The sequence below is a fragment of the Elaeis guineensis genome, chromosome 13 (genome assembly GCF_000442705.2).
Source record: "Elaeis guineensis isolate ETL-2024a chromosome 13, EG11, whole genome shotgun sequence".
Classification (NCBI taxonomy): domain Eukaryota; kingdom Viridiplantae; phylum Streptophyta; class Magnoliopsida; order Arecales; family Arecaceae; genus Elaeis; species Elaeis guineensis.
In genome coordinates this window covers 71352088-71424176 of record NC_026005.2, presented here as the reverse complement: position 1 = coordinate 71424176, position 72089 = coordinate 71352088, and the positions used below count along the sequence as shown (strand labels likewise).

At 35.3% G+C, this 72089-nt stretch overlaps 5 protein-coding genes and 1 non-coding gene across 17 annotated transcripts in view; 4 read left to right on the top strand and 2 right to left on the bottom strand.

The window, feature by feature from the left end:
- The first annotated feature begins 9543 nt into the window (after window positions 1–9543).
- On the top strand, window positions 9544–14400 carry LOC105055972 (ribosome biogenesis protein WDR12 homolog). 2 transcript variants are annotated; one of them, XR_003802349.2, is made up of 14 exons: window positions 9544–9847; window positions 9949–10049; window positions 10144–10250; window positions 11438–11473; window positions 11582–11667; window positions 11924–11991; window positions 12075–12185; window positions 12285–12419; window positions 12967–13110; window positions 13304–13412; window positions 13508–13644; window positions 13740–13775; window positions 13852–14007; window positions 14124–14337. XR_003802349.2 is itself a non-coding variant. In XM_010938012.3 (14 exons), the coding sequence occupies exons 1-13, from the start codon at window positions 9685–9687 to the stop codon at window positions 13939–13941; spliced, it is 1323 nt and encodes a 440-aa protein (XP_010936314.1). In that variant the 5' UTR covers window positions 9544–9684; the 3' UTR covers window positions 13942–13952; window positions 14124–14400. The 2 variants fall into 2 exon arrangements, 1 of the variants encoding a protein (XP_010936314.1); XM_010938012.3 differs by having other exon boundaries at window positions 13852–13952; window positions 14124–14400.
- A 3512-nt stretch (window positions 14401–17912) lies between these two features.
- Window positions 17913–33555, top strand: LOC105056024 (putative pentatricopeptide repeat-containing protein At3g25970). Of its 7 annotated transcripts, none has more exons than XM_073247449.1 (6): window positions 17913–20925; window positions 21122–21211; window positions 23626–23824; window positions 31567–31615; window positions 31711–31867; window positions 32996–33555. In XM_073247449.1, exon 1 carries the CDS (start codon window positions 18231–18233, stop codon window positions 20568–20570), a length of 2340 nt encoding a protein of 779 aa, XP_073103550.1. In that variant the 5' UTR covers window positions 17913–18230; the 3' UTR covers window positions 20571–20925; window positions 21122–21211; window positions 23626–23824; window positions 31567–31615; window positions 31711–31867; window positions 32996–33555. The 7 variants fall into 7 exon arrangements, with proteins under 7 accessions (XP_073103550.1, XP_073103551.1, XP_073103548.1 ...); XM_073247450.1 differs by having other exon boundaries at window positions 23623–23824; XM_073247447.1 differs by having other exon boundaries at window positions 21122–23824.
- Window positions 33556–34768: 1213 nt separating this feature from the next.
- Window positions 34769–50768, bottom strand: LOC105055973 (uncharacterized). 5 transcript variants are annotated; one of them, XM_019854503.2, is made up of 10 exons: window positions 50570–50767; window positions 48244–48576; window positions 45142–47898; window positions 44891–45039; window positions 44245–44511; window positions 42352–44148; window positions 42151–42199; window positions 41822–42069; window positions 41509–41616; window positions 34769–35378 (listed from the first exon to the last, which is right to left on the bottom strand). In XM_019854503.2, exons 3-10 carry the CDS (start codon window positions 47515–47517, stop codon window positions 35150–35152), a joined length of 5223 nt encoding a protein of 1740 aa, XP_019710062.2. In that variant the 5' UTR covers window positions 47518–47898; window positions 48244–48576; window positions 50570–50767; the 3' UTR covers window positions 34769–35149. The 5 variants fall into 5 exon arrangements, with proteins under 5 accessions (XP_019710062.2, XP_010936316.2, XP_019710061.2 ...); XM_010938014.3 differs by having other exon boundaries at window positions 42352–44511; window positions 50570–50768; XM_019854502.2 differs by having other exon boundaries at window positions 42352–44511; window positions 48278–48576; window positions 50570–50768.
- Window positions 50769–61862: 11094 nt separating this feature from the next.
- On the top strand, window positions 61863–61935 carry TRNAA-UGC (transfer RNA alanine (anticodon UGC)). The gene has a single exon. It is a non-coding gene; the product is annotated as a tRNA-Ala (tRNA).
- Window positions 61936–62060: 125 nt separating this feature from the next.
- On the top strand, window positions 62061–63669 carry LOC105037257 (putative pentatricopeptide repeat-containing protein At1g26500). The gene has a single exon (XM_010912945.4). The coding sequence runs from the start codon at window positions 62153–62155 to the stop codon at window positions 63641–63643; it is 1491 nt and encodes a 496-aa protein (XP_010911247.1). The 5' UTR covers window positions 62061–62152; the 3' UTR covers window positions 63644–63669.
- A 1663-nt stretch (window positions 63670–65332) lies between these two features.
- The window catches only part of LOC105055974 (pentatricopeptide repeat-containing protein At1g26460, mitochondrial), a 7659-nt gene continuing 902 nt past the window's right edge, over window positions 65333–72089 (bottom strand). The window contains exons 2-7 of the mRNA XM_010938017.4: window positions 69028–69244; window positions 68353–68832; window positions 66866–67072; window positions 66597–66734; window positions 66312–66498; window positions 65333–65832 (exon numbers count right to left, since the gene is read on the bottom strand). Of these exons, the coding sequence (XP_010936319.1) occupies window positions 66316–66498; window positions 66597–66734; window positions 66866–67072; window positions 68353–68832; window positions 69028–69244 (1225 nt within the window). The 3' untranslated portion in view covers window positions 65333–65832; window positions 66312–66315. The remainder of the gene's footprint in view (window positions 65833–66311; window positions 66499–66596; window positions 66735–66865; window positions 67073–68352; window positions 68833–69027; window positions 69245–72089) is intronic.

Below are 72089 nucleotides of genomic sequence, written 5' to 3'. Positions count from 1 at the left end.
ATTTTCCATCCTACATCCAATTAATATAATAATATGCCCTCCAAGTATCTTTGAATTTAGAGTAGGACCTAAAAAAAATCATAAATAGAATAAAAATAAAAAATAAAAATAATTATGATTTATGAATTATTTTAAAAATAATATTACCTTTATTACTAATTTTTTATTTATTATAACTTCTTTATATATATCTATTGTATTTTTAAACAGATATTTATTGAGTGCATCAAGTATTGCTCTTTTTTTTTGATAAATAATTATTTAAAAATTATCGATTTGAACCTTCAATACATAAGAATTAAAAATAAATAAGTGTGAATCAAATAAAATATTATTTATACTAAAAATTAATATTTATTTAAATTAAATTAAAAATAACTATATCAAAATTATATTATTTTTGAAAATACAATGTACTCTTTCTGTCATATAAGGATAATTTTTCTCCAAACAAACTTCATGATCCTTTATGTATGTCAATTCTCACTTGATATTAGAAGATAGCATCTTTGCTTATCATAGTATCATTTTTTTGATAGATCATTATATTTTACAAGAAGATAATTTAATAGCTTCTGAGGAGAAAATTATATTGATATTTTATTTTAAATTTCAAGAGTGACTTAGTTAATTTAGTTGCCACCATTATCTGACAACAATCTTTATAAAATTAAAAAAATATTATATAAAAATGTTAGTCCTATATAAATTAATAAAATATGAGAGTTGCTTCTGTATATACTTACAGTAATTTTGCTAGTTTCTGACTATACTCATAACTTCTTTTTTATATTAATCAAAATATTTATGAATATTATCCTACTATTTTAAAATTAAATATATATGATTTTAGAAACTAAAATAATATATAAAATTATGACAAATGATATGAAATAAATGCATTGAATAAAAAAAATGATAAAGTATATGGTTTTTATTCCATCATTCTTTATTTTTATATTGATACTTTTAATTTTTTTAAATATATTTTCATATAATTTTATTTTTTAATCAAAACTAATTTTCATACTATGTAGTATTCTCAAAGAAGCATCAATATGCTCTAAATAATAATAGAAATTAATACTAGACATAATATAATAGTGAAAACATTACAGCACTTAAAAAAAATATAAAACCATCAAAAGATTATTTTTATCTAAAAAATTATAATATATAAAAAATAAAATATTTTATTTATCAATAAAAATTGACTATCTCACTGTGGTCGAATAATCAATATGTCAATTGGATATATTATTCTTCTCACTAAATCATGTTTTGCTTTGCTATATCCTTTCTCTCTCCAATTTTTTTTTTATAAATTTTTTATTTTATAATAGACTATGTCATTCTCCATCCTATATCTAAATAATATTATAGCATATTCACCAAGTATCTTTGAATTTTGAGTAGGACCTAAATAAATATTCTGAATAAAACAAGCATAATAAATTAAAATAATTATAACAAGTGAATCATTGTAATAATGATATTATCTTTGTGCTTTCTAATCTCCTTACATATATCCATTGAGCTCTCTAATGATTATACACTAATCATAAAATATTATATTTTTATTTTAATAATTAATTATTTTAAAATTATCGAATTTAATCTTCAATATATAAAAATTAAAAATATATAAAACTAAATCAAATAAGATGTTATTTATGCTAAAAATTAATATTTAATTAAATTAAAATTAAAAATAACTATATCAAAATTATATTATTCTTGAAAATACAACATCTTTTTTCTATCATATATAGTTAATCTTCCTCCAAATAAATTTAATTGATCCTTTATATTTATCGATCCTCACTTGATATTAGAAGATAATAATCGTGTTTATCATAGTATCGTTTCTTTGGCAAATCATCATACTTTAAACAAAATCAATCTAGTAGATCCCAAAGAGATAATTATATAGATATTTTACTTTAAATTTTTAAGAGTTACTTAGTTAATCCAGTTGCCAATATTACCCAATAACAGTATTAATAAAATAAAAAATATTATATAAAAATATTAGTCTTATAAAAAATAAAATATAAGATTTATTTTAATATATACTTACGGTAGTTTCATTACTTTCTGAGTCATAGAATTATAATATATAAAAAATTAAATATTTTTTTTATCAATTAAATTGACTATCTCACTATGGTTTGATAATCGATATATCAATTGGATATATATTATTCTTCTTATCAAATCATATCTCACTTTAGCATATCCTCTCTCTTTAATTTTTTTTCATAAATTTTTTATTTTATAATAGTCTATACCATTCTCTATCTTGTATTCAACCAAAATAATAGCATCCACTCCAAGTATCTTTGAATTTTAAGCAACACTTAAATAAATATCCTAAATAAAATAAGCATAAAAAATTAAAATAATTATAATTTATAAATTATTTTAAAAATAATATTATTTTTATTACTAACCTCTTTGTGCATTCTAAGCTTTTTATATATATCCATTATGCTGCCTAATGAATGTCTATTGAGTGCATTAAGTACTACTCTTTCATCTTGATGACTAATTATTTAAAAATTATTTATTTTAATCTTCAATACATAAGAATTAAAAAATATAAGCATGAATCAAATAAGATATTATTTATACTAAAAACTAATATTTATTTAAACTAAAATTAAAAATAATTATATCAAAATTATATTATTTTTAGAAATACAACACATTCTTCGTCATATATAAATATTTTTTTTTCAAATAAATTTTATGATTCTTTATGTATGTTAATCTCACTTAATATTAGAAGGCAGTATCCTTGCTTATCACAGTATCATTAATTTTTTTGATAGATCGTTGTATTTTATAAAAAAAATAATCTAGTATCTCTTGAGGAGATAATTGTATAAATATTTTATTTTAAATTCTTAAGGGTAACTCAGTTAATCTGATTGCCACATTACCCCACAACAGTCTTTATAAAATAAAAATATTATATAAAAAATTAGTCTTATAAAAAATTAATAAGACATAAGATTTACTTTCATATGTATTTATAGTAATTTCACTAATTTCTGACTGCACCTATGACTCCTTTTTCGTATCAATCAAAATATTCAGAAATATTATCCTACCATTACAAAATTAAAAACATATTATTTCATAAACTAAACATAATATATAAGAAATATGACAAATGATCTAAAATAAATATATTGAATAAGAAAAAAATGATAAAGTAAGATGATTTTTGTTTCATCATTCTATATTTCTATATTTATATTTTTAATTTTTTGAATATATTTCTATACAATTTTATATTTTACTCAAAATTAATTTTTATACTATTTAGTATTCTCAAAGAAGCATCAACATACACAAAAAATTAAACTAAATATCCAACCAATATTACAGCATGCCCACTAAGTATCTTTGAATTTTAAGTGGGACCTAAATAAACATCCTAAATAGAACAAACATAAAAATTAAAATGATTATATTAAGTTAATAATTTTAAAAATAATATTATCTTTGTTATTGATCTCTTTGTACTTTTTAATCTCTTTATATATATCCATTGTACCTCCTAATAGTTATATATTGATATCATCAAGCATTATATTTTTATTTTGTTAACTAATTATTTCAAAATTATCGATTTTAATCTTTAATGCATAAAAATTAAAAATATATAAAATCAAATTAAATAAGATGTTATTTATATTAAAAATTAATATTTATTTAAAATAAAATTAAAAATAATTATATTAAAATTATATTATTCTTGAAAATATAATGTCCTCTCTCTATCAAATATGGTTAATCTTCCTCCAAACATACTAAATTATCCTTTATATATGTTAATTCTCACTTGATATTAGAAGATAGTATCTTTGTTTATCATAGTATGTTTCTTTGGCAAATCATCATATTTTATAAGAAAATAATTTAGTAGCTCCAAAAAAATAATTATATAGATATTTTATTTTAAATTCTCTAGAGTGACTTAGTTAATCCGATTGCTATCATTACCTAATAACAATATTAATAAAATAAAAAATATTATATAAGAAAGTTAGTCTTATAAAAAATAAAACCTAATATTTGCTTTCATATATACTTATAGCAATTTCACTACTTTCTGAGTAATAAAATTATAATATATACAAAATTAAATATTTCACTTACCAATGAAATCGAGTATATCATTATGGCCAGATAATCAATATGTTAATTAGATATATTATTCTTCTCATCAAACCATATCTTACTTTAGTTTACTCTCTTTTTCTCTAATTTTTTCTCCATAAATTTTTTATTTTATAATAGTCTATATCATTCTCCATCCCGCATCTAGTCAATATAATAACATCCACTCCAAGTATGTTTGAATTTGGATTAGGACCTAAATAAATACCATAAACAAAGCAAATATAAAAAATTAAAATAAGTATGATTTATGAATCATTTTAAAAATGATATCATCTTTGTTACTAACCTCTTTTTGCATTCTAAATTTTTTAAATATATCCATTGCACCCCCTAATGGATGTCTATTGAGTGTATCAAATATTGCTCTTTTATTTTGATAACTAATTATTTAAAAATTATTGATTTAAACTTTTAATATATAAAAATTAAAAATAAATAAATATAAATTAAATAAAATATTATTTATATTAAAAATTAATATTTATTTAAATTAAAATTAAAAATAATTATATCAAAATTATATTATTCTTGAAAATATAACACACTCTCTCTGCCATATATAGATAATCTTCTTTCAAATAAACTCCATGATCTTTTATCTATGTCATCCCTACTTTATATTAGAATATAGCATTCTTGATTATCATAGTATTATTTTTTGATATATGATCATATTTTATAAGAAGATAATCTAGCAGCTCTTGAAAAGATAATTGCATAGATATTTTATTTTAAATTTTTAAGAATGACTCGATTAATTCGATTGCCACTATTACCCAACAATAATCTTTATAAAATAAAAAAATTATATAAAAAAGTTAGTCTTATAAAAAATTAATAAAATATAAAGTTTACTTTCATATATACTTACAGTAATTTCACTAGTTTCTGACCGCACCCATGACTCTTTTTTCATATCAATTAAAATATTTAAAAATATTATCCTACCATTCTAAAATTAAGTACATATTGTTTCAAAAATTAAACATAATATATAAAAAATATGAAAAATGATATGAAATAAATGTATTGCAAAAAGAAAATGATAAAATAGATGGCTATTGTTTCATCATTTTATATTTCTATATTTATATTTTTAATTATTTTAAATTTATTTTTAATATATTTTTATCTTTTATTCAAAACTAATTTTTATACTACATAGTATTATGAAGAAAGTATTGACACACTCTAAATAACAGTAAAAATTAATGCTCTTAAAATTATAGTAAAAATTTTACAGTGGCTAAAGAAAAAAGATACAAAACCATCAAAAGTTTATTTTTATCTAAAAAGTTATAACATATAAAAAATTAAATATTTTACTTAGTAATAAAAATCGACTATATCACTGTAGTCAGATAATCAATATATCAATTGGATATATTATTATTCTCACCAAATCATGTCTCACTTTGGTACATCCTTCCTCTCTCTAATTTTTTTTCATAAATTTTTTATCTTATAATAGTCTGCGCTATTCTCTGTTCCGTATCCAATTAATATTATAGTATGCCTATTAAGTATCTTTAAATTTAGAATAAAATATAAATAAATATTCTAAATAGAATAAATATAAAAAGTTAAAATAATTATAACAAGTGAATCATTTTAAAAATGATATTATTTTTGTAGCTAACCTCTTTATACTTTTCAAGCTCTTTACATGTATCTATTGCACTCCTTAATGGTTATATATTGATATCTCCAAGCATTACACTTTCATTTTGATAACTAATTATTTTAAAATTATTGATTTTAATTTTTAATATATAAAAATTAAAAATATATAAAATTAAATAAAATAAAATATTATTTATACTAAAAATTAATATTTATTTATAAATAAAATTTAAAATAACTATATCAAAATTATATTATTCTTAAAAATATAACACCATCTCTCTATCGTATATGATTAATCCTTCTCTAAATAAATTCAATGATGCTTTATATATATCAATCCTCACTTGATATTAGAAGGTACTATTTTTATTTATCATAGTATTATTCCTTTGATAGATCATTATATTTTATAAGAAGATAATCTAGTAGCTCTTAAGGAGTTAATTATATTAATATTTTATTTTAAATTCTCAAGAGTTACTCAGTTTATTCGATTGCCATCATTGCCTAATAATAGTATTAATAAAATAAAAAAATTATATAAAAAAAATTAGTCTGATAAAAAATAAAGCATATAAAATTTATTTTCATATATACTTACAGTAATTTTACTACTTTCTAAGTCATAAAATTATAATATATAAAAAATTAAATATTTTACTTACCAATGAAATTAATTATTTCACTGTGGTCAGATAATCAAAACATTAATTGAATATATTATTTTTTCATTAAATCACATCTCACTTTGACATAACCTTCTTCTCTCTATTTTTTTTCATGAATTCTTTATTTTATAATAGTCTACACCATTCTCAATCCTATATCCAATCAATTTTGCAGCATGCCCATCAAGTATTTTTAAATTTGGATTGGGATCTATATAAATATCCTAAATAGAACAAGCATAAAAAATTAAAATAATTATAATAAATAAGTAATTTAAAAATAATATTTCCTTTATTACTAATCTTTTTGTACTTTTTAAGCTCTTTACATGTATCCATTGGCTCTCTAATGGTTATATACTTGATATTACACTTTCATTTTGATAACTAATTATTTCAAGATTATCGATTTTAACCTTCAATATCTAAAAAATAAAAATATATAAATTTGAATTAAATAAAATATTATTTACATTAAAAATTAATATATATTTAAAATAAAATTAAAAATAACTATACCAAAATTATATTATTTTTGAAAATACAACGTCCTCTCTCTATCATATATGGTTAATCTTCTTCCAAACAAACTAAATAATTTTTTATGTATGTCAATCTTCACTTGATATTAAAAGATAGTATTCTTATTTATCATCATATGATTTCTTTGATAGATCATCATATTGTATAAGAAGATAATCTAGTAGCTCTTAAGAAGATAATTACATAATATTTTATTTTGAACTCTTAAGAGTGATCACTCAGTTAATTCGGTTGCTATCATTATCCAATAATAGCATTAATAAAAAAAATATTATTTAAAAAAATTAGTCTTAAAAAATAAAAAAGTTATAAGAATACTTCCTCAATTTTAACTCAATTTTACTTACACTTTTGTACTTTAAAAATGTCAAACCAACTTTCTAGTTATCGATATATTTCAATATGGTCTAGTCATTTATTTTTATTAATAAAATGATGTCGCATAACTATCACATAATATTATTATTTTATAAAATAATAAAAATATCTTTAGCTATATCTTCTCTCTCCTTTTCGATTGATCCTCTTCTCCATCGCTAGCAACCCTTTTTCTCCCTCTGCCTTCTTCCTCCTTCCTCCTCATCTATTAATTTCTCCTCTTCGATGGTAGCTCCTCCCATCTCTACCCATTCCTTTACCACCTCCCCTCCTTTTTCTCCTTTCTCCTCTTCGATTGATTTCCTTCTTCATTACCGGTATCCCTCTTTTTCCCTCCTTCCTCCTTCTCTACCTCCTTACCTATTTTTTCTCCTTCATGGTGGTTCTCTCCACCTCCACCCATTTCTCCATCGCCTCGTCTTCCTCCTCTTCCTCTCTCCTTCCTCTTTCTTCTTCTCTGATTGATCCACTCCATCATGGCATCTCTCTTTCTTCCTTCTCCTTTCTTCTTCTCTCTCTCCTCACCCATTTCTACTCCATTGGAGCTCCATCTAATTTCGTCCATTCCTCCAGCAACTCCTCTTCCTCCTTCTCATCCTCCTCCCTCTTTCATCCTCTCTGATTAATCTCCTTCTCCTCCTCCAAATCGTCCATAAGCCATCTTCTATACGGCCCCCTCCTCCTCCTCCTCTAAGCCATCCATAAGCCATCCGTCTTCATGGCAATTCTCTTTTCCTCCTCTTTCTCATTCTCTTCCTTCTCCAGACCCACCCATAAATGAAGGGTATTTCTATTCATTGAGAGAAAAGATAACACTGTTTACTAGTAAGTGAATAATTGGATCATATTGGAATATATCAATAATTAGAAATATTAGTTTGACGCTTTTTAAAGTATAAAGAATAAGTAAAATTGAGCTAAAGTTGAAGGAGTATTCTAATAATTTTTTTTAAAAATTAAATATCTACTTTATCGGCTGATGGAAAAATGATTTAACCAACCCCTAGATAGATAAGAATTTTTTTCATTTCATAGATAAATGCTATCCTTGGGAAAGTAACTTATCCATTTTGAAAAGTGTGAGAATATGGATAAGTTAGTCAATAAAAAAATTGATCAATTTTTTTATGATATTTATCCATAAAAGAATGAGCCTTTAATTTCAGCATGTCTCACTTCGTAAAGGGGTGCTTGGATGGTGTATGTGACACCTTGAGTGAAAAAATGGGTTGTGAGATTCAATATGGAGCTACATTCCGTGATATCAGTTACACAGCGTACAGGCTATCATGCCTTAAAGAGAAGTGTCTCACTTCCTCATAGCTTTTCAAAAAAAGCAAAAAAAAGAAAATCTCATATTGTCTAGTGTACTTATAGGGCATAGAGAAAAGGAATTGTAACACAAAAATCTCATTAAAAAAGTCAATAGGATGACCTGACCCTTTTATTTACATTTGTAGCATGAAAATGTTAAAAAGTACATGTAAGGCTCATGTTTTGCTAACTTGGCCAGATATCATTCAATTGTCCCACAAATTTCACAAACCTAAATTTTCTTGCATCAAATGGTAAGCAAGATTAGTGCCCCAGCATTATTCACTATAGCAAGAGGGTTACCCACGATCAACCAGACTACCTTAGCCACAATCAGTTCAGATGAAGAATTTTTTGAGTCAACCAAAGTTTCTATATTAAATTATTAATCCAACTTTAAGAAATTATATTTTACACTATATGCATCACATGGCCATAGACACCACCAATCACAGTCACTCATTTTGTAGACCCCATTCATCAAGCACTTATCTTAGTGCACCATTATTAGAAAGAGCAGCTGTGATTATCGGCTTCCACACCCACATGGTGCATGCCATGTTGGATATAATTTCTCTCCAACTTAAGTCAACCTAATCTGATCAAACCCCAGCTAGCCTTGGTCTGAAAGTTTTTTTATTGGGTCAGGTCCCAGTCCAGACGAACTTATCTCCGCTCGTAGATTGGGTTGGGTTGCGTTAAGTTATTGGGCTTGAAACTAAGGAGGCAATGCTTGAGTTGAGCCCTGTGGCCCCAGCAATGCCCAACCCAAGTTTGCACCCTGAATCGTTCTCGTATGTTGACCAGTCCCGTCCACTCGCGCCCAAAACCCTAACCCTAGCTCAAATCGCTCCTTCTATTACTATCCCCCTTTTTCCCTTCCGACCTCCGCCGTCTCACCGCCGACGAGGTTCTCCGATCACCACAGCATCAGAGAGAGAGGGAGGGAGCTTGATTCGAGATGGATACCAATGGCGGCAGCGCGGAGGCCTCGAGGCAGATCCGCGTCCGCTTCACCACCAAGCTCCCGCCGCGGCTGCGAGTCCCGACCACCTCCCTCGCCGTCCCCTCCAATCTCACACGAATGGGCCTCTCGGAAATCGTCAACCATCTCCTGAAGAACAGTACCATACCCCTCCCCTTCTCTTCTCTCAAAACTTAAGTTTTTTTAAGCATAGAAATCTTTGCAATCTCCCGTTTTACCATCTGATGATACGTTGTACAGTGGATTCCGAGTTCCAGTTTCAACCATTTGACTTTCTTGTCGACGGCGAGCTCATACGAATGCCGTTGGAGCAGTTCCTTTTGGCCAAGGGCATCTCAGCGGTATGTTTTATGGCGCTTTTAATGTGAAAGGTCTCATCTTTTTTTCTTTTTCTGTTAAAAATTTTGATTCCTGTGAGTATGTTGTGAATTGCAGGAGAAAGTACTTGAAGTCGAATACGTAAGGGCTGTAGCTCCGAGAAAGCAGGAGGATCCTTGTTTGCATGATGATTGGGTCAGTGCTGTCGATGGTTCGAACCCAAGGTACATGTTGTTTCTTGTTGTAGTTAAGGTTACCAGTTTAGTTCTTGATTCGCTTTCTTCTTGTGTTGTTGTATTTTTATACTTTAGGATGAGCATGGAAATTTCAGTGGCATGTCTGATATGATAATTTCCTTTACGTGGAATCGTTGGTTGCTAGTTGCATCTATTTAGTTTATACACATCATCGTGTGTTCTTCAAACCTGTCATGAAATATAGCTAATTGGATGCGTGAAGGTAATTTCACGAAGTAGTGCACCACACTCTAAATAATATTAGGAAGGGTTCTCGCTAATTTTGTTTGTTGCATATGAAATGAGACAGTTTATGATAGATGACATTAGTCTTTTATAGATAAGATGAATCATCGTGTACGCCAATAAGGTAGTAGACTTATTGGTGGTGGGAAAATACTGTGTCTAAGCTTATGACCACCTTTTGCTTTATACATTTCACAAGGAGATATTTATATACTGAGCTTGCTGATTCCAGGTCTTACTCCAAAGTGTCTTATGCAAACAAAAGGCACTGTTCTCTTAGAATTTCTTGAATTGTTTAGTGGTACTTCTGATAATGACATACAAATAATCTGTGATAAAGTGTTTATATAGTTATTAGACCTATTCATTATGTTCTAATTGTTTCTGTGAGGAATAGTTGTTATTGTGTAATTGGACATGCTAGTTTAGTGGTGCTTCTAATAACTTCTTGCTTAAAGCAATACTCCTAGAGGTGGCCATGGTGATAAGTTCCCTTGGTTGACACGGTGATTTCCCTAAATAAATGGTAAATGAGGATCAAATAGCCTTATAGTCAACCCCCGAATACTTTGTGAAATACTTGATGAGTAAGGTTGTAGTTATTCCAGTCTTTGCTTTGCATGGGCCATCTGACCTTCGTTGTCACTTCATGTTATTGTTGTTGTTGGTTTCTCTTTATCTTTGTTTGATATTCCCCTTGTATAAGATTAGTATTATTGACTATAAAAGGATTGGAACACTTTGTCCTCTGTTATTAATCTCTGACAAGATTTTCCATATATGTATGTATATCAGCATGCATGCATGTGTATGTGTATGTATGTATGTATGTAAGTATGCATGCTTGATTCTTGTTTCTTGGTCATATTGACCAGCTATTATTGTATTATCACATATAATCTACAATGCTAACTTATCTCATATGGCAGTTTCATACTAACAGGGTGCTATGATGGTCTTGCAAGGTAAGCTTCTTGAAAACTTTTGGCAGTACTCATTTATATTCATTTATCGTGAGCAATCAGGACTTAATATATACCTGATTTATGATTTAATGACTTTTCTTTGTGTAGGATATGGAAAGGCGGAGCAGTGTGTACACACATTTTTGAGGGGCATAGTGGTGCAATTACTTCTGCAAGTGTCATCAATCGCAAAGGTTGTTCTAGTTAATATATTACCCCCAATGTTACATTGTATTATGCTGGTTACTGTTCTTCAGGGGAATTTCACTTTTTAGCATGGAGCATGGTAGATTCTAAAAGAGGTTCGAATCTGATGTTTGAAAAATCTTTTCCTTGTGCCTGCACTCATTTGGTTACATGTTTATCGATATAAATTTATAGTTGAAGATATTTGATTATGTGCTTGATACATTCACTATTCAGTTGCTTAGTTGCCCTGTCCTTTTGCAGGAGTTGAGAGTGGAAACAGCTTCTATTTGGCAACAGGTTCAAAAGATCGGTCATTGAGACTGTGGAAGGTATGCTATATTTGTGGAAATTTTATTTAGAAGAAGGTATGCTTGTCTGCTTACATGACTTAGTATCTTGTGTATCCTGAAAGTTTGATGCAGCCGAACATGTGGAGCATCCACTGAGGATCAGAGCATATAAAATTCTTAAAGGACACACAGCATCTGTCCAGAGCATCTCTTCATCCCCTTCTCGAGAAATGGTCAGATTTTTTTTTTCCTTGTCTCCATCTGCTGGCTTCTAAAAATCATATCTTCTTCTCTTTCACTGAATTCTGATGCAGAAGTTTTCCTACTCTTAGGTATGTTCAGGTTCGTGGGACTGCTCTATCAAGTTGTGGAATGTGAAGGAGTCTGAAGCAGAGGGTGATACCGTGTCAATAAAGAAGAGAAAGCTTCATTCTGATGCAGCAGAACATGAAGAATCTCAGTTGGAGGTATCTATTATCTTCTTTATGTTAATATTATGATTTAACAAAGCTTTTCTGATATCTCATTTGGTTAAAAATGAGAACTGCAACTTTGGGGGAGCCAAGTAAATTCATTTTTTCATAATAAGAAAAAGATTTGAAGACCCAGTTTTGTTGATGAAGCTCAGGTTCTTTTGAGGCTTTTTAAGAAATCCAACTCATGTAGGTCACGTAGTCTGGGTCAAGAGTTGCATCAAGAGTTGGCAGGCAAAGAAAATGAAAGAAATCTTAGGGCACATGTTTAATAGGAAAACTAAAGACCAGAGCTAACATCCTAACTAAATTGAAATTTTTGTTTAATAAAGGAAATGCCAAAACAGTGCTGAGTAAATAAGAGAGAATATTGAGAAACATGTGGATATAATTATGCTATTTCTGAATGTATAATCAAGTAAAGTTCAAGTGCTGAACTGTGATAGTGTGTTGGACATCTTCTATGTTAGTTATGTCTTCTGTTTTGGTGTTGTTGTGCTTCTTAGCTCTTTGTGTCGATAATAGAGTTCATGGAATTCAGGGCACGTCTACTTCAACACTTGTTGGACATACTCAGTGTGTTTCTTCAGTTGTTTGGCCAGAAGCTCAGACTATATATTCTGCATCATGGGATCATTCTGTCAGACAGTGGGATGTTCAAACAGGCAACGAGACCTGGAACATGGTATGATATAATCCTGTTGTCAAATTTTATGGGTGTGATCTGATGTTGCCAATGGATTTAAGGTATATTATAAGGGATCATGAAGGCAAGCTAATTAGTCATTCTTTAGGTTTGCAGACTTCATGTTGGAAAGCCATACATCTGACTCTGCTGATATCTTGTAGCTTGATATGTGTAATGTTCTCGTGTGTAGGCCTGTGGAAAAGCATTAAATTGCCTCGATGTTGGTGGGGAGAGCTCTGCACTTGTAGTTGCAGGTGGCTCTGACCCAGTTTTGAGGATATGGGATCCTCGAAATCCAGGTGAACAAATAGAAGAATCCATACACTAAATTATCTTTTTGTTTTCTGGTTATGCCCTTAATCTGAATTAAGACTTGGACAACCTATCTCTGTAGGAACTCTCGCTCCTATCTTTCAGTTTTCATCCCATTCATCTTGGGTCACTGCTTGCAAGTGGCACGTGAGGTCATGGCTTCATTTGTTATCGGCTTCTTATGATGGGAAGGTGATGTTGTGGGATTTGAGAACAGCGGTAATATTCTATCAGTGCCCTGCATTATTTCACATTGTTCTGGTTGTATAAATCCATGCCATGCACTAATATCTTGACTATCATTCTTGTTCCAGTGGCCATTGGCAACCATAGACTCGCACAAAGACAAGGTAAACTTTTTGACTTGATGATTGTGTCTGGGGAGAACCATTGGGTTTGCTGACTTTATTTTTTTGGTGAATGCAGGTACTCACTGCAGACTGGTGGAAAGATGATAGCATAATAAGTGGAGGAGCTGATTCAAAGCTCTGCATTTGTTCTGGAATAGCAATCTAGTGTAGCACAGGGTAATTTCCTTTTGATGATTTCCTTTCCCAAGAGGTGGCTTTTCACTTCCTAAAGGTGTATCTTTCATTTTATTTCTGCCTTTGTGGGTTTAGAGGGCTGTTTGGTATTTATGGTCTTCCAAAAAGTAATGTTGCATGACATCATAATCAATTCCTCTTGAGTGTTTTCAGAGCAGCAAATGTTCATCACACTGCAATCATATTCCCGAACGTTAGCTGATGGGAGTGCAGAACATGATGGGTGCAAGCAACATCACTTGGAAGTATTTTTGGGTCATCACCATCCCGACCAGTAACTGTGCAAAGAAGCCTTTCAGTGGGTGTGGTTTAGAATTTACTGAATTGTACTGTTTCATTTTACAAAATATATCATTATTTGATGTTATGAATGCTATTGTACCATGATATAGTACTTAAATTCCAAGGACATAGGAATGGTCAATCAAAATGAGTGTTATTATTATTTTGGATTTACAGCATCCAAGGGAGAAGGGGAGAGAGGATGAAGTTTAAATGATCAACCAGTCTCTGATTAAGGATTCGTTTGGTTGACAGGAAGTGGAGGGGGGAGAGGTACTTTTTGGGAAGTGAAGACTGAAGAAAGTGCCTCTTGTTTGGTTGGAGTTTTAAGAGGAGAGAAAGTGAAAAAAGTACTTTTCATGGGAAGTCATTTCTTACATTTCATTAAAAAGTGAAAATCCATGGAGAAAATAGGTTTTGGCACTTCCGGTGACATGGGAAGTGGTAGTATTTTTTTCTTTCCTAAAATATCTTTTTAAGATTCATAATTAAAATTTAATAAAATATTAATAGATGGTTAGGATGAAATACTGAATAGTAATATAATTTTATATTAATATTATCTTAATATTTAAATAAATATAATATTAATATTTATTATATTTTAATATTTATATTAATATAATATTTATATTAATATAATATCACATTTATATTTATATTAATAAATTTATTATATTAAAATATTCATATTATGTTAACATAATTTTAATATATTAGTATTATATTAATATAATAAATTATTATGGTCTAATGTTATATTATAATATATTAATATTATATTTATATTAATATAATATAATATTTATATTTATATAAAGTTTATGAGCAAAATTGTATGTTTTTATATCTACTAAGGGTATAATAGATATTTTATATAGTTTTTTAAGAAAAATAGGTATTCATTCAAATATAAGTTATTTTATAATAAGTCATCTTTTAACATATCAAAATTTTATTTTTAGAAAGTAATTTTTCAGAAAGTTGTTTCTCAAAAAATTATTTTTTGAGAAAAAAAATTCTTTTCACGAGCCAAATGAGTCCTAAGAGTCATTCATGAAAATTACAATCTTTAATTACTTCTATAATATACATATTTGCAAATGTATTATTCATGGAGTACATCTTATCTAATCCGTCTAATCCATTGGGAAGCATCAGAACTTACTCCATTATGAAAAGGGAAAAAAATCGGTGCCAAGGGAATCTAATTTTTACCTTTTCTTCTTTATTTGTATTTCACCCTAAGAAAAATGATGGATTTATTCTTTTAAAGATAAAAAATTTATTTAAAAATTTATATTTTTTTATATAAAATTTTTTTAAATAATATTTAGATGAAAAAATTATTTATCTATATTTTTTAGGTGTTGGAAAATGTTTTGGGGATCTGTTATTCATGTTGTTTTGCATTATTAGTTTTCTGCATAAATTATTAAGGTCTGTCCATATTTTTTATAATATTTTTTATTATATAAATATTATTATATATAATAGTATAATATAATATAATATATTATTATATAACAATATATTATAATATATTATAATATAATATTATTTTATAATATATTATTTTATTTTATTATTATATATTATTATATTATTATATGTTATTATATTATATTAATATCTTATATTAATATAATATAATATATATTGTATAATATTAGTATATATAATAATATAGTATAAAATATTATATTAGTATATATGATTATATATAAAATATATTATATTATTATTATATAAATATTATCATAATAATATATTATATTATGTTAATATCTTGTTTTAATATAATATAATATATTATTATATATAATAATAATATATGATGTTATTATAGTATTATCTTATTATAATATATTATAATAATATAGCATATTATATTATATGATAATAATTTATTACAATATTATAATATAATATTCTATATTGTATTATAATATATAACATTAGAATATAATATAGTATATTATATTATAATAATATATTATATAAATATTATTTTATATAATATAATATTATTATAAGATTAAGGGTATATTAGGAATAAATTAAAAAGATTACTTTTTCGATTGATGAAAAATTGATTTATTCACTCCTTAGGTCAGTAAAATTTTCTTTCACTTTATAGGTAAATGCTATTTATAGGAAAGTAATTTATTCATCTTGAAAAATATAAGAATATGGATAAATTGATCAATGAAAAAATTGATTAATTTTTTTATAATATTTATTCATAAAAGAACAGATCTTTAAGGTTGACTTCAAGATCTCTTGCCCAAGTGAGAAAGGGGTGATATTATGAAAGCAATATCTCTATTCCACCTTATAAGTTCGTCCAAAATGGAACTAACTTGGATATATGAGTTTGGGTAAATCACATAAAAATTATTGTAAATTTTGCCTATCTGACCAATAGATCTCACCCTATTTTTTTCTTGTAGATTATTTATTACACCCTATAAAAATCTGGTATCTGGCTATAAATAAAATAAATTATGAAGCAACGACGCATGTTAATATTTTAGTTTTAAGAAGATTTACAGAAGCAAAAGAAGATAATTTTTTTTCTAAAAAAGTCATAAGATGGTGGGATCTTTCTTTTTTCTAATGTTTAGAAGAATTGATGGGAAAATATAAAAGAAGAAAGAAGAAAAAAATATGAAAATCATTGTAAATTTTGCCTATCTGTCCAATGAATCTCACCCTATTTCTTTTTCGAAGATCATTTATTACATTACACCCTATTAAAAAAATTGGTATCTTACTATAAATAAAATAAATTCTAAAGTAATGGTGCATGTTAATATTTTAGTTTTAAGAAGATTTACGGGAGTAAAAAAAGACATTTTTTCTAAAAAAGCCATAAAATGGTGGGATCTTTCTTTTTTCCGATTTTAAGAAGAATTGAAGGGAACATATAAAATAAGAAAGAAGAAAAAAAAAAGGATAAATGTTATCTGTAAGAAAATAATTTTTTCATCTTGAAAAGATAAAAATATTGATAAATTGATCAATGAAAAAATTAATCAATTTTTTGATAATATTTATCCATAAAAGAACAGACTCTTAAGGCTGACTTCAAGATCTCTTACCCACATGGGAAAGGGGCGATATTATGGAAGAAATATTTCTATTCCACCTTATAAGTTCGTCCAAAATGTAACTAACTTGGATACATGAGTTTGGGTAAATCACATAAAAATTATGATAAATATTACCTATTTGACTAATGAATCTCACCCTATTTCTTTCTCGTAGACCATTTATTACACCCTATAAAAAAATTGGTATCTGGCTATAAATAAAATAAATTCTGAAGTAAGGATGCATGTTAATATTTTAGTTTTAAGAAGATTTACATAAGCAAAAAAAGATATATATTATTTTTAAAAAAGTCATAAGATAGTGGGATCTTTCTTTTTTCCAATGTTAATAAAAAATTGAGGAGAAAATATAAACTAAGAAAGAAGAAAAAAATATGAAGATTATTGTAAACCAATGAATCTCACCCTATTATTTTTCTAAGAAAAAGCCATAAGATGGTGGGATTTTTCTTTTTTCTGATTTTAAGAAGAATTGAGGGGAAAATATAAAATAAGAAAGAAGAAAAAGAAAAAAAAAAAAAAAACCGCCCACGATAGGGTTCGATCCGACGCCTAAAAGGTTAAGAGCTTGTGCCCTACAAGCTGCGCTAGACGGGTTTGGGGCCAAAGAAAATCAAAAGGCTATCATTTGAGAGCATTTGACCCATAACCTTTTTCCCCGGCCCGAATCCTACCCACCACACAACCCCACCCCCCCGTCCGTACGATCCAGCTGTCCAAATGTCCAATTCTCCCGTATAGTTATTTTATTTTATTATAATATCAAATTCTTTTTATTTGCGAAAGTTTGAATTACTTTTGGAGTATTTATGCTCTTCCCTCCAAATTCCAATTCCTCAGATTTACATAGATTTTTTTCCTTATGTTTGGTAGTTATGCTGTTAAGGTTTTCCCAACTGCTGCTACCATGAAGCTCGCGATCTCCACCCCCTCCTATTCTTTGATAGCATCCGCCATTAAATCTTCGATAGCCCAAAATTCTCTACCAGTTGGCAAATCCCTCCATGCTCATATCATCAAGATTGGATCTTTACATGAGACTGTTCTCTGTAACCATCTCCTTAACCTTTACTCTAAATCCCACCAACCGGACGATGCCCGCAAGCTCTTCGAAGAAATGCCCGAAAGAAACCTGATCTCTTATTCCACCTTAATATCTTCCAATTCTAGATCTGGTGATCCCAATCTTGCCTTGCATCTGATGGCTGAGTTGCATAAATTAGCCTTTGAGCCCAACCAGTTCGTGTTCTCTAGCTCAATTGCAGCTTGTTCCAAGTTGAAATATTTGAGCTCGGGGGAGCAAATGCATGCCCAAGTGATTGTCTCTGGTTTTGGATCAGACTCTTTCGTGAGCACAACTCTAATCGACATGTACTCAAAGCTTGGTTATCCAGAGTTGGCTGTTTCAGTTTTCAGGCGGCGCCTAGTTGGCGATCCAGTCATGCTTAATTCTATGATTTCCGGTTATGTGAGCTTTGGTGCCTATGAGGATGCTCTACGGCTCTTTGGAGAAGCAAGGCGGGATTTTGATTTCAAGCCAACAGAATTCAGTTTCGGTAGCTTGATTAAGGCCTGCTCAGAATCGGAAAGGGATATTGGGGAGCAAATTCATGGTTTTATAGTGAAGACTGGATTTGATTCTAATTGTTTTGTTGGAACCTCTCTCATTGATATGTATGGTAGGTTCGGAGATATAGAAAGCTTGGAAACAGTTTTCAAGAACATCATGTCTGCTGATACTGCTGTATACAATGCCATGATTGGTGGATATTCGAAAAATGAGCTAGATGGGATTGCACTGCAATATTTCTCTGAGCTGAGGTTGGAAAGCTTCGAACCAAATGAGTGCACATTATCTGGTGCTCTTAAATCCTGTGGTGGTTTGAAGTCTTTTGACTTGGGAAGGACAATTCATGGGATTGTGGAGAAGTCCAGGTTTCAGCAAAATTTGGTAGTTAACACTGCTTTGATTGATATGTACATGAAATGTGGTATGGTGGCAGAAGGTTGTGAAGTTTTTGATTGCATGCGGGAAAGAAATACCATCTCGTACAATTCATTAATTTCTGGGCATGGGCAAAATGGAAATTTTAGTGAGGCTATTGCCCTGTTTGTTGAGATGAACCGCCAACATCTAGACATGGATCTTGCTACCTTTGTTGCTTTGATGCCATCATGCTGCGGACATGAATGGAGCCTCTATGTTCATGTAGTTAAGCATGGTTTTGGGTCAGATTTGATGGTCAAAAATGCACTATTAGATGGTTTACTCAAAAAGGGTGCAGCAGAGGAGGCTATAGAATTTTTCGGTAAGATGAAAGAGAGAAATGTTATCTCATGGACGACAATCATATCAGGACTCACTCAGTTGGGTCTCCATTCCGATGCAATAGAGCTCTTTAAAACAATGTGCTCTACAGAAGTCTATCCTAACAGTTTCACTTTTTCCAGCATCTTAAAGGCTTGTGGTCACCTAACTGGTTTAGACCAAGGAAGATGCATCCATGGATGCAGCATAAAGCATGGGATAATGGATGAATTCACCAACAGTGCTATGTTGGATATGTATGCAAGATGTGGAGCTTTGGAAGATGGCAGAAGGCTGTTTGATGAACTCATGAACAAAGACATAGTCTTTTGGAACACAATGATCTCTGGATATGCCTATCATGGACATGGGCATGAGGCACTGGATCTATATGCTAAGATGGAAAAGCATAATATTGATCCGAACCATGTGACTTTTGTTTCTCTTTTGTCAGCATGTAGCCACTGTGGTCTAGTTGAAAATGGAGTTCAACTCTTTGATAAGATGGCTTCTATGTATGGGATAGTCCCATGCATGGAACACTATGGATGCATGGTTGATCTGTTTGGAAGGGCTGGAATGTTGGATAGGGCAAGACTCTTTATTGAAAACATGCCGTTTGAGGCTGATGCATCCGTGTGGACAGTATTTTTAGGTGCTTGCAAGGTTCATGGTAATGTTGAGCTAGCACGACTTGCTAGGGACCATGTAATGGGAATGCAAGGGGAAGAAAGCCCAACACTTGTCCTCATGTCCAATATGTATTCTGAAGTAGGGAAGTGGGATGATGCAGAAAATGCCAGGAGGAGAATGAGAGTAGGATTGAGAAAGGAACCTGGATTAAGCTGGGTGAGGACTACAGAAGAGCCTCTATGCAGTAATGGTGCTATTTAACAAAAAATGTCCTTTGGCTGCTACATGAAGAATTTGCAATGAGTGCTTTGAATAGAAGGGGTACATGGAACAACCAATAGATTGCTGTTGTGAAGGATGACAACAGATTTGGGCTGGGTGAGGACTACAGTTATGGTGCTGGGTGAGGACTACAGAAGAGCCTCTATGCAGTTAGGGTGCTATTTAACAAGAAATGTCCTTTGGTTGCTACATGAAGAATTTGCAATGAGTGCTTTGAATAGAAGGGGTACATGGAACAACCAACAGATTGCTGTTGTGAAGGATGACTGAAACATGGGCTTCTCAGAGCTTTCCATCTGCATTCTACCATTTAAGCATGAATCAGATCTACATGGTACAGAGCGTTCTTATTCCCAACCAGAACTATTCAAATTTCTCATTAATGGCAAGCTCTTATGCCTCTCAAGAAATTACTTTTAGCAGTGGGCATCTCTGCGGAATGTTTCTGGTTATCATTCTACTGAATGTCTTTCCTCCCTTGGCTTTTCTCCTATAAATTCTAATTCTAGTTGGATTATCATGAATTGCAGGAGAAAATATTTAAAAACAGATACATAAAGGCATGCTCCACAGGATAAGCAGGATCCTTGTTTTCTTGATGATTGAGTCTGTCAGAGCAAGTAAGAGTTCTAAATTGGGGTGGACATTGTTTTTAATTAGATACTATTACCAATGACTCCTCTTCTTGTTCATATATTCTTACCTGATTTTGATGTAGTTTAGTTTGCCACGGCACACCCCTATGGTTCTTGATAGAATACTTCACATCTGCTGTACGTTGTACTTCAGGATGACAATGGAAATTTCAGTGCCATGCCTCATTTGATAATATGTTTTAGGTATATCATAGGTCACAAATTGGACAATTTTAGATTATTCAGATGTAATTGCTACCTCTAGAGGCATTTTTGAAGCCTATCATGAATTTTAGGTGATTGAGTCAAAGGTGGCATCATGAAATAAGGCATCACAATTGTAGATTGTGTGAAGAGGATGCTGTCTACTATTATAATGGGCTATTAGTTTTGACTAGTTAAGAATCCATTTAGAAAACTAACTAGTTAAGATAGACAAAATAGTAACATGGCCTTTCAAAGATGACGCTGAGTTGATGATATGGTAGTAGACTTAGTGGAAGGGAAGTTTTGTCAAGGCTTACAGATACCTTTGTGATTTATCTATTTGACCAGTGTGAAAATACTATGCAAATTTAAGGAAATGTGTTTTCGAATATCTTGAATTGAGTATGAGTTGATGCACCAGCAAGAAATCTGTGGAACTTCTAGTTTTCAGTTTGTAAATCATGTAGAAGTGGTAGCCATATTGAATAGTTGGGATTTTTGTTTTGGAATTGTTATCCAAAACTTCAGAAGATCTAGACTCAAATATAGGTTGCATTTGGCATCAATTTAAACTTTCATTTTTCATGAAAATTGAAGGTAGTTTTTTTTTTTTTTTTTAAAGGCCAAGACCCAAAACTTATTCAGTAGTCATTTGGGTTAAATTTTGCAGCAGTGGTGGCCGTGACAGTGTCAATGGAGGCCAATGAAGTTGGTGGTGGCAGTAGCAACAGAGGCACTGGCTATGGCCATGGCTGTTTTGGTTTTCAAAAATTGTGAAAACTAGAGTTTTTTAGTTTCCTCAATTTATCAAAACTGAGAAAGGAATTTAAAAAACTAAAATTGGAAACTTCATTACGGCATGCCATTTCCGCCTTTGTTTCTGTGCTTTTGAAAATGAAAACTGAAAATTTGAAACTCAAGGGGATCCCAAACAGGCCCTAGTTAACCATGGTACTCTCCCTCTCTCTCTCATACACAAGCACGTGCACACAAACAACGTATATATATGCATGCATGCATGTATGTTAGTATGTATGTATGAGAAATTTAGGAACATCTATATACAAAAATGTTGGGAATATGGTTTTCTTGATGATTCATATCTTAGTGGTCAAAATCTTCTGCCTAGGACAATTCACTCGCTTTGGAATCTTCCTAGAATCCTGAACCCACACCCACTTCCATTGTGTTTGTTTCCTAACTAACAGGGCTTCTGAAATATCTGCTTCCTTGAACTTGCGCCCACATCTGTTATTGCACTTTTTCTGGATTTTAGCAACTAGCATTTATATATATCACAAAATTTAGGTGTTCTGTAGAGGCATTTGGATGACCTTGTATAGCAGCAGTTGACGAGATCTTTTTCTTTCTTTTCCACATACTTGTTCTACTTGCATGGATGCACCAGAACAAAATCATGGACCAAATTTAGATCTCAATGTCCATTGTCTAGACTCCTTCCTGCACCCAATAGCTTAAGCTATTTTATAATACATATGTAAGCTTTTTGTATTTCTTCTACAACCCCTAAAATTGGAAAAATAAAATGAAATGCTAATAGCTCAAGTCTTTGTACAATAGCATCAACATGCAGTTTAATGTCAACAAAGTCATTGCCTCCCAGGATAACCTAGCAGCAGATCTCCTACTTCCAGGTGGTAGGAAATTCCTGCAGCTTCTATGTGGTACACATTGATGAGGTTCTCTTTCTATTTAAACCAACCTCCCTGGTGAACTAGATGCTGGCTAGCTGTGCACAGACATAAATAAGTGTTCCATCCACCAATTCATGTTTCAACTATCCCAAACTTCCAAATTTTGAAATCCCTACAGATTTCTTTCATAAACTTTGCAATTGATTCTGGATTGTAGGATGACAAGAAAAATGATAGAGCAATTGCTCATGAGATTAGAAGCTTGCATTGCAGTTAAAAATAATAAATGAAAAGCTGACGAACCATTCAGAACAAAGCTATGCCTAAGAAATGAACAATGACAAATAATCGACCAAACTCCTTTCCTTTGCTTTCTTCTTAATATTGCTCATTCTCTTGCTAGCTGTTTCTGTTTCTTTTCTTTCTTTCGTTTCTTGTCTATTTATCTCATCTCACTAACATGAAATCCAATCAAGATTGCATCGAGTCTGTAATACAATCTGCATAAAATGTACCTTCCTTTTTGTTGGGTAGCAGGCAGGGTGAGGGGTTGATTTGGTTAAGGGGGCCCCACTCGAACAACGCAACCGAAGACATAGGATTGGCTACGCAGACAACCGTTGAAACTCCTCAGGCATTAGTCCAGGTCTCACACTCCTTGTGGTCGTGGCCTGTCTTGGATAATAAAACAGCGGCACCATCAGCTTCTTGGTATACATTATAAATGTTAGCAAAGGTACAACCCTGATGTAACCTGTCCATTGGACGTCTTCTTTTTGCCACCTCTTTTTTCTGTTGAAGTGCAACAGAGGACTTGCTCCCTGTTGGGGAGATTGGATTGCAATAGGATTTTATTTGTCCTGAGTTGAGTCTTCTTAGTTTTACATGAAGGTGTCTATCTCATAACCTCGAAATTTTTATTTGATTATTTTTTAAAAAAATTACAGAAACACTTTTCTCAACTTTAACTCAATTTTATTTACATCCATGTATTTTAAAAAATGTCAAACTGGCCTTTTAGTTATCGATATGTTCCAATGAAGTCCAGCCGTCTATCTCCATTAATAAATTTTTTATAAAATGATGAAAATATTTTTATCTCCATCTTCTTCCTCCTTCCTCCTCTCCCCGATGGATCCCTTCTTCCTCAATCGCCGGCATCTCTCTTTCTCCCTCCTCCTTCCTCCTCTTTCTTCTCCTTCCCTTCCTCCTCATCTATTTCTCCTCCTTCATAGCGGCTTCCTCCACCTCACTCATTTCTCTATCTTCTCCTCTTCTCATCTATTTTTCTTTCTCATCCTCCTACTTTAAGCCACTCATAAACCATCTCCATCCATGGCGGCCCCCTCCACCGCCATCCCTTTTTATCTTCCTCCTCTTCTTCTTCTCCATCCTCATCTCCTCATCCTCCTCCAACCCATTTTTTGTCGATGGTTTCTTTCCTCTCCTTCCCTTTCTTCTTATCCACTTCTCCTCCTCATCCTCTTTCTCCTCCTCATTCTCTTCCTCCTCCAAACCTATCTATTCCTCTATCCGTCTCTCCACCTCTTTTTCTTCCTCCTCATCCTCCTTCTCGTCTAAACCATTCATAAGCTATCTCCCTCCATGATGGCTTCTTCGACCTATCTCTTCTTGCTGACATCCCATATCCTTCCTCTCCACCTTCTTCTCTTTCTTGTCCTCCTCCAACTCATTTCTCGCCAACGGCCTTTCTCCCTTCCTTCTTTTTCTTCCATCCACTTCTTTTCATCTTCTTTCTTTTTCAAATTCATCTATGAATAAGAGGTATTTTCATCAATTAAAAGAGAAAGCTAATATCGTTTGTTAGTAAAATGGTTTGTTAGTAAAATGAACGGTTGGATTGTATTAGAATGTATTGATAATTAAAAAAGTTAATTTGATACTTTTTAAAATACAGAAGTGTAAATGAAATTGGACTAAAGTTGAGAAAGTGTTTCTGTAATTTTTTTTTTTATTTCTTTATGTGCATAAAGATATAAGAGTGCTATCTTATGATGGACTGTGTAGATTATATGAACAAATGTATTTGGTTTTTGTCTATAATCTGCGCAAACAAAATTCAGGATTGTTTGAGGGTTCGTATAGGTAATGCAGAGAGTGAAAGACTGGCACTCCCGTGCAAGTTGCTCCCAGGAGAAAAAAGTCCATCACTGGACAGATATTATGGAAAGTTGGATGCATTTTCTTAAAGGATTCCGAGCTTCAGCTTGCTGAATGTCCTCAGCCATAAATCAGACTTACTGCAGTTTGAGATGAGGAGGGAATCATTTGGGCTGACCCTTCTCAGTTCAAGGTGTAAGTGTAAGGTTTTCATGGATCAACCCTCTTTAATTCAAGGTGTATGATCTCTTTGAGGATCAGTATCTGGTCATTTCCACATAATAGACAGTGCCGAAATCTATGGGCTGGGAAAAAACACTGCGAGGCATAATTATCGGTGTCCTAACAATCTTGCACCCTGTAAAGCCAATATCCTATAATTTTGAAATTGTAGTTCTTTGATCCTTTATCGGCAATTTTGGACTTTCAAGGGTGAAGGTGTGATAGCCCAAAATGAAAAAAAAAAAAAAAAACAGAGCAACCGGGAAGAAGACTCCCGGTAGGAGTCTTCTTCTCCGGCGATTCCCGGGCAAAATAGGACTCCTAGGACCCCTCGGAGTCCTAGGGTGCTCTATAAGAAGACCCCTTTCCCTTGAGACCGATCATCGGCCTCTTCTTCCTCTCCTTCCCTCCGATTTTCCTGAAATTAAGCCGCGATCACCGTTTTGATTTTTCGCCGTGATCGCCGCCGGCGAGGGCTCTGGAGGCTGAGGTAAGTTTCCCTCTTCCTCCCCTCTTTCTTCTCCTTCCTCCCCGTGCATTGTACGCGGCTGCCGGCGACGAATGTTGCCGATCTTTCGGTCGGGAAAGACGCCCTGTTTTTGGGCCCTTTTCCTTGGATTTTCCGGCACCGGCGATCGGAATTGATCGCCGGCCCCGCTCCTCCGTGACCGGGGGAGTGGCCCCCCGTCGGCCGCCGGCCTCCGCTGTTGCGGCCGTGGCCCGAACGGCCGGACAAGGCCGGAGAACCCCCACCGTCCCCTGTTCGGCCGGGAAGAACCAAGAAAAAAAAAAGAAGAAAAGAAGAAAAAGAAGAAAAAGAAAAAGAAGAAAAAGAAAAGAGAAAGAAGAAAAAGAAAAAGAAGAAAAAGAAAAGAGAAAGAAGGAAAAAAAAGAAAAAGAAAAGAAAAGAAAAGAAAATAATAATAATAATAATAATAAATAAATATATATATATATATATATATATTTATATATATATATGTATGAACAAATAAATAAATAAAATAAAATAAAATAAAAATTGAAATTGATGAGAGAGAGTTTCTCTCTCTTCTCTCTCTTCTCTCAATCTGAACCCTGATTTTCTCTCTCTGGAATTGGACTTTTTCTCTCTACTTTCTCTCTCTAGAATTTTCTCTCTCTAGCTTGTTTCTCTCTCTGGATGGATTTTTCTCTCTCTAAAATTATCCTTCTAGGATTAGCATAGGGGAAGGCTTCATCTGATGATTCTGATCGAGTTTAGAGACGAGTCTGATTTTAAGCAAGATTTTAATTTTGGGATTTGTTAGATTTAATTTTGAATTAAAATTAATGTAAAAATATAATTTTGGATAATAGGCACGGAAGAATCTCCTAGAAGTTAGTCGATCCGTTCATTCAGTGCTCCGTGAAAGGTAAGTAATGAATCATCTTCTCGAGATATTCCATATTTATTTTGAAAATAAATAATTATTCTCTGAAATTATACATGATTTATGGAATTATGTTTTGAAAGAAAAGTGCTTTTGAAATGTTATGGTATATCGATTTATGCACATGTTTAGTGAAAGATTATGATATATATTGTGGTACTAAGTGTTTTGATATAGATCGGATTTATGCTCTCAGCCTAACTATGTTTCAGTGGGCCCCGCCAATGGGGATTATACGTTGGTACTTTGTGGACCCTGCCAGTGGGGGTTGTGCGCTGGTATTTGTGGACCCTGCCAGTGGGGGTTGTGCGCTGGTATTTCTGGACCCTGCCAGTGGGGGTTGTGCGCTGGTATTCTGTGGACCCCGCCAATGGGGGTTAAACGTTGGTCATAGTCGAGGCTGTTGAGTTACGAGTGTTTTTGAATCGAATCGGATTTATGAATATTATATGTGAATATTTGAAAATATTGGATCTGCATTAAATCAGCATGAAATATATTTTTATGTTTTATTTGCAGCATTGTTCTTGAAAATTAAATAATATCTGAATATCTGGTAGAGATACTTGTTACTTACTGGGCTGTCTAGCTCATTACCTTTCTTTCTATTTTTCAGATTCAGATAATTAATTTCGAGCGTGGGAAGAAATTTTGGGACAGAGCTTTTAGAGGCGAGATTTAGCATTGTCAACACTTCAATTGAATTTAGATTTATTGTTTTAGAAAATTTTATTGGATGTAAGACATTTGATTTAATTACATGAATTACAGTTGAATAATAATTATTTGAATTTATTCCGCTGCGATGCATTGATATCGTGATGAGATGCCTTGCATGCTTATGGAGAGAGTTCTTCATGAGTATGCGGCGGTTGCCGCGACCCTCGATTCACAATCTCGGATCGGGGGCGTGACAATTAATATGGTATCAGAGCATAAGTGGATAAATTATAACACATAGAATTTGACATAGTATGAGTGTAGGTGGGTAAACATTAGGAATATTGGGACGTTAGAGTATGAGCATCATAATAAACCCATCCTAACAAATAGAAAATTGAATCTAATAAGGTTTTACTACCACAAGGTTACCATGCCTCCCCGTAGAATGACAAGAACTACTCAAGGAATTGCAAGAGAGACATCACAACCACAGGATGGTAACACTCCCCATCTGACCAGTGGCACCCCTCAGGAGGAGGGAGTCGTAGATTCTAATGGGAGTACTTCGAGAGTACGTCAAGAACCAGATATGGCTCAGTTAATGCAGACCCTAATCAGGATGGTACAAGCACAACAACAAATACAGCAGCAAATGTTTGAACAACAGCAGATACAACGAGATACACAACAACATCAGCATCCACCACCACAACATGGAGAGCAACCAGTACAACGGAATAATATTTCAGAATTTAAAAAGCTTGCTCCTCCAGCTTTCAAGGGGACTACTGAACCTTTGGAGGCTGACAACTGGATAATGGAGATGGAGAAGGCTTTCGCTGTCCAAGAGTGTCTTGATGAAGAAAAGATTCGATATGCAGCTTATTTACTACAAGGAGAAGCATACAACTGGTGTCAGCGACTACAGCGCAAGCATGAACAAGATGGTGAAATACTTACCTGGGAAAGATTTCGGATTGCATTCTATGATCAGTATTTTCCTCGGAGTATAAGGATCCAGAAAGAGCAAGAGTTTATTTATTTGAAGCAAAAGGGTATGAGTGTGACCGAATATGAAGCAAAATTTACAGAGTTAGCAAAATTTGCTCCGAGATTAGTGGATGGTGAGCAAGAACGTGTTCACAAGTTTGAGATGGGACTGAGAACTGAGATTCGAAAACAAGTGGTTCCTTATGAATTGACAACTTATGCAGATGTGGTAAACAAAGCACTGATAATTGAAAGGGAAGTCAATGAAGAACGCATGGAAAGGGAAAGAAGGCAAAGAAAGAGAGCACAATCAAATGATACACAAGGGCAGAATAATAAAAACATCAAAAGATCAGCTAAGGGAGCAGTAGACAATAAGACTCAACAGATTGATGGTGAGCCGTGCTCCAGATGTGGCAAAAATCATGCAGATAAGGATTGCTATTGGAATACCGGTGCTTGTTTCAAATGTGGACAGAAGGATCATAAAATTGCTAGCTGCCCGCTAAATACTGAAAATCAAGCTGGCAAAAGAACTCATGAAGGACAACATAAGGGTGGCGGACCGATTTCTAAAACTCAGGGAAGAGTTTATGCACTTACTCAGCAGAATCCACAGGCTTCCAATACAATGGTGACAGGTATGAAAAATTTCGAGGACGAAATTTCTTTTTAGGGGTGAAGAATGTGATAGCCCAAAATGAAAAAAAAAAAAAAAAAAAAACAGAGCAACCGGGAAGAAGACTCCCGGTAGGAGTCTTCTTCTCCGGCGATTCCCGGGCAAAATAGGACTCCTAGGACCCCTCGGAGTCCTAGGGTGCTCTATAAGAAGACCCCTTTCCCTTGAGACCGATCATCGGCCTCTTCTTCCTCTCCTTCCTCCGATTTTCCTGAAATTAAGCCGCGATCACCGTTTTGATTTCTCGCCGTGATCGCCGCCGGCGAGGGCTCTGGAGGCTGAGGTAAGTTTCCCTCTTCCTCCCTCTTTCTTCTCCTTCCTCCCCGTGCATTGTACGCGGCTGCCGGCGACGAATGTTGCCGATCTTTCGGTCGGGAAAGACGCCCTATTTTTGGGCCCTTTTCCTTGGATTTTCCGGCACCGGCGATCGGAATTGATCGCCGGCCCCGCTCCTCCGTGACCGGGGAGTGGCCCCCCGTCGGCCGCCGGCCTCCGCTGTGGCGGCCGTGGCCCGAACGGCCGGACAAGGCCGGAGAACCCCCACCGTCCCCTGTTCGGCCGGGAAGAACCAAGAAAAAAAAAAGAAGAAAAGAAGAAAAAGAAGAAAAAGAAAAAGAAGAAAAAGAAAAGAGAAAGAAGAAAAAGAAAAAGAAGAAAAAGAAAAGAGAAAGAAGGAAAAAAAAGAAAAAGAAAAGAAAAGAAAAGAAAATAATAATAATAATAATAATAAATAAATATATATATATATATATATTTATATATATATATATGTATGAACAAATAAATAAATAAAATAAAATAAAATAAAAATTGAAATTGATGAGAGAGAGTTTCTCTCTCTTCTCTCTCTTCTCTCAATCTGAACCCTGATTTTCTCTCTCTGGAATTGGACTTTTTCTCTCTACTTTCTCTCTCTAGAATTTTCTCTCTCTAGCTTGTTTCTCTCTCTGGATGGATTTTCTCTCTCTAAAATTATCCTTCTAGGATTAGCATAGGGGAAGGCTTCATCTGATGATTCTGATCGAGTTTAGAGACGAGTCTGATTTTAAGCAAGATTTTAATTTTGGGATTTGTTAGATTTAATTTTGAATTAAAATTAATGTAAAAATATAATTTTGGATAATAGGCACGGAAGAATCTCCTAGAAGTTAGTCGATCCGTTCATTCAGTGCTCCGTGAAAGGTAAGTAATGAATCATCTTCTCGAGATATTCCATATTTATTTTGAAAATAAATAATTATTCTCTGAAATTATACATGATTTATGGAATTATGTTTTGAAAGAAAAGTGCTTTTGAAATGTTATGGTATATCGATTTATGCACATGTTTAGTGAAAGATTATGATATATATTGTGGTACTAAGTGTTTTGATATAGATCGGATTTATGCTCTCAGCCTAACTATGTTTCAGTGGGCCCCGCCAATGGGGATTATACGTTGGTACTTTGTGGACCCTGCCAGTGGGGTTGTGCGCTGGTATTTGTGGACCCTGCCAGTGGGGGTTGTGCGCTGGTATTTCTGGACCCTGCCAGTGGGGGTTGTGCGCTGGTATTCTGTGGACCCCGCCAATGGGGGTTAAACGTTGGTCATAGTCGAGGCTGTTGAGTTACGAGTGTTTTTGAATCGAATCGGATTTATGAATATTATATGTGAATATTTGAAAATATTGGATCTGCATTAAATCAGCATGAAATATATTTTTATGTTTATTTGCAGCATTGTTCTTGAAAATTAAATAATATCTGAATATCTGGTAGAGATACTTGTTACTTACTGGGCTGTCTAGCTCATTACCTTTCTTTCTATTTTTCAGATTCAGATAATTAATTTCGAGCGTGGGAAGAAATTTTGGGACAGAGCTTTTAGAGGCGAGATTTAGCATTGTCAACACTTCAATTGAATTTAGATTTATTGTTTTAGAAAAATTTTATTGGATGTAAGACATTTGATTTAATTACATGAATTACAGTTGAATAATAATTATTTGAATTTATTCCGCTGCGATGCATTGATATCGTGATGAGATGCCTTGCATGCTTATGGAGAGAGTTCTTCATGAGTATGCGGCGGTTGCCGCGACCCTCGATTCACAATCTCGGATCGGGGGCGTGACAGAAGGACACTGGATACGTAAATGGGTGATGGCAGACGCAGCTAGCTGGTCGCTAACAAGGGTCGACCTATCAAATGAATGCTTATTGTAGTTCATTGATGTTGATAGGAATTAGTTGGAGAAGAGTACATAAAACCTGAGAAAATATAGATGGGCTACATCATCTTAATTATGGTTTGTTTGAAATAACATGCTCTGCCTTGCAGGCTATACCTGGTTTCACAGATCTTAAGCTTCCATTATGAGTTGATGTGCTTGTTTCATTTCCATTTAGCAGGTTCTTCTTCCAGACTCCTCTTTGTTACGTAACAAGCAAGCATCACTTGGTGAGTGAGAATCAGTTGTTAGAAGAAATAAACGAGTCATGCAAAGCAATTCACATTAAGATAAATATCATTTGGTCTCTAATTGGTTAATGCAGGCAAATGTTAGGAAATCTCGTTCGGCTTTGTTCGGGTGCCAATGCTAAACCGGCCTCGAAGTCAATGTTTTCAAGTTCAGAGATCGAGCAATCTGTGAAAGAGGCTGCATTCTTTGTCGATCTTGACTGACACCAACGACTGAAGAGCTCTTATAGGGTTAGTAATCCTACACATCTTGGCCCACAAATGAGGACCAAGAATTGAAAATGGATCCAATTAAAAAGATTTTACTATTGTTTCAGAAATTGAAATTAATATTTGATGATGGAAAAAAAATCAATAATAACCTGGTAAAAATAATTTCTGCATATATAAATGCAATATAAGTTTTTTGAGAATTTTATTGAGAAATATATGAATTTTATAACTAATATCTTGAAATACATCGATTCATATTGTGACAATATATTTAACTGTGTTTGATGGTTGATACCAAATATACACTCATTATCATCATGAAAGGTTCAAAGTCTAAGATTGGATGAGAGAGAGAGAGAAAGAGGTATCTTTCGCATGAAAGAATGATTATTATTATTTATTTTTTTTTGTGTCATCAACCATTGGATCGTGTTTTGCATGACGTTTAAAGCACGACATGCCTCTTTCTTGCATCTACAATATAAATTATAAAGCTAACATTATACTATGAAAGCTATACAAAATACAATTCAATGGTTGATATCGTAAAAAAATATTAATTATCTTTTGCATGATCCGAAGCTGAGAGAGAGAGAGAGAGAGAGAGAGAAGCCAGAATGAGTGAATTTTTTTCGAAAGGTATTAGTTGCATGAAAAGAAAATAACTCTACAACAGTGGCTATAGTTAATGACACTTTTGCTCGTAAATAGAATATTCAATTTAAACCAACATAGAAATTTAAATTCTAAAATAAAATATAAAGTAGTGAAAGTTATTTTTTTAAGAAAATTTTAGAAAGAGTCTACTTAATTATTATATTTACCTAATTAAAATAAACTTAATTTAAAATTTCATTGGACCCATATATCACCATGGCTGATACGTATGTTAACCTAAACTAACATGCATTTAGCTGAGAATGGAAGCATAATGATCAACACTTCAAGGCAGACAAAATAAAAACAAATACCCTCTCTTTGCAAATGTGAAAATATAGTTGATTTTTTCTTTTGCAAAATGCTTTAATTGTTTGCTGGATAATGTCTTGCTACAACATGATAATAAAACAATTTAATTTTTATAGTTAAGAATTTTAGATTATATAAACAGACCGTGATTTGAACTTGTTTCACTGAAATTGACAGCCATTATAAAGTCGTAACGCCGTTAAGTCTCTATCCCTACGGTCTCTCTGCTCACCCGAAAGCGGAACAGAGAAAGGTCGGCTCGCCTCTTTTTTTTTTTTTTTACCGCAATAATAATGAAATGATGAGCACATCGAAGTGGGTGCCCAAAGAAACACAGATGTGATGTGATTGGCGCGACCCAGTATCAAACCCCCGTCGCCTTTGCAGTAGCTACCAATTTGAATGCTCGTCCGCTTCTCTGTGTTCTTTTCCCCCTCGTGTTCAGGCCTAAAGGTGTGGTCTGGTTGGAGGCAGCCATTGGCCATCAAAGATGAGATATGTGGCACGAATGGCCGGCAGAAGACTTTATGCTTCCCTGCAAACCCTGCAAACTTTGTGGTTGCATCTCTTTTTCTCTGTCTGTTTATTTTTTCAAGAAAAGCATTGTAGCACGACCAGAAACATAGGAATGTAAAATGACAACTGGGAAACCGCTCACCAGTTCACATTCATGAGCATGACAAGTTGAGAAGATATAGAATACAGACGGCAACTAAAAAAAAAGGCTTTCCTTGCTATGCTTAGGCATGTGAATAATAGTTCACAATTTTTTTTATTGCTGGTATGATTTTTCAAATCATTCATGATAGATGGATTAGTTAAAAAAATTAAATATTGACTTATTATTCACAGATTTTAGTTAAAAAGAAATGATGCTATCAGCAGTACTATTTTTTGCTATCAGCAATTGTTTCTATCATCCTATTCTTGTTTTCCATATCATTATATATAAGTAACTCAATATTCTTTACCGCTGTTTTTGCAAATTTTTCTCAGAAATAACATTTATTGATTTTTGGCAGTCCTTATTCTTTCTGACCTTTTGTAAATATATATTCACATAATTTTGAAATTACCACCCAAGAAGCTCAGATGATGCAACCATGACAAATGGAGCACACTTCTGATATGAAGCTTTTAAAATACCCAAATTTCAGATATTTAAATCCCGCAACTTTCTCATCCACCCAAGAGACATTTAGATTAGAGGAATGCTCCTAACTCAGACCACTTCACCCTTGTAACGAGACCACAAGTTTGCAGGCCAATCTGCTATCAGATTTCCTTCTAATTAATTCCATATCGGTAGCTTTGAAATGGGAGATAGAATCATTGATATCACATGAAACCACTTGACTCTCTCATACAATCTTAGAGATGATTGTTTAGCGTGCATCTTCATGTTCTGGTGCTTGGTTGGCAGGTTCGCCATACGCTCCAGGGGTGCATCAGAATCTGAGATGTGTCATTAGTCGCAAAGATAACATCTTCATCACTGATTTACATATGACTAACATCACCTGCTAAGAACTTTTACCTGCTCTGTCATGCTTCTCCTGTGACCAGAGCATCCAATCACAAGCCAAGCTTCTTAGATGGCTGAAATTGTTGTTTACGGGGCAATGTAGTAATCCATAGCTGATACTTATGATAGCAAATTTTATATGCAACAATAAAATCACGAACAGAGAATTTGACCAGGAAATATTTCAAAGGTTTTCAGCCTATATTTTTACAAATTTTCTTTTGCAAACAGCACCAAGTTTTCACCGAATTTATATGTTGATGGGTTTTCAGAATTTTAGTAATATTTCATATTAAGAGTTTTAAGAATTTGGATTTAATGCCCAAATTAGTGATCATATCTAATATAAGCTACTAATACATCATACATTGTACAAGAATTCGATTGGCTATTGCATATTAATAAAACATTTGAAACTTGCTCTCTGAGTAACAAGTTCTTCAATCAGCTTTCTTTTCAATTTATCCATTTTGACTCAAAACGATGTGAGACATATCTAATGGTGCTAAACTCTGTCTCCATCCAGAAAATGATGTGAAACCAAACCTACCTTAATTTCATGAATATACAGAGACCTGTGCTTTGGGTAAAAGAAAACACAAGAAGCACTTGTTTCAAAGGCGGGCACCCCCTATGAGGTTGCCTTAGCTTCCTCATATTATATATATGGGACGTAACTCCTCCCCCGCACTCCCTGTTTCATGTTCATGTATGTGCCTATGAATGTTATAAATGGGGAGTGGAAAAGCATGGGGCAGGGGTTGAAAAAAAAAAAAAAAAGGAAAGGAAATCAATTAATAAATGATCTAGAGTGACAAACAGAAAACCCCCTCAGGAAGATTTCCAGGCATGGAAAGTGCGGTAACATATCTTTGCATAAATGTTTTGCGGGAGGCATTTTCCGAAGTCGATGAGCTCTCAACTCCATCAGTGTGATTCCGGCCATGGAACTTGCCTAAACGGTTGACAATGGAAAACCTCTCCAACTCCTGGCACTCCAGTCGTGCATCCAACATGGAGGTCCTCCTGTCCAACCTGGTAAATAAGAAGAAATTATTTAAGAATAGTGGTAAGGAAATTATGACAGGACAATCAGTGTGAGACATAACAGAAATCTTTGGATATCCGCAGGTTCCCTCATAGCTTCAAATGCTTGGAATTTTTTTTTTTTTGAAAAAAGCATCACATTTTGTAAGAGAAGATGGAAGGATCAAATATATCAACATGATATGTATTCCCAAAAATAAAACTCCACGTAAAAGGAACATTTTGTGGATAGACTTGCAGCAAGCATGGTAAACACACCAAAAAAAAAAAAAGGGAGAGAGAGAGAGAGAGAGAGATCATGTTTGATTGGATAAATATGTTAAATTTATCTGCCTTCAAACATATAGTGAACCAACCAAAGTTGCGTACCTAACTATTTATACACAAAGTTAGAAAATGAAAATGATCATGAAACATCTAGTGATTGAGCCTAAATATTTGACAGGCTGATGAAATCATCGACATTCATTAAATACACCCTTAAGAACCAGACTTTTTTTGAAGGAAACTCCCTCTAGAATTAAACATAAGCATATGTATCTTCGCCCATAATCAAAAAAATTGAAGGGGGGAAAAAAGGCAAAAGATCAAAAGAAAATATTCTTATCAAATGAGAACCATAATCATCCAAGTCCAACATAGACTTCTTTGACTTGAACCTATGAATTGCAATCACCTATAAACAAATCATAAGTAACCATCAAATGCTCTGTGCCTTGGCATATCCTCAAAAAATTGAAAAAGCAAAAGACCAATAGAAAACATTTTTATCAAATGAGAACCATAACATCCACCATATACTGCTGTCACTTGAACCTCTGAAATGCAATCACATATAATCAAATCATTAGTAGCCAACAAATGCTCCTACCTCCACAACCAATCACGTGCATCATGCTGCCCATTGCATAATTTAAAAACGTATTGGAAAAGAGAAAACAGGTGAACATCTGTTGATGAAATCACAGACAACAATACTCTTTCCACTTGAGCCCATAATTCTGTGATAGGATCAGAGCAACTCATTGAATAAATTTTCTTCTTGAGTCAATCCCATACATGATGCACACAAGCAACCAAAAAGTTCTTAAAAATGGCTGTACTAACCTTCAAGCAGTTAAAAGTTGACGAATTGAAGTCATTCGTCCAGTCAAATCAGCCATGTGTACTGCACTTGTCAAATTCTACTTTATCTAAAAAAACCATTTCAATCTATCCAACCAAGTAATCCACATAAAAAGCATGTAATAGAGCAGTGTTAAAGCACAACCATAAAAGGAGACTGAAAATACCGCCCATGGGCATAAATGTCCTCTGGATTTGTTTTCCTTTATTTGTCAGGAAACAACAATAGCAGAAGAGTTGGGATCACAAGTAATGGTTTCTAAGTAATCTGATCATACAAGATTTCTCGGATTCAGATAAGCTTTATCGAAACCTTAACCACTGATCCCTTTCAAAGTGCTAAATCATCCATTTAAGCAAGTTTTTTCAGATTCATCTCAGCTTCCATTCACCTTATGAAGCACATATCAGCACCTCTTTGTTGTTGCACACAACCATAGGACTTTAATCAATTTTCCCATCAGTACATCTTTTTTGTGCGCACATGCGCAATTCTTGAACTCCACAACTGAGTACTCGCTTTCAACTATTGCCTACTTCTAACATGTTACATCTTGCAAACAACATTCTAGAGCACAAGTGCCAAACTACACAATCATATAACATCGTAGAAGCACATGACTTCCTCAACCTTGGACAATCAAAGCAGATATTAAGTGGACCAAAGAAGATCATAGTGAATTACATCCTGTGATGGATAACACTTGCAAGCCGCCCCAAGAAATGAAGTTCTAGTTAGTTGGGAAAACATGCCAAAATTCCTTCTATTGGAAGTTGAAAGAATCATACAGCTATAAAAGGACCACAAAAGCAAAGAATCATGATCCCATGCAATACATTAAACAAACCAAAAATCCTTAAAAAAGAGCAATCTCCATAGAGGTTCTCCACTAACTTGCTAGAACTCACAACAAAAAATCATAAAGACACAAACATTATCCAAGCCTTCTCTCTTCAAGAAGGCTCCACATAAAGATTAAGCCGGATAAACCTGATATTAATCCACTTATATATTGCGGAAAGCCTGCAGACCACAGATCACCCAGCTCTTAGACATTCAACATGCACAAGCAACAAACTCTTCCATCTTTCCCATATAAATATGTTGTTGACAATTGAAAGCTCCTCATCCTCTCAAAAGCCTCCTCTACCACATTTGACACCATAGTCAAAAGATTCTCCAACCATTTCCAAGGTGACAGGACCTAGGAAAGCAGACTTTTGAGAAAAAAAGCACACAAATCTCAGTAGATTTCACCATTACCAATTCAATCCTCCTCAAACATTTGGCATGCCTGCTATCCAGAAGTAAATAAAGTAATGAATGAAAAAGAAAATAAAAAAAAATAAAAAAATCTCCTGGTCCTATTCATGAGTTGTAGAGATTATTGTGTTTCATGCCTATCAAATACCACAAGAAAAACAGGTCTGGTCAAATTTGCATGCTGTCCATGTCCCTCTTCTCGAAACACTGTTGCACAATAATGACTAACCATCAGGATGCAGAACCACCTGTCAACTTATAAAAATAAGGGTATTAGCATGCTCGCTTACTTCAAACTTGTGTTCTAGCATCTCTTCATGTACAAGGGGCAGTACAGGCAAATATCCAAACTCTAACCTTCTTTGAAAAGATAAAGCCAAATTAAATTTCAGTTATTGATCATTAGTCCCTGAATTCCATTGTAACTCAAGTAATTCCAGGAAACCATAAGAAAGAGGTTGCTCACAGTTACGAATGCCACCTTCAATGGCTGAAACTTTCCCTTTTCTCCTATCTCTTGTTTAATTTTCATTGGAAATATTAGTTTCCTCGGGATTTGTTGTTTTGATTCTTTCATTTTTCCAAGAAACAACTTCTTAAGAGAAGTCCAAGGAATGTTGTACTGCCCCGAACCATTCCAGCTTGAGGTGTACCAAGCCATACTAGGAGCGGATGGGGATGGCTTCGCCCCTCAGTTCGAGAAATCCGACAAAACAAGAGGGAGGGAGGAGAGAGAGGAAGAGGGAGGTAGAGGGAAAAAGAGAGGGAGAGACATTCAGGGGCTCCACCCCTGTTATTGCATGGCCATAGGAGAGGGGGCCCAAAACCTCTCTCTCTCTCTCTCTCTCTCTCTCTCTCTCTCTCTCTCTCTCCCCCCCAACAAAACAAGGGACCGCCCCTATTTTCATGCGGCCAAAAGAGAGAGGGCTCGAAAGCCCCCCCTTTCTCTCTCTCTCTCTCCCGGTCCCTCCCTCCCTCTCCCTCCCTTCAACCCTCGCCCTCCCCCTCCCTCCCTCTCTTTTCCTCTCTTTCCTTTTCCCTCTCCCTCTCCCATACTGGCTCTAGCGATGTCAATACATGCCTGGCATGGAACAGCATGGTCCCATACCATACCATTCTACTGGGCAAGGTTTTAAATCCCGTGGGGCAAAGATGTCCTAATTTCTCTATGGAATGGGAAGCCCCGCTATCCCGTCCCGTCTCAACAGTAATTCCGATCACGTATCCTGATAGATATCATCTATCTTTCTCCCCTTCTTCTTTCCTTTCTTTTTTTCTTTTTTTTCTTTTTTTCTTTCTTCATTTTTTCTTTCTTTTCCTCTACCTTCCTTTTTTTACCTTTCCTTTTTCTTTCTTTTTCTTCTCCCTTCCTTTCGTTTTTTTTTTTTCATTTTTTTCTTCTTTACTTTCATTTTTTTCTTTTATTTATCTTTCCTTCTTTTGCTTCTTTATTGTTTCTTCTCTCTTTGCGTGGATGGGTTTTGGTGTCCCAAACCCATCCTGATCCCGTTTTCTTATAGAAACGGAATGGGATGATTGGAACACCCCCATCCCGCTGGGATGTAAAACCTTACTACTGGACAAATGGTACCAGTATCATTTCTGGCACAGCATACCTTAAGTCCAGATACCATTAAAAAAAAAAGTAATAAACAGTTGTTTAATGGTTTTTAAATAGATATCTATGGTTGTAATTTTCAGTTTAAGAAATAAAGCACAAGCGACTCTCTAGTATTTCCCTCTTTCTTATGCTTTCACTTTATTGGACTGAGAAATTAGCTCAAAAAGATTAGGACTTCGACAATTAAATTTGTTGCAGAATTCTAGATTTGCAGCTGGAAACAAAGACATACAAACACCAAAAGCAAAGGTTCTAAACCCTTTGGATCTAATGAAGACGGATGTACATTAGCTGCCTATGTGGCACGTGATTTTGTGCTTCGAATATGGAAAATCACAGTGGATTCCTTTACCTAAGAACAGCTCAAAAAAGGCAGTTGGGATGTATGTATCACCTTAAGGCAAGAGATAATCATTACAAACACACCCTTAATAATTTCAAGAGGTACCTTTCTCACCTTCTATACAACATCAGGTGCCTTTTCTCTTTCAGTAAGTCACTTGCATTAGTGTTGCAATTCTCTTTTATATTAGAAAAAAGAACATAATCTTACACTTGTTTCTTTATAATCACCCGTTGAAACTTGGAGGTGAAGTTCTCTTTCGTTCTCCTACATTGTTGACTCAGGACTCTCAAAGAACTTCTCAAGCTACTTTTCTCTAAAGCTATTTGTTCCCTAACTACATACTAGATCACCTCTCCATAAAATCCCATGTAATCTCCAAACAAGACTACATATTCGATCTCATTTAGTTCCCAAGCTCACCATTAGTTGAAATATGGTCACATCCACTTATTGCTCTACAGTACACGCACAATTCTTTTTTCCCCTTTTTCTTATGGCAAAGCAAAATGTTATAAGGTAAAGAATAGAACATATGAGGGATAGCTAAATCAACATCCAAGCTGACGCAGGAACAGAATGAGGAAAAAACAACCTGCAATTCTGTAAAGCATTTCTAAAGTGGTACATAGACTTCTCAGCACAAATTGTAAATATAACACAGGATTAGAGCAAATGCTCATCATACTGGAAGGTAGAAAGTTAGCCTTTTCAAACAACATCTACACATTTCAGTTTCTTTTCCAATATAAGAGAGTAAACCAAAATCCACAAATAATATCATGCCTATTTCCGACTTATGTCTACCAAAAGCACCACTTAATATAAATCTCTAAGATAGAAGACGTGCAGATCTTAAGTGAAAAAAAAAAAAAAAAGGCATACCTAACAGTTTGCTCGTCCAAAGCCTAGTCCTAGTGCAATATGATTTATGTGGCTAAAACTCCCATCAACAAAATGCAGCCATCCTTTCAAAACTGCCACACACGAATGACCATACACAGACAATGATGTGCCATAGTTTGAAATTGGATTTTTTTTTTTTTGGGGCTTTTAGACAACCATGCACTAACCTATCATCAAATCCTGTAATCATAACTTTAATAATATAATTCTTTGTCATCACCATCAATGAATATCATAGTTGATCACCCTTAAATTGCTTCAAGGAATTAGGCCCCTCTCTCTTCACATGAGGAAAAGGTTGGCATTAATAATCCTTGGCTAGTTTAACTTCAGATTAAGCAATAAATTTCAGATTTTAAAAACCATTTTAGAAGGAAATACAAACAATTACCCAGGTGCTTGGTATTTTAGAAGCTCAAAGATTTCTTTTTCTTCGGCTAACCCCAAGTTTTCAGAAGAAAACGAAGTCATATCCACATGCTTGAGATAACTGCTGCAACTCAAAAGATTGCTTCCAAGGAATATAATCAGAGAGCAAGACTAAAGATTCCACAAAATAAGTTCTGTAACAATTAAATGTAATGTCAAACAACACAAGTGGAGTTTAAAATACTGAAATACAGGCACATATCCTGGTATATTAGGCGCCCTCATATAGTAAAGATGGTACAGGCAGCACTTTCCAAGGAGTATGCTCCCATACCAAAGAGTACATGGAACATACATACATACATATGTTAGTCAGAAAAAATGGCAACATAGACAGACACTGGAGTCATTAATGCAATCATGACAGAGTATCAACTTCATCACAAAAAAAGGTTAAGAGGATTTTCCATGCACTGAAAATTGCTCATACCTTAAAAATTCACTTTCCAGCTGCTTCGATCTTCCAATGAAGTCCTCGACGACTTTGGAGTAAATGTTGTCTCCTACTTTCTCCGAAGTCTCAAGTTTTTCAGATATCCTATAAAATTAAGGGGAAAACAACTGCCTTTAGATGGCCATGGTTTTATCAAATGTTCGGTAGAAAACGAATGCATCGATATGGCATTTGTTCCAATAAAACAGCAATTAAAATTAGCATGTTATCCATACTTAATATGTTAGACATAGCAATTTAGCTGCTTGAAATCATACTATTTTGTTCATTTTCTAAAGGGCATGCTTACATATTTTCCTTGTCCAACTGCATGCTGGAATCACTTCCTGAGCAATCAATCAAGCTGCATGCATCTAGTAGTGCTGATTTAGCAACACAGTATGTTGCACTTTCATAAGCTGAAGTTGTTTCTGTTTTAAGAATTGCTGCCGGTATAGCAGGAAGAAGCTGCTGCATTAGCTGAGTTGTGAAGATTAGTCTTCTTCTTGGTCGAGGCACTGAGAAACCATCCTCTAATATCTCAGCTTCATCCTCCACCTACAGTCAGAAAATAATAGATGTAAAGAATATGATTACAATATGGGAACTAATAGCAGTCAAAATGGACAATTCACAAACCTTTTCAGTTAACCTATTGGAAGCCTGAGTCCACTCCAGCTCTGCCATGCTGTACACAATTTCAAAAAAATTTGCTAGTTAGAAAGATCACAAAGAAATCATATTGCTCCCAAGAACAGAAAAAACAAAAATAAAGCAAATCAATAATTAATGAAGTACTGGCACTTATCAAACAAAGCCAAAACTGATGGAAATTACCACCTGATAGTTTGCAGCCTTCGGGAACCATGTGTAACCTCTTTATGCCATGGTAGAAGCTCTGATGTTGCACTTTTACGCTTCTTTCTCAGAACTATATCATGGTCCATGACATCAGAAGGGAGGCAACCAGGAGAAGATTCGTTGGCAGCTATGGCTGTGGATAATGTGCTTCGCCCAAGACCATCAAGATGACCTCTATCCATTCTTTGAGCTACTATGGAACTGTTATCCATGCTCCCAGAAACTTTTGGGAAATGAAACTGCTGTGTGGCAGGTTTTATAGTCCTCTGGCCATCATACACTGCAAGAATCTGACCATTTTTGTAGGTTCCATACTGCCCAAACCAGGAGGGAGCCATCTGAGGACTAATATGTGGATGCTTGCTTCCTCCTACTAGACCTGATGTAGAACATGTAGAAGAAGAGTGAACGTGACTTTGAAGATCATGAGATCCTACAATGCGCATATCCTGAGAAGATGCTTCTCTACCAGAGAGCTGGGAACACATGCTTGCACTTCTCGCTTCATTGTCCCTTGAAGCAAAGCTGAGCATTTTAACATCTGATGCAAATGAACTGTGCGAAGTTGCACCCAGTTCACTATCTGCTGGAACCCTGAAGGCCATATTCTGTCCATAAACAAGCCCCTGACCTGCTTTCCAGTCCATCTGTGAAGCATCAGAACCAAGGTCAGACCCTTTAAGCCTTTTTCCAGCCCTCTTGCTTGGATCAGAATCAGCACCTTTCATGGCTTGCATCTGGTGCAACAGAGAGTAATTTTGCTGTTTAACATCTGAAGGTACTGAAGTGTGCCAATACAACCCAACATCACCGCTAGAAGAGGCAGCATTTGTAAGAGGAACATGCACCATCTGCGAGTTGCATGCTGAGTCCTGCCCATGTTTTCCCTTGCTGGCATCTTGCTGATGAAGACGGACCAAGGACGAAATCGAGACAGCAGGACTTCCTTCTAACATATGCTTTCGCATGGGTTCTTGCCCTTGGGATGCAATGCCTGTCTTTGCAGCAACATCCAGCCCCTCAGAAGATACTTGTTGCAAGGAACTATCCATGACTGGATGTTCATCTCCATAGATGGCTTGCTGTGATTTGACAGAACATGTACCAGCCTCAGATGGAGCATTTTCTCCCTTTTGTTTTTGATCATCCGCCTTCTGTAGGCCCCAAGGACCTGCACTCCTGTTATTACTAGATAAAATCATGGACTGAAGTATAGCAGGAGTAAGCTTGCGAGGCTGGATGCCTGCTAGACGTTGAGCTGATATATTTGTCCATACTTTATGCAACATTTTTGAGAAGCCAACTTGCTGAGGCATCCCCGATGTAGAAGATTGCGAACCTGATCCAGAGTCTACTACAGAGAGTTGCTGGCCTGAATTTCCAGTACGAGAAAAGCCTGCATCCATTGGTTGGGAATGATCTGTCTGTGCAGAATAAAACGGTGAAGCAGGAGGTGCATGAGTATCAGCAGAGGAAGCAAGCCTAAAAGGTGGAATCCTTCCAGACAGATTAGGCACTGATGCCTGAAAAGGTTGATCAGCTAAAACTCTGTCATGAGATTCATGTTGCTGTCTGAGAGGAATATTTTTAATGGATGAATTTACATTAGCCAGACTGCCAAGAGAAACTTTTGCAGATAGCTCCACTGTCTCATTTCCAGATGCTCTAGACAGGTGGTGTTGCTGCCGCTGCTGCTGCGACTGGATTCCAGTATGAGAAAGATCTAAAGCAGCTGCCGATGATGAGTTGACCTGACTATATGATTGTGAGGTTTCCCTGCATGTATGTCCAGTTACAATGCATTTAGTGTCCCAGTTTTCTATTTTAGATGTTTCATGAGGCAGAGGTTGAATTGAAGCCATAGAAGCTAACCATGTTCGATCTTTGTTCCTTGATTCATGGTCAAGTTGCTTACTACTAAAATCATGTAAGGAAGTCTGAGAAGGCTGGTTTGAAACTGGTTGCCGTTGGGATGGTGGACCCAATCTTAAGCCAAAACCTTGTGAGGCAGAAGACTGAACAAGTTGAGGACGAGAAGCAGAGATATCAGAAACAGCTGCTTCAGTTATATCAGATGTAGCAATAGATTTGACATCCCTTGACTGGTCCACCTTGTGAAGAAGCTCAAGCATATCCTGACTGCAATAAATCAGATTGGTTTGCTTATTTAGAAGGATACATGATATAAGGAATAGCCAATACCACAGCCAGAAATGGGGCTCTCATCATGGCAATGACAAGTTGCTTATCCCCGAAAAATTGGGAAATGGATAAGTGGAAGACATAAAGGATGGTAAGCCTTCAAATGACATATTGGAAGTCTTCATACAAAATTATCAGTGAGATCTGAAGCATAAATGATATATTTATCGAATGAGCAACATAAAAGTAAAAGAAGTGGAGCAATGTTCAATGCCAGTAATAAGATTCATGCGTGCAGACATCTGAAATGAGGTTCTTAAAAGTGAAGAGATCATAACAACATAACCAAATAGCAATATCTGAAGATACCAGTTACCTTGTGTGACCAATTCCCTTATTCTGAGAATCTTGAGCACTTGATCCATCAAAGGAAGCATACCCAGTAGAGTCATGGTTTGGTACAGTACCTCTAGATTGCATGTCCTCTGCTCCTTTTGGACTTCTCTCTAAATTACTAAAGTTTCCCTGTAAATGAAGAAGTGTCATTAACAACTGAAAGAAAGACGTTTGATGAAGTATAAATATCATCGGTTATAAAATTAACTAGCACATGGAATACATCAGTACCTTCGCCATGCCAATGACATTGTTTGAAGCAACAGGTCCAGCAAACTGTGAGTGCCCAATATATCTTTGCTCCTGATTTGATCCTTGGATCACTGATCGAGGCAGACCCTGAGGGTATGATGCCTGGAAAGGGAGGATAGATGGTTGGATATTCATCCCCATACTTTCCATTTGAGGATACTGGAGCATGTGGGACCCCAGAGTTTGTTGACCAGACTGACAGAATGATTTTTGGCTGCCACTACCCAAAGCATGGGGGTCATCTTCAGTTGACAAGGGGCTCTCCCTTGCAGCACCTCCACTACTTCTATGCTGCCCAAGATTTGAATGGTTTGACATATAGTCTTCATTTGAAACCACCTTTGAATGTTCATGCTTGCTGTCATAGTTTTCAACCAATTCTTTTCCAGCATTATTTCTGGTTGATTCCCAAGCTTGTGATCCACTGCTTCTATTATACTGGTTTCCTCCCACATTTTCATCATTTGCAGAATTTACAAAGGAATCAAGGGCAACATGTTTTCCACGGTCAATCTGATGTCTATTAAATAGATACTGATTCATTTCCTGATTCACTCTCAAAGTGCTCGAATCCATAACACTAGTTATATTACCCATACAGGAAGCATCGCTTTGCATCTGGGGACTGCCAATGTCAGATTTCACCGACTGTGGTCCACCTGTCAAAGTCACTTGATTTCCACTAACCTTCCACACACTGCCATCACAACTCCTTTCAATATTCATAAATCTATTTGTATTATTCCTTTGACCATACTTAGTGTCGTCATTAACCAGTGAATGTTTCATGTTCCAGCCATTTGGCTTGTTACTTGACTGAGTAGTAGTATTTGACAAAGGCATGTTTTGCTGGTGAGTCCAAGCACCCTGCATGTTATGAGACTTAGACTCCACTGTTGCATAACATGAATTGTTTTCCATCTGCCCATGTGATTGCCCAGCCCCAACACCGTCATTTGTATGCATTTGTGATTGGAGGCCACCCTCAAGAAACTGCTTTTGATTCTGATTATGAAGAGACTGCTTGTTCTGTGTTTCTCTAGCTAACTGCTGGAAGGACTCATGGGAAGCTTCAGCTGGTACTTTATCATTTTGTTCATATACAGATGTAAAAGAATGATGAAAACCAGGGGCAGTAGAAAGGCTTGTGCTTGCATCAGCATTGTTAAACAAAGGCAAAGGTCTTGAAGTTAAAGAAGGTGTGTTCTGCAGGTTATTGTCTTTCCATGTTGCTAGCTGTTTCCCATTGTCATTAGGTGTAGCCAAATGGTTTCCAATAGAGGGTTCTCTTTTGTGGAATGTCAGGCCACTCCATTCTTCCTGATGCCCCATGTCACTACTAGAAGCCTGTACAGCCTCCTGCATAAGCGCACTCCAACTGCCACTCTGGACAGATGGAAATGCACCACAATAATCATTGTCCAATGAATTTCCATGCAGAGAGCCTCCTGTACAAGAGTCAACACTCCTTCCAAAAGAAAATCCCCAATTGTCATCATTATCAGTACCAAACAAGAGCTTCTGTTCTGTCGGATCTAAACTTGCTACATCATGAGAAGGTCCTACTTGTGGTGCTGGTTTTTCATGCAAGTCGCCTGACAAATCAGCTTGCTCCTGCATACCTTGAAAATTCTGGAACTGAAAACTGCGCTGCAAATGATTCGCTTGCTGAAAATTTCCTGATGCAACACTACTACTTACACTCTGCACCATAGCATTCCCAAACAAACTTTTTCCCTGAAAGCTCTGCGTAGACATTGATATATTATCTTGCAAACCAGCTTGTTCAGCAAAACTCTGCCCACTTTGAAAAGATCTAAGTGGACCTGAATGCATAGACACTTTTTCTGCTTGGTTTCCAACTGTCTTAGTCATCATATCCATATTATCACTAGGCATCCCTTGGAACTGAGAGTATTGATTCATGGAACCTCTGCTGCTGGAGACTGGCATGCCATGCAGAGACTGATCAAGCTGCTGTGGCACAAACCCCATCGCCTGAATTGCTTGGCCTTGGTCATTTGGAAACATCATACCATTTGTCAAACTTTGCATGGCAGGAGAGCCACTGGGTTGTGTCCAGTTCGTGTTACCAGCAACAAACATCTGAGGAATGCCAGGTGATTTGGACTCACCTCCTACAAAATTATTTGACCATGCATAGTTAGATGCATCATTGATGGGAATTTCATTGATAGGAGCAGGAAACTGATTCATAGCTGCTGGCTTTGCAGCAGAAGACAATTGATTAAGCGGATTCTGCTGCCTTGGCCCTTGATCCAGCTGCTGAAGTTGCTGCTGTCTCTGAAGCTGTTGTAGCTGTTTGTACATCAACTGTTGTTGCCACAGCTGCATGTTGCTAAAACCTGGCTGCTGCCTTAGATGAGGTTGTAATGTTCCTAGGAGGTGGCTCCTAATGAGCTGCTGTTGACTACCATGAAAGTCAAAATTAACAGTAGCCTGAGCAAACTCTTATGTTTCTGAATCTTTTATAAGGCCCGAACTGTGCTGAGGAGCATTCCCCCAGCTGTTGGATTAAAAGTAGCCAAGCCTCTAAATGTAGAATTATGTCTATCAGAAAAAGAATTATCCTCTAAAAACTCTGCTTGATCAAGCCTTGTTTGAGTATCTTGAGAGCATGCATAAATCCTTTCAAACCCAACTGTTGGTTTTCTAGGCTGACTGTTACCAAAATCTGGACCAAGATTTGTCTGAGTGAAAAATCAGACCAAAAGTCTGCAAAGACAGATCAATATTTTCTCTCTCAGAATCTGAAGATGATAAAACAATTTGAAAAAGAAAAAAAATCTTAAAACAACATGAATAAACAAGCTTCATAACCAACTAAACAGGTATGCTTTGCGGAAGGGTGAAATATCTATTTACTTCTCTTTCATTCATTTTTAGGGCAGACCACAAGAAAACACAGTTATATATGATTACAGTTGTATTAAAGATGACCCACTTATCAAGCTGCACTATGACCACAATGTTGCTCAAAGTTTAAGGGCTGCAATGGTTGGGGGGCTGAATCTGATTCTAATGGAGACAAAATCAAGAGAGCAATTAATACGCACATACCTATAGACTAAGTAGTGGAATTTTTTGAACTAACATTCAGGGGTATTTTACTCTGGCTTTGCATTCCAGACTGCAAATTGCTATTGAAATTTGGCCTACTCCCATTTCCAATTGTAGACTGATGACTCTGGGATGTTTGGTCTTGCCCAAAGAAGTTGTGGACCTCTTCAGCAATTTCATTCCCAGGGATAGAGCGTCCAGTGTCCACCAACCAAGCCTTATAACTCAAATTTTCTACAAGTTCAGGATGCAGTATACGACAGGTGATGCCCTGACGGTAAGATACTTCCTTTCTCTTAAATGCACCCTCAGGATGTCCACCCTGTGAATAGACTGATTTAAAAATGAATAAATAATATAACAAAAATACTCTAAGCAAAATTATACAGCACATAAATCATGTGGTGGCTCAGTAACAATGGCAGATGAACCAAAGAAATAAAGAGTACATATAATAAGTCATGAAATGGGCATTATGATGCTGCCGAACTTTTCATGTAGCTTCAGTCAGAAAAGTAAAAATAGAATAACTATTAAAGAAGAAGAAATGACACTTGGATACGGTTAATTTTGTCCCTTCACATACAGTGTTTCCTTGTAACTTGTCAATCACATCTCACGTGCATGAAAGTTAAATCATAGATTAAGTGTAACAGTGTAAAAGTTAATTTTGTCCCTTCTCAGCACTAGGAGGCTTGTAACAGTATAAACTTAGAAAACTAACAGCCAAGATCATTTAGTTTAAGTGAGAATGTCTTGAATAAATTGGTAGCCCTTTCTTAAGGGAGAATACTTATTTAACATTTACAGAAAACAATGATAACTCAAAGAAAAACTGTCAGAGGACACACACAAAGTGACACACAAAATAATCTAGTACAAAAGGCGAGAACAAAGTACTCATGCAATAAAGCAGCACACATATAAGAGGTTCATATGAATCTGTAGAGAAAAAAGAGCAGGTTAATTAATGTGCAAGATTTATCTGTCCATTCTTTGGTTTTAAAAAAGGTGGAAAAAAAAATGGCAAACCCTTTAGTCCATTACCAGAACATACAATGGAATAAGGAAGTCTAGCAAATAGCATAACATTCCACTCTTAAAAGGAAAATTAATAGCTTTCATATAAACAAGGTCCTACAAAATTAACAGCTTTCATGTGCAAAAAGGTCGGTCAATGCTGATCCTTGTAGGAAGACAGATTGATTTTGTTGCTCTAAGCTTCAGCTCTGGAGATCTGATTTTATGTTACCTCTGAAACCTTTGAAGATGGTAAATAGACACCGCACACAGTTTTTGACATATTTTTGCTTAACTGATTGCTGAAACGCCAGCACAAAATATGTTGGCTGGAGGGATGCAGTTTGAAATTACGTAATAATATTAAATATTTCATTGGTTCCACAATGCAAGGCAACAAACCAATGCAAGAAGACGATAAGCCATAAGTTATAAGGTGAGTTTGTGGGACTTAAAGCTGAAAGACTAGATTTTGACAAATATGCTAGCCCCAAAGCTTAAAGAATCAAACTTAATTAAGATGCTTGAGTTTCCAAAAATTTATACGTCTGCCTGAGATTCCATTTCATCAACACTTCATCTACGAATACTCCAACAAGACATCATCATCAAGAATCATCTCTCCCCATACAAAACCATCTTTTTTCAGTCACAAGTAGAGCTCAAAACGAGCAACCCAAATCCTCAGAAAGAAAGAAAACCATTATATGGTAAGTAGAACTTCAACCTCTCATGCATAGCTCTTTAATGCATCTAAAACCCAGGCTCCAAAAGCCACCCGCAGATCATTAGTTGCTATTAATTCCCAAACCAATTCTCAAGCAAGAAGTCCAAGGCCAAAATGTATACGCTCCACCTAGCGCATCAACAACTCGGCATCCAAATATCAGGTGTATAAGCAATGAAGACACGAAAGAAAGACCTTCTGTTTACCCCTCCAGTATGAACAGCACCGCGCAAAGGTACGAACGGGCGAGATCACACAAACCCTAGAACAGGTGCTCCGCACGCAGCCCACTTCCCACACCCCGAACATCCAGCCCGCCCAACCACCAACAAAGCCCCACGAAGCAAAACTCCAAGCTCCCTCTCCGCAACCCCCGACGAAATCCAGCCCAAACGCCCAAAATTCCCAATCTACCCGCCCGATTCAGCGGGCGAAGCAAAACAAAACAGCAAAATGAACTGAAACAAAGAATCCACCAAGCACACGAGCCCAAAGCCCGAGATTGATCGCCCGGCGACTGGGGCGGGCGATCCGGCGGGCGAAAATCAGGGGATTCTGAGGACAAGAGAGCGGACTTACGCGAATGGGCGGAGATCTCTCCGCTAATGGCGATCGAATCGGAGCCCCTTCGTGCTAAGGTTATGTTTTCGTCCGTTCCCCGGACTAGGGTTAGGGTTCCGAGGGCAAGAGGAGACTGGCCTTCGGAGCTACGACGAGCGAGACAGACAGAGAGAGAGAGAGAGAGAGAGAGAGAGAGAGAAGGGAATGGGGGTGGGATTTTCGGACCGTGCGGGGCGAGGGGGGATAAAGTAGAGAGATATCGTGCGAAAATTTCAACGAACTGAGGGGAAGATGCCCCGGCTCGGTCCGAAACGGGAGGCTTGGGTCACCCGAGTCGCCCAGGCTCGGACTCGAACCGGGTGTCAATTTTATCTTTCTTTATTTAAATCGAGAAAAGAATCCGATGTACCCCCATCTCCAACGTCCATTCCGTGTTCCCTTAGAAAACAGATCGTTGTACGCAACGGATGAAGCCGTCTATGCGGGATAGCGCATCTGCCGCTCATCGATGCTTTGGGTGTTGGGATTGCGAATCGCGAGGGCAATTGAATGGTAGGTGGGCGGTCGCCCGGAGGTATTTTGTACGGAGCGTCCCACGGGAAAAATGATGGGGAGCAGAAAAGACAAAAGGTCTCCATCTTTCCGCTGGACTCCAGGATTGCTTTGGTATCCTTAAATCTGGACCGTCCGATTGAAGGTCTCTTTAATTGATTTGGGGAATCGCCGTGTGCGGTTTTCAAAGAAAAGTGGGATTTTTCTTTGGGGTGTTGATGGCTTGAGTTGGTGGCGGACGGTGTTGTTAACGGACGTTAGGGTGGACGACGGTGCCGTACTTGCGTTGGCGGGCGAGCCCTGTTTGTGCCGGTTCCGTTGAAGACTCGAAGTCAAGGTCTTCTTTTTCCCTTCCTTTTTTACTACTTTCCCTTTTGTGCTGAGGTATTATACCTTCAATAATTGCTGTTATTTTTAGTGATACTCTGATAATTGTACGCCACATTGAACTAGATCGTTCTGTATCTGTATCAGGTTGAATTGGTTTTGTTGAAAAAAAAAAAATCCCAATTTGATCACTATTTCCCATCTCATTAAAAATTTTCTTATCATTTGTGGAATTTGATAAATATATTCTGACTTTTAAGGGGAAATTCTCTTGTTTATCTCTTAATAAACTTTGATTTTGTTAAAAAAATAATAGAATTTGTCATTTATTAAGTATATAAGAATAGCTATTGGAGTAGAAAAGATGGTCCACTGTGTTTCCAAATTCATGGGTTAAAATCAAAGAATGAAATGATAAGGATGCCACGTTCGAACTTCAAAACTTTTGCATTATGTGATAGTGTAGAATTAGAGTCCGGTCACTAGCCGACAAAGGTACCTTGAGTTTGGTAAATCTGAGTTAAAATATATATTGAAACTTTAAACAATAGTTGGATTGAGATTGTCAAATTTCTGATTTGGATCAAGGGTTGGATTACTAATGGTAAAATAGTTCACCGAGTCATTAGATTTTATCTCAAGCAATATGTACAGAATATTATCTACTCATAAAAAAGATTATTAATTATCCTAGGATGAATATTTTGTCCAAAGAACTTGAAAAATCACAAAATTGTCAAACCAAAGAAGCAATTTTTAACCTATGGCAGTAAAAGCCTAACAATAGATGCAATAAAGATCTAATAGTAAAGACCTAATAAGAAGGAGGAAAAACAAAGAAAGGATCTAATAAAAACAAAGCTCTTTGCTAGTTGAAACACTTACTATATCAACTCTAATGATCCAGAATATTATCCTTCTTGCATATAAAACTTCCTAGTACCTTGTGTTCTAAGTGTCATGGGGCTCTATTCTTGCATATCTTTACCTAGATATTCTATTTATCTTAGCCATTTTTTCAACCACATGTGCATGTGTCAAAACTATAGCATATTTTGAAATTTTTTAATATGGTTCCCTATGCTTTTTGGATCCAAGTTGAGATCTTTCATGGTACATATTTTGCACTATATACTGGAAGTTATACAATCCAGATAATTGCTATATCATCCTTCTCAGAGATAAATGGCTATCATGGTGCATTGTATTTGGCACCCCAATGTGACCTTCTATGTTCTCAAAAGTTATGACAGCCATTTGTCTTTAAAATGGACGACATAAAAGTTATTTAGGATCGTATAGCCTTTTATAACACGAAACATGTAGAGGATTCGAATCCATTAGATTCACTTCTCTTTTGTCATAATACTATTGTATGTCCATATATATAATAAAATTTTGATTAAACCTAATGTGCTTTCCTTGCCATCATTCTCGATTTGTATAGGATGATTTGTTATCGTAGCTTGTATCACATACATTTATAGTTTTCCAATGATTCGAAAAACCTCCAACAAAGAATTTTTATAATGAAATTTCATTAATTGATGCCAATGCTATTGATCAAATCAACTTACATCACTTTATATTTTAGTCTACTTCATGATATTAAAATGTATCTAAAACTATTTCTGATGTGGATGAAGGCCATTGGTATAATAAGTTGGTCCTCTCTTTTGTGTTTGATGGTTGCAATTCATAACTTGCTCGATCCAAAGCTAGAAATGGAAAAATATATGCATGATCATTTATCATGAAATAGGATAAATTGATCTACATCCAACTATCATGGCTTTATAATGTTTATCATCTCTATATTAAATCAAAGGAAGCATGGATTATAACAGATATGTGTGCATGTATATACATATACAATATTTCATTTCTAATGACATCATTTCATAGGCTTTCGTTCATAGTTGCGCATGCCATTCTTACCAAAATCTTGTACAATCCTTACATCCAGCACCTTATCAACCACCCTTGATGGGCACTTTGCTAGCATAAAAATTATTGTCCAATATATATATACCGATTTATTTTGTGCCATGCCTACAAATCTATAAACATGTTGCTCATGACACCTGGCTTATGTCCTTCCAGCACTTATGTTTTTGGGACCATGATGTATCTTAAAATAAATAAAAACAAATCACCACATTATAGCTCATAAAATGATATCTTATTTGCAAGCAGACAACCAAAGCCACTTCCATTCGCACCAGCACTGCAGCAGTTCAGTTTTCACTGTCCAGAACTGGCCCCAACCTTGTAGCTGACAAAAGGGAGGGGGAAAACAAGGCCAAAAATTCTTCCTCGCCAGTGGGTGTCTGCATTTATTTTTATCACGTCACCTTCCTAACATGGCTCTGTTCCCATCACATCCTCCCAAACTTGGGATGTTCCATGGCCTACCTTAAAAGAAGAGTACATCCATGCAGACAGGACCAATGACACGTGGTGGCAGCACAACAAGGCAAAGATCTTTCTCGTTCCGTACTTCCCTGCCAAAAGAGAAACATCATTAGATTACGGGTCATCAATTTTATTCTCTGACTGATAACCAGCTCCTGTTGTGTTGGAGAAAGGATACATACTATGACTACGGAGTCACATGCCAATGAGTGAGAGAGAGAGAGAGAGAGAGAGTGGGGGACAGTGGACTGGGGACTCAGGAACCGAGTACTCCAAGAATGTAGATGGATACTGCCTTTTTTTTTTTCCTCGTTAGAATGTGCACTGGCCTCCATAAACTAATGGGAAATGGACCATTTCCTGGTACGCACTTCTCACTCCTTTTACTTTTCTCTCCAAAACAGTTTAAAAGGCTTTGAGTTGACCCAAATCGCTTTCCAAAGGAGTCACTTCTCAAGCATAAGGTTCAAAAAGGGTGTACTTCAAGTGATGGAAGTGATTTTGGTTGGAGATACGTAAGAAAAATGACAACAGGGCATAAAGTGCCGGCATTGAAAGGTGATAACACATGGGAGGAGTGAAAGATATTCTTTTGAGCTGACTTGATTGCTGCAGAGGTTTCTTGTCAGGGCTCTACTTGACCAAACTTTATACCACGATAGTCTCAAACTAATGTTATTACGTGCTTGGGTTTTCCATTTTAAAAGCGTGCAGCAATTGTTTAACACTTTAAGAATAATGTTTCCTAAAAAGTGGGCTAGGTGTTACCCATGAAAGTAACATTTGTGTTAATAGCTGAATGTATATTGCTTATCATGAAATTGCTGTCAATCTACAGCGCCTTTATTTTGGAGAATGTTGTTACTTAACCATTTGGAAATGTTTCAAGTCAATGGATAAAACATCCAAATGAAGTGAAAATGCAAATTACATTGCTTTTGAGATTTAGGTAACCGGTTTACCTAACTCTTGGGGCTTGTGGTCCTTCCAAGATCTTCAAGTCTTTCAAGCATGGAAAAGCCTCTATAATTACCACGGAATCTTAGTTCGGATGGTACCGCCTCTTGTTCAAGAGATACGTAGCTCGGTTTAGAGTAGTCAACTTTTCCTTTCGATCTTTGATTAATTTCATAGCTCCACGAGCAGTGGCTTAGTCTATCCTAAATCTAGGTTTTGGCCCAGGTCGGGGGCGATGTAGGTATAAATAGTTTATGGGATTAGAATCCCTTATGATTCTAAAAAAGCAAGAGTAATCCTTTACTTGAGCTTGTAAGAGGCAAGCAAAATAATCAACTGTTTTGGTTCCAAGGAATAGATCAAATTCAATTCAAGCTCAACCATGCTGCACTGGGAAAACTCAAACCTGGGCTAACTTGAAGTCTTTCAGTCTGATATCTTTGCATGGTCACTGTTCAGTTTGGGCCTCATCCATGTTTGAGCCCATCTCAGCCCAAAGATCAGTCAATCCAATAGATGGTTCTTGCATTATCCTAATTCCCCATTAATGATAGAAGGAAAATGCTTTAGTGCACATGGAAAGATCTTAGGGCCCACCAATGCTGGACTGGCAACTCACCACTCAACCACCCTACCTGTAACAACGCTACGATTGGAATCAGGTTGGGCCTGAGCTAGCCGTAAACCTGCCTAAGTCCGGCCCAAAAAGCTTTTTTTGGGGCTTGGAATAGAGCTTAAGGCCCAACTGACCCTAAAGTTGAGGAAAGAAAGTGCCATTTCTGTGAGTTCACACTACGTTAGGGATGGCAAAATTGATCCGATCTGATGGATATACACCCTATCGAACCCGATCAAATCCGAAAAATAGGATTTATTCGGATTTGGGTAAAACCCGAAAACTATAGTACGGGTATGGGTAGGGTATGGATAGTGCTATTTTCTATCCGAATCCGAACCCGACCCGAACCTATGGGTATGGATAATACCCGAACCCATACCCGAACCCATATCCGAATATATATATATATATATATTATGTATATATATATGTATGTATGTATATGTATATATATATATATGTATATGTATATATATATATGTACATATATATATATACATATACATATACACACACACACACACACATATATATATATATGATCTCTCTCTTTCTCTCTCTCTCTCTCTCTCTCTCTCTCTCTCTATATATATATATATATATATATATATATATATATATAATATATATATGTATGTATGTATATGTATGCATGCATATATGTATGCATGTATGTATGTGTGTGTGTTAGAAGTGTGTATGTGCGTATGTATGTATGTATATATATATAATTATATATTTGATTTATCTTTATATATAAATCTTAAATTTATAGTTAATATGATAATTATATTAATTTCATCAATTATCGAATTATACTTATATATTTTTTTCTTCATTCTCATTATCTTTTAATATCTCAAACTTCTTTTTCACTAAATATTTTTTATTATAGAATAAGATAATTAATATTTTTATATTTTTAAAATATAAAAATTTTGAATTCTTTATCTTTTTGAACAAGTCCTAATAAAGATAGTCTTATTTTATTTAAAAATAATACCTTTCCATCTCTATAAAATCAAGAATATAAACTTATTCAAAATATCAATAATAATAATAATTATTATTATTATTTCTTCATTATGGTTGTCTTCAAATAGATAATTTCAATTCACCCCATGATAGTGATTCATCTTTGATTCATCCCATAAAAATTAAGTTTAAAATAAAAAAATACATCAAGTGTATATCAACCAAGCCAATAAAGCAATTGAATCTAATAAATAATTATTTTTATACTATATAATCATTAATATATATTTTATTATAAAAGTAATTAGTAGCCTTGATTCTAAAGTAAAAAATTGAACATAAAATATTTTCACTATATATTACAGCTAAGTATATAATAAGTAACTAATATAGGACTTATAAGTATATATATATATTCAATATTTTAGTTACATAAGTGTATAATAAATGTTACATAAACTATAGTAATTTCAATATAATAAATAAATAATATAAGTATATTTAATATTGTTATTATATAAGTGCTACACAAATTATAGTACTTTCAATATAGAGATTTTTAATATAATAAATAACTTGTATAAGTATATAATAAGTGTATCTGATATTGTTATCATATAAATATATAATAAGCAAGTTATTAACCAACTAATATCTATTATCCAAATTTAATTAGAAATAAACTCAAAATTATATTATCTATTAGTATTCTAATGTCTAAATTAATTAAAGTAAACTCATAATTATTAATTATAATATCTAAACTTTAAATTAATAATTATAATATATATAATATATTAAATACCTTAACTGCCACTGGTTCTCCTAAACCTAAAATCCCTATTCCCTATTCTTAATTTTCTTTTACCTTGGGAATTTTGATCGTCGCGTCGTCCCGCCTCACCATGTCGTCCCACCATCCCGCCTTGCCATGCCGTTTCGCCGACCGTCGTCCTGCTTCGCCGTGCCATCCCGCCTCGCCGTGCCGTCCTGCCTCACCATCTAGTCCCACCTCGCCGTGCCGTCCTGCCTCGCCGCCTCTCGTCTAGTCCAGTCGTGAGCTCCACAGGCCTGTTCGCCATCTCACGACCTGCCGTGACCTTCTGTTCGCCGCCGCTCCACCGCCTCACGACCTCGCCGCCTCGCGTCCAGCCCTACTGTGCCTCGCATCGAGATCCACAGGCCTTGCTCGCTGCCACTCCACCGCCCCTTCTCATCGCCCTGGTCTCCAACCCCACCGCCCCTGCTCATCACCTCCGTCCAATCCCTCCGCCCCTGCTCATCAGCTCCGTCCAACCCAGGTCCCTGTTCAGTGTTCACGTCGTGTTCAGCCCAACCACAGGCCTTGCTCGCCGCCACTCCACCACCCCTGCTCATCGCCCTCATCCGATCCAACCTCGTCGCCCTGCTCATCACCTCCGTTGGGTCCCACCTGCTCATCGCCTCCATCCAACCCCTCCGCCCCTGCTCATCGCCTCCGTCCAACCCCGTCGCCCCTGTTCGTATCGTGTCCAGCCCTGTAGGCCCTGCTCGCTGCCACTCTGCCACCTCTGCTCGTGTCCAGCCATCGTGTCTGGGATGAAGGAGGTGCTCTCAATTTTTTTTTTACTTTATCTCTTCTATGATTGCCATACATCATATGATACAAACAAAAAATTATTAAAATTTATTTATTTCATTGACAAGTACTCCATAAATATTATCAATTTATTTATTTATTATTTTGAATTAATATTAAAAATTAGATTATGATCTTTTACTATCTACATATCTTTGAAGCTGTATGGATATATAAAATGTTATAAATTTATGGAATAGTTACTTATTTATATTTTGTACATAACTTTTCTAATTGCAGTTTATTAATGATGTGGAAGAAATATTGAGCTCTCAGAATCCCAAAAATGGAGGTTCTTCTCAAGAATTAGAGGAAAAATCTAATCCTTCAATACCACAAGAACTTCTATTTTTAGTACAATTTTACACCTACATCGAATGTCATGGATGCTTCATCTGAACCAATTCTTGTGGCAGATAACTCAACTGTAGAGCATGGAAAGCAAAGAAGTGTGGTTTGAATCACTTTACCAAGAAAAAAGTCAATAGAATGGATAAAGCAGAATGCAATTATTGTCATAAGTTACTTGGAGGGTCTTCGAAGCATGGAACAAATCATTTACATCAACACATGAAATCTTATCCGAAAAGAAGTACAAAGGACATAAGACAAATGATGTTAAGTATGGATATTAAAGGGGACATAGCTAATCATGCTTTTGATCAAGCAAATGCAAGGAGAGACTTGGCTTCTATGATCATAGTACATGAATATCCTCTTTCGATGGTGGATCATGATCTATTTAAAAAATTTCTCAATACACTTTAACCACTTTTCAAGTGTCCATCTCGCAATACTATAAAAAGTGATATTTTTAAAATTTATGACTTTGAAAGAAATAAGATGATGAAGATCTTAGAGAATAATACTAGTAGAGTTGCCATAACAACAATATGTGGACAGCTTCAACCCAAAAGAAGAAATTTATGCCATCACAGTACACTTTATTGATAACTCATGGACTTTACAAAGCCAACTTTTGAGGTACCGAACTCTTTAATACTTTTTTAGTACTGTTTTATAATATTTTATACTTATATGATTATTTTTTGATTATGAATTATTAAATTTTTAATAGATTTATCTATGTGCCTTGTCCGCATACTAGTGATGTTCTTGCTAAAGTATTGGTAGATTGTTTATTGGATTGGAATGTGGATGCAAAGTTATCAACAATTACTTTGGATAACTGTTCAACGAATGATGCTTTGATTGGTATTATGAAAGATAAATTACAAATTATTACTTGTTGCAATCTGGTTCCATGTTACACATGCATTGTTGTGCCCATATTTTAAATTGATTGTCAAGATGGTTTGGATGTGATAAAAAGTAGTCTTGAGAATATAAAGGATAGTGTAGCATATTGAACTGCAACTCCTAAAAAAGTTGAAAAGTTTGAAGAAACTATTAGATAATTACGGATTTTTTGTAGTAAGAAATTATGTTTAGATTGTCCAACAAGATGGAACTCTACTTATTTGATGCTTCAAATGCTATTCAATATAAGGTGTTTTTACCTGATTGAGACAATGTGAATCTCAATATAAGTATTCACCTAGTGAGAATGATTAGGAGTTGCTCGAAAAGTTTGTGAAAAATTGGAGATTTTTATACTGTTACTGAGTTATTTTCAGGGATAAACTATCCTACTGCCAATTTATATTTTAGAAAAATTTATCAAATTAAGTTGGCTTTAGGAGAATGGTTGTTTGAAGATGAAGTAATACATGAAATATCAATGAAGATGCTGGACAAATATGATAAATATTGGGGTGTTGTGCATGAGATAATGGGTGTTGCTTCAATTTTAGACCCAAGATATAAGATGAGTTTGGTTGAGTTTTATTTTGATCAAGTCTTTTAGAAGGAAGAAGCTTCCAAGTATGTTGATAAAATTCGGACATTATTAATTAATTTGCTGAAGAGCTATAAGTCAGGTAACATTTCAAATGCAGAAAATGTTAAAGATAGTGAGGACAATCAACTATCAAGTAAAAGCTTGATTATGAAGATAGTGCTTTACTTTCTTTTATTAAAGTAAAAAGAAAGCTAAAGTAACAGTTATGATGAGTTGAACCATTATTTAGAGGATGATGTGTTGCCTTGGTCTGATGATTTTGATATTTTGGTATGGTGGAAGCAAAATGAATTAAAATATCCTACATTACAAACTATTGCTAGAGATATACTTGCTATTTCTGTATCCACAGTTGTTTCTGAATCTGCTTTTAGTACAAATGGCAGACTTGTGAGTCCTCATCGAAGCCGACTCCATGCAAAAATAATTGAGCATTGATGTGTGCTCAAAATTGGTTATTAACTTCTAAAAGAAAAGGTATATTAAATTTAACATTGTTTATTATTTTATGTAATTTTCACTATATTAATATGTTTATCTTATTTTGAATCATTGATAGATGGATCATTAGCTACAAATACTTATGATGATGATGATGGTCATTTGGATTGTTCAGTAATAATATTTTTACTTTATGATTATTTTTCTTACTTTGTTATATATATTTACTTAATTATATATTAATTTTTTAATTACTTGTTGCAAAGCCTACTATTTCCTTGAATGATTTGTGGAGTTGCAATCATTTCATGAAATTATTTGAAGTTTGGTATTCAAGTTCATTACTTTTTTAGCATTATACTAAATTTTCATGGATGAAATAATAAATTTAATGGTTATGTTAGATTTTGAATGGTAGTTCTATTTCTATGTTGATTTTTATAAATTTGGACTTATAAATTATATTCTATATTGAATTGGTAATTTTTTTTGATTGATAATATCCAGAAATTTATTTTGATTATTTATATGTTCTATGTTTAAATGTAATTTATTTTTATGTTTGATTTTTATAAATTTGGACTTATAAATTATATTTTATATGGAATTGGTAATTTTATTTTTGATTGATAATATGCATAAAATTATTTTACTTTTTTTTTTGTATGGAATGGACGGGTATGGGTTGGTATGAAGCGGGTATGGGTTGGGTATGGGAAAATGGGTTACCCACAGATATCTCCGAACCTGTTGGTATGGGGATGGTATCTCTTTTCTTACCCGATTGGGTTTGGTAGGTATAGTCGGTTGGGGGTATCTATCGACTCAAATCTTATCCATTGTCATCTCCACACTATGCTTCCAGATTTTTATCAAAATAAAATAAAATAAAATAAAATAAAAAATAAAAAAATAAAAATAAAGATTTAAGTGTAATTGAAGGTTTCAAATACTGTTGAAATGCGACAGTCATATCCTACCCTTCCAGCATGTTTTTAATACTGGTTTGTCGGTATCGGATATAATCCAGTAGTGTGCACCTACTATATCATTTTGGCAAAAATTTGGCACCAAATCTCATTGTGGTATTCAAATCTTTGCAAAGTTCTATTAACCATGTCGGCCATCTTTTTCGCCGATCCCCCTGCTTACAAAGACATTGCCTAGCTTCCAGTTTGACACCGTGGTCATGAACACCAACACTTAAATGTTAAACTGCACTTATCTAGAGAACAACCTTGACTCATACTTCAGGTAACCTGACATCTGGTTAGGAGTTCATGGTACAAGCTCGCTCACAGTTCTACTAAAGCCCAACTCAACTTGGTTCACACGTAAGCATCTCTGTTCTAAATTAGATCTGAATCTATTCCACTCACTTGACCCGACCTGACCCTTGTCCTTTCTTGGAACGATAGATTTGGAAGCAACTGACCATTCTCAAAAGATCTAACGTATGATCCATGCGAAAGACCTGACTCGTCGCATGAAGACACGATCCTGCAAAAATCACATATAATATTTTATAGCTATTGGAGACGTATGTGGGGATGTAGCTCAAATGGTAGAGCGCTCGCTTTGCATGCGAGAGGTACAGGGTTCGATACCCTGCATCTCCACAAAATTCCCACTTTTTTAATTTTTTTTTAAAAAAAAAAAAATTATTTAGTTGTTTTTTTCAATTTTTTATTTATTTAGTTGTTTTTTCCTCTAGGCTACTCGCCTCCAGCGCCAGGCGTCAGCAGAGCCAAAACCCTGCCCCTTCCCTTCTTCTCCATCCTTACACCCTACTCTCTCCTCCTCTCCACACCCCCCCCCCCCCCCCACCACCCCAAAATGCCTCCTCGACGCCTCACCAAGCTCTTCTTCCACCATTTCCGACCTCTCTGCACCTCCACCACCACTTCCTCCCGGTCTCCCATCGACCCGGCCCTTCTCCTCCGCCTCTGCACCATCTTATACCAGCAGCAAGACGCCCCCGACCCCAGATTCCACTCCCACCTCCAAAAGCTCCACCTTTCCCCCTCCCACGAGCTCTTCCTCCAGGTCTGCAACCGCTTCCCCTACTCCTGGAAGCCCGTCCACCGCTTCCACCACTTCCTCCTCCACTCCTACTCCTTCTCCCACTCCCCCGTCACCGCCAACAAGCTCCTCGACGTCCTCGCCAAGGCCCGCAACATCCGCCTCCTCTGGTCCTTCCTCCACGACATCCTCGCCGCCCGCCTCTTCACCCCCCGCACCCTCCACCTCGCCGCCCGCTCCCTCGCCGAGGCCCGCGAGATCAAGAAGTGCGCCGAGCTCTTCCACCTCATCCACTCCTATAACTACCATTCCCTCTACAACGTCGACACCCTGAATCAAGTCATCGAAACCCTCTGCGCAAGGAGGATGGTGGATGTTGCTAAGGCCGTGGTCGCAAAGTTGGCACCTTTCATCGCGCCGGATGTCGCCACCTATCGACTTCTGGTGGTTGGGTTCTGCAAAGCTGGGGACTTGGTGGAGTCTTCCAAGCTCTGGAACAAGATGCTCGAGGCGGGGCTCGAGCCGGACGTGGAATCGTACGAGGAGATCGTGGTGACCCTGTTCAAGAATAACCGGTTCGAGGATGCCATGAGGATGTTCAATTCCATGAGGGACCGGAGGTTTTCCGATCTCGGGCTGCCTTCTTATCGAGTGGTGATCGCTTGGATGTGCAAAGAAGGGAGGATTTTGCATGCTCACATGTTGTTCGGCGAAATGGTGAAGAGAGGGGTTGGGGTGGAAGACAGTGCCACATTGGGGGCTCTGGTGTACGGACTTTTGGTTAGAAGAAGAGTGAGAGAGGGGTATCGAGTTTTTGAAGGGGTTAGAGAGCCAGATATAAGCTTATACCATGGTTTAATTAAGGGTTTGTTGAGGCTAAGGAAAGCAGCGGAGGCAACTGAGGTGTTCAGGGAGATGATAAAGAGAGGGGTGGAGCCTATAATGCACACATACATTATGCTGCTCCAGGGGCATTTGGGGAAGAGGGGGAGGAAGGGGAGGGACCCATTAGTGAACTTCGAGAGCATCTTTGTGGGTGGATTGGTGAACGTTGGGAGGACATTGGAGGCCACCAAGTTTGTGGAGAGGATGATGTGGGGTGGGGTGGAGGTGCCAAGGTTTGATTATAATAAGTTCTTGCATTGGTTCTCCAATGAGGAGGGAGTGGCCATGTTTGAAGAGGTGGGAAAGAGGTTGAGGGATGTGGGGTTGGTGGATCTTGGAGATATTTTCTTGAGATATGGAGAGAGGATGGCCACCAGGGATAGGAGGAGAAAAGCAATGAATGGATTGATTGAAGCTTAAAAGATAATACCGTATATTTTATGATATGTCATCGATATGATGGTGATATCACAATCTAATTGATGTTATTTATTAATTGATTTTAAGATTAATCATGAAAAAAATTTTGAACTATTTGAGAGTTTTCAATTTTTATCCGAACTTTATAATCAAGTCAACCAACTTTAAAATTTATTTCATTTAGATCTTGATATTGAATTCCATCTGTTGTCACCTAATGTCATATGACCTATTTATGTGATAGAAAGAGATGATGTAAAAGATGACATCGCTTGACAATTTTGTTATGGCAATTAAATAAAATCCATATCTAAAATTTGAATAGAAGCCATCAGGGATAGGGGGAGAAAAGCAATGAATGGATTGATTAAAGCTTAAAAGATAATACTGTAAATTTTATGATATGTCATTGATCTGATTGGGATATCATAATCTAATTAATTTATATTATCAATTGATTTTAAGATTAACCATGTAAAAGATTTTAAATTATTTGTGAGTTTTCAATTTTCAACTGAACTTTATAATCAAGTTAACCAATTTTAAAATTTATTTCATTTAGATCTTGATGTTGAATTCCATCTCTTGTCACCTAATGTCACATGATCTACTTATATGATACAATAGAAGGGGATGATGTAAAAGATGACATCGCCTGATAATTCTATCATAGTAATTAAATAAAATTTATAGCTAAAATTTGAATTGAATGACTTTACGAGTTTGACAATCAAATTGTAGTAAATTGAAGTTCGAAATGACATTAAGAACTTTCAAATAGTTCAAAATTTTTTGCATATAGAGTGTTTAGATGAAATTTCATCGAATTGCCATTAACTATGGCTTTTTAGATGCTACCAATAGAATAAGCAACGATAATTTAAACCTTATATCAGCAGTTCTCCTTGGATGGTTCTGGTTAAATTATCCTAAACATCATCGAAAGTTCTCGTCCATTTGTTATTCTGGCCATGTCGCTCTGCTCCGCTTCAAAGCGTTAATTGGCTTTGTCTTGCTTAAAAATTTGTACATAAATGAAATGGTTGCAAGACACCATATGAAGAAATTTGGCATGTTTGGGGAGTGACCACACAACTCATGCCCAAACGTTGGTTGAGATTTAGCGACGGAGCCTGGGAAAAGAAGCCGGGGTGAGGGGTTCGCGCTAGCTTACAGCATCCGACCACCCTATCTCATGCCGGTGAAAATAATGATAGCAATAATAAAAGAACAGAAACGAGACTGTAAAATTCATTCACACAGGAGAAAACATGAAAGCAGAAAAAAAGAAGAATTAAAAAAAAAAAAAAGCAGAAAGAAAACAAAGAAAAGAAGAAAAAAAATGAAAGAAAGACGAAGAAGAAAAATATATAAAAAAGAAAGGGCAGAGAGAGAGAAAGAGAGAGAGAGAGGAAAAGAAACTTATATTCCACAAGGTCAGAATTTAAAACCTCATATACAAGGATTATCACCAAATAATTGTTGCTTCATGCGACGAGGGCCCTCAACAGATCTGTTTGAGAAACGCAACCATATAACAGAATTTCAAAGCCTCCGATTAGATGATGAACCTGGTGGCAAATCAGATTGGCACTTTACATGGTGGGTTCAGTTAGCTACCGGATGGATCAGCAGCTGTATCAGATTTCTTGACCGGTTGCTTGCATTGAATTAGGCTAAGATGCTCAATACAGTTTAATCAGGACACTACCAGCTTCAATATTGTATCAAATACATTCCTTGAATAAAGCAAGAAATTATAGAGCGACCATACAATTTTGAAGGATTATATAGTTTCACACATGGTCCATAATCTTTGTGCATGCGCCATGCAGTAATACACAATGTAGGAAATATTTGAGAGATGGACAACCGCAAAGCATATGAATATGAACAAGCGGAGCAAGTTGGAATTGTTCAACAAATGATGCCTTTTGATCTTGAAAACATCAATATTTATTCCGAAATCCTAGCGCCTGGTTTCATGCAAATGACCCAGATAAATTACTAAATAAAAGTTCACCACAGCTTCAGAGGGGCAGGAAAACAATTAAAGGGAAACCAACTGATAAAAGTTGTTCATGATTCCACCTCTCCTTTGATATTGGTCAAAATTGAATACAAATAAGTAATGTACAAACTGGGATGGTCACATTTCCCCAGCAACTGCTGAACAGATTGAGCACCCTGCCAAATATTTTTTAAAAAATAACCACATTATAATTTTGCAATTTGATTGAAGATCTGATATTTAAAGGAATTCAAAAACCATGCAGCAGTTACAGCAACGTAGCAAGAAAACTGGCTAGCTGAAAACAAATACCACAATCGACATGAAGTGTCAAATGATGATCGTTCACCTTGCCCTTATTGGCTTTCTGACGTGGAAGGGAGCATCCAATATAAAATGCAATGCAATAATCAGGTTCAGTTGGGATGAAAATGGAACTGTTGGGTAACAGCTTGTTTGAGTTACAGTTGGTGGCCTAGGTCTAGATGGCTAGGTGTTGTATTGTCAACCATGATCCTGGTCTCCCAAGATTTATGATGTGGTTAGCATTTGTAGCTACTGGACCAAAGAGAGGGAAAATAAAAGAAGAGGAAGGGGGGAGATTGTGGTTATTCAAATAGATTCATGAGCTCAGAAGTGCTACGAGGAGAGATTTACCTTTCTAGTAGTCAGCACTGTACTCTAGGTTGAAGAGCATCTCTCTACGAAATTCACCGCCCATCCGGATCTTGAACTTTTGAGCCAGAGACCCTACCTGCTCATCACTATCAAAATCCAATTCTCGAGAGCAGCGTCTTCGCACCTTCTTTAACATCTCTTTCGAAGGTGTGAACCCTGCCTCAACCTGTCCAATAAGCAACCATCCCAAAACATTAGTTGATTTGTGGAAAGTGTAAATAGAATATATCACAAGCTAACAGGGCACACAGAGTGAGACTGTACCATCTCATCAACTACAGCAAGAGCAGCTTTTGGGTCCCGATTTATAATATGCGAATCAACAAGTAATGAATATGTTGTTGCATTTGGTTTCACACCTAAGCTCACCAAATGCTCAAACACTTTAGAAGCCTCAGCTGTCTGCCACAGAAAATATTCTCGTAATTTTCAAAGGTAACAGTTCAACAATTGAAAAAACTAAGATACAAAGAAGAGCCTTCTCTTTTCACTAACAGGATATGGCACCTAAAGCAACTAAATGTCGTGCTAACCTTCTTGAGTTTTCCAAATGCACACATTAAAGCATTATAAGAATGTATATCAGGTGCCAATCCTATCTTCCCAGTGATGGCCTCAAAAGTCTCATAGGCCCGGTCCAGATCCCATATGTTTGCACAACCTAATACCACACAATTAAGAGCAGCAACAGACTTGTAAGGAGGATCTGCACGGCTCAAGTTCTCCAATTGAATATACACCTGAAATTTTTTCCAACAAATAAAGTTAACAAAGAAACTCGTTCATGAAGCTACCTAAAAGCAACCTCCAAATTACATGATATAAAGAGTTAATATGATGTAATTTATTGATAAAATATAAAATAATAAATCGACCATTTAACAGCAATGGTTCCAGGAATGGTCAATGCATAGACATGGTGATCAATAACAGTCTCAGATCAGGTTAAACTTAGATTAGGCACCAAAGTGAAAATGGAGAACTATTCTAGACTGAAAAAATTGTAGAGCGATAAAGATTAGAAACATCATAATAAAAGGGAAAAACAATTCGTAAACAATCTGAATAATTCATTGTTTCTCAAAAAATTCACAAGAATTCAATCTGAAACTTGTTTTTATAGATAGCAATTAAAATGCGTAAACAGGCCTAAAACTTGAAAATCAATAATTTACAAGGAGAAATAAGTTCTCCAATTGAATATACACCTGAAATTTTTTCCAACAAATAAAGTTAACAAAGAAACTCATTCATGAAGCTACCTAAAAGCAACCTCCAAATTACATGATATAAAGAATTAATATGATGTAATTTATTGATAAAATATAAAATAATAAATCGACCATTTAACAGCAATGGTTCCAGGAACGGTCAATGCATATAGACATGGTGATCAATAACAGTCTCAGATCAGGTTAAACTCAGATTAGGCACCAAAGTGAAAATGGAGAAATATTCTAGACTGAAAAAATTGTAGAGTGAGAAAGATTAGAAACATCATAATAAAAGGGAAAAACAATTCCTTAACAATCTGAATAATTCATTGTTTCTCAAAAAATTCACTAGAATTTAATCTGAAACTTGTTTTTATAGGTAGCAATTAAAATGCATAAACAGGCCTAAAACTTGAAAATCAACAAATTCCAAGGAGAAATATGTGACCAGAGTATCTTTAATGTCAGTGAGGTCTCTCTATTGCAATAAAGAACACGAAAATCATCCTTGATTTCCTCTGGGGTCTTGTTGTATCATATGGCTCACAACTCGGTGGAAAATGATGAAGACAAAATGAAAAAAATGGACACAGTTTTGAAATCAAATATATGGATCTAATTTACTTGTGCTCTGACTCTATTATCGTATTAAATACATTTGCAAGTGAATAAATGCAAATAGAGTGGTGATAAAATTAAACATTGCCTGCCAACAAAACTATACAAGACTATTCCTTTTTTTTGTTTAGAATAGTCTCAAGTTGTGATAGCACAACACAGAATTTTAACTTATAGTGCAACCATACCGAGTCCAATGTTGAGAAGCCATTTTTGCAGCAAGCAACAACCAGTGGATATAGAGAGGTAAAAGGGGAGAAAAGCTCCTGATCAACTTCCCCAGAATTCCCATATACATTTTCAAATTCATTGAGGGCACTAAAAGCACGTTGTAGATTTCCCAATGATGCATGTGCAAATATCCTGGCAAGATAAGACTCTGGATTTGGAGCTCTTTTTTGACGCAAAGAACGCCGCAAGATTGACCAAGCAGCATCTAAAAGGGTAGTGTCATATGTTCTACCAGCAGTACCCAGTGCTGACACAAGTAACCCTTCATCCACAGAAAGAAGAACTGGTGGCCTAGCATTCTCACCACGAGCAATCCATCGAGCAAAAAACTCCAAGGAGAAGCAAACCAATTTGCTATGATCTGCTTGCAAAGCAACCTCTGCAATGTAGATGCATAAATTCCAGCTAGGGCACAAGGCTTTGTTTTGGTCCGTTGTCTGCAAGATCAACAAAACAAGCAACTAAAAATAATGAAACTGATGACAGATTGGGAGTTAAATTGATAACCACTAATCTGGTGGTGCGAGTCATAAATCCAGTGAAACAGAAGAGCAGCCCCATCAAAAGGTTCTGGAACATTTCATCAATCAGGCTTTTAAGGTTAAAACTAAATAAATAAAATTGGCTGATACCTTGCATTTCTCTATGATGGATGACAACATGTCCAATCTCCCAGCATTAACACAGGTCCGTACACAATCTGAGAAAACACTCAATGACAACATGTAGCCAGATTTCAGGGTCAAATCCAAATATTTTAGGGCAGAATCCACTTGATTCATTAAAATCAGAAGGCCTATCACCAAATTATATGATTCATCGTCTGGCAAAGTGCCTGTCTGCAGCATCCTGAAGTCAAACAATAAACAATCATTTGCAAAGGTAAAATGCACATGCTAACCCAAATAAAAAAGAGAAAAGAGAGAGTTAATAAATTGTAAGTGCTTCTACTTGATACAAAAATTTGTTCCACTGAATAAGAATTACCTTCCTTGTTGTGGTTGCTAAGTCCTATTAATTCTCCCACAACAACTTTGATAGGATCTGGATATGCCTTTTCTTTATACAGATAAATCCTCACCAGTCATTAATTAAAGTCGACCTTTCATCCAGTTATGATTCATACTACCCCAGTAAATATTAAGCATCATGGCCCAAACCTGCACACAGTGACTTTGCCTAGGTCATCATTCACAAATTAGTCCCCATGCAGGGATTGTTATCTATTTTGATGAATTGTATCTATAAGTTGTTGACTTATTTTATATCAGTCAGTAAGCAACAATGTTTTAATATAACACTGTATTTTCTTTCAAAGTATTATATTATTCAGGATCTAAAGCAGATGATGATTGATATTTGATAGACATCATCAGGTTGGAAATTATTGTAAAAATTCTAAGATGCAGTATTATTTTCTACATGTTAAATCTAATATGAAGCTCTCAACCAGTTTTATCTACTCATCTGAGTACAATGTCCAATATGTAAAGTAGCAAAATATCACATGGTACCTCTATTTTCTCATAAGAATCACTGGAGTACTCTCTCGCACTCAAATGTTTTAGAGTTCCATGAGGATCTAAAGCTTCCATGGCCTTCAAAATGTTCTATTGATCATCCCTCCAAAAAAACAGCTCTTAACTAATTGCATTATTATTGAATGAATTCCAGATGATCCATCTGAAGGATGAGTTTTATGACACCCCACCTCTATAAGTCCTCTACTTGAATTGTGTGAACTTTTAATATCCCATCTCAATATCTTGTAAAGAATACATTTCTCGATTTATAATTTTAAGTTTTTTGAAGAACCACATTGGGAGAGTTTATATTTTGAAGAACCAGTGTCAGTGCCCCGACGAATGAGAGTTGTCAAACAACAATTTAAAAGAATGCATTTGTTTAATCTGCCAACTTTAACAAAAAGATTAACCAGGATAATATATGGTTATTATTGGTTATTACTTACTACTCTCAAAAGAATTTGACAGCACAAATTGCACTAATTCAAGTTATGGGGCCATAAAGCCTAAAGTCATCACTCAAATACACCTAGCAGCTACATCTAAATACAGAGAAGCATAAAAAAACACTTACATATTCCATCGTGATAAACTAATTGCATGACAACATCATAACACCCTTGTGATTCCAACTGCATCTGACATAACTCTCAGATGCATAGATCCCTCATGAACGTCAAATTACATGTTCAGTCAAACATTTTCCACCCATCACTACTTTTATTGATCACCATCATACTTATTTCACCTTTTTCCTATTCTCAATTTTTTCTAAAATTTTCTTATCTTTTACTATTTCATAATAATTATTATCAATTGATGCATAATGAGTAAATGCATTCCACATCACAAATAATTATATCAACACTAGACACATAACTTCCTAAGCCCAACAGCCATCATGTATAAGAGAGAACTTCATTTGGTGGCATCCAGAATGTAATAGGAACAAGCTGACTTGAGTTTCAGATCTCAACTTCATATAGCATTAAGTTTTATACCCTAAAGCATTCCAAGCTAAATAGCAATGTTTACATAATGAGTGTATGTTTGTATGTATGTGCATTATATAAATATATGCTATTATGAGCTCAGGTGAATTGGGAAATCAGTCCTCTCACCTTCAAAATCCATCATAAGTCATCCAATTTAATATCTCAACCATTGAACATAATCTACAATATAAAAAAAGGCCTAGAAAACAAATTTTGGATCTTTTGGTTGTCTCTAACCTTTGTGTTACACTAGTACAAAAAATAAATGGTATCAATTGCACTAATGTAGTAAAATATATGATAATTGATTAAAAATCTCCTTTAAGGATCATGATCTATAAAGGATGGATAGATTTATATCCACCATGTTTTGATGATTAGATCATAGTAAAACATAGTATCATGCTATTAAAATCATCCATTTTGACACATACTTGATGATTAGGTTAGAGGCCATCAAAACACGAGTTTTAGCTTTTACATTTTTTTCATAATATAGATCATGTTCAATGGTTTGGATCTTCATTTGAATGGCCTATCACTAATTTTGAAGGTGAGAAAACTGATTTCCTGATTCACCTGGGCATCAATAGCATCTCTCTCTCTCTCTCTCTCTCTCTCTCTCTCTCTCTCTCTCTCTATATATATATATATATATATATATATATATATATATATCTGTGTGTGCGTGTGTGTATTAAATATTCAAGACATATTGCAACTAAGTATCCCACTTAGAGGTTATACAAAATCTTTAATCTTAAAAAAGCTTGAAGCCGACAATCAATTATAATATCAGAAGTCATACAAAAACTCTTCTAGAATATAATAAGTTGACCATCAGCTCCTAGCTCGTTCCCTGTAGATGGTAAGAGATTGCTTGAATAGTAATTGGCGAACAACATAAACTGAAACAAGTGGTCAAAAATTCAAGAGAAACTCAATCCAAATAAGCTGGCCTGCTAGCAACGCCAACTAAAGCAATCGACTAATCCCGCAAGACCATGAAGCATTACAAAAGAAAGGGAGACACGAAGTTAAAAAGTCATTTTTCCCAATTTTCTTTACTGTCAAGTGTAAATATCATGAAAGGGAATGCACGGAAACAGCCAAGTCTTCAACTTTACGTGAATTCCATTGCTGGAAATATCATAAACAGCAACCAAATCAACG

Excerpts from the sequence above, each read along its gene's own strand:
- LOC105055972 (XM_010938012.3), top strand. The coding sequence starts at position 9,685 with ATGGATACCAATGGCGGCAGCGCGGAGGCCTCGAGGCAGATCCGCGTC. Across the intron at positions 13,111-13,303 it reads GCAACGAGACCTGGAACATG|GCCTGTGGAAAAGCATTAAA; the intron begins GTATGATATAAT and ends TCTCGTGTGTAG. Across the intron at positions 13,413-13,507 it reads ATGGGATCCTCGAAATCCAG|GAACTCTCGCTCCTATCTTT; the intron begins GTGAACAAATAG and ends CTATCTCTGTAG.
- LOC105056024 (XM_073247449.1), top strand. The coding sequence starts at position 18,231 with ATGTTTGGTAGTTATGCTGTTAAGGTTTTCCCAACTGCTGCTACCATG.
- LOC105055973 (XM_010938014.3), bottom strand. The coding sequence starts at position 47,517 with ATGCAGCTGTGGCAACAACAGTTGATGTACAAACAGCTACAACAGCTT. Across the intron at positions 44,512-44,890 it reads AAGGGAATTGGTCACACAAG|TCAGGATATGCTTGAGCTTC; the intron begins GTAACTGGTATC and ends GATTTATTGCAG. Across the intron at positions 41,617-41,821 it reads CAGTTGGACAAGGAAAATAT|GATATCTGAAAAACTTGAGA; the intron begins GTAAGCATGCCC and ends TTAATTTTATAG.
- LOC105037257 (XM_010912945.4), top strand. The coding sequence starts at position 62,153 with ATGCCTCCTCGACGCCTCACCAAGCTCTTCTTCCACCATTTCCGACCT.